Consider the following 72,089-nt stretch of genomic DNA (forward strand, 5'->3'; position numbering starts at 1 on the left):
ATGCCGCAAGACCTGCAGCCCTGCAAGCCTCTTTGTTCTGCAGGGTCTCCTAGGACTTTCCCCTGAGTTGATTGGTTCATCTCACTTCTGGAACCTCTCCCGGCTCTGCACTGGAATTCCTGGTCCATTTCTCCCCCACTGGAGTCATGGGTGCCTTGGTGGGCAAGGGACCCCATCTGCCTGTCTGATTTGTAGCCCTGGGACCTAACAGAATTAGTTACAGAAGTCTGAGTACAATTTGCCATCTACTGAATCTGGGAAGGATGCCTCACCTCTAAAGCACCTCTTGGATTTGACCTGGTGCTTTCTTGGATGCTCTGCTATGCCTGTAAGGGACAGAGAAACAAGATGTTGCAGCAGAGGCTCAGGAAGGGTTAAATCCCTAAGGGGTTAACCAACTCAAGGAGGAGGAAGAATGGCGAGGAAGTAGAATACTGCTTCGCAAAGCCCCAAAACTAGGCAGAAAAATTAAAATAGGAATGAGGGTGACTGCAAAAGAAACCACCATTACCTGCTACTGCAGAGGCAGAGAATCTGGCAGTAAGCAGGAGCAGAGGGGACATGGCTGGACTGTGGAATGCCAAAACACATCTGTGATCCACCTCTGTGACCTGTAAAGGAAAGCAACCCAGAGATTCAAATTGTGGGAAGACACTGGGTTGCAGAATAGTCATTGTTGAGCCTCAAGAGCTGAAGAGAAGTGACTAGTCCTTGTGGAGATGTCTCTGGAGTCTTGAGTCAGAGGGGTATAGAGGACTAATAAAGCTGTCTCTTCCTCTAGGGGTCTGGGGTCAAATTAATGTGATGTCCTCACTTGGTGCTATGTTCAGTTCTGAACAATCTCTCAAAAGAAGATTGTTCACACAGGAAATAAAAATTATTAAACATGAAGAGATTTTGTATAACGACTGAAAAAAGATTGATTGTTTAGAGAGAGAACATAAGTATGGGAAATAAAAATATAAGGCAGGCAGTTCGAGCACTCCTACTTACCATGGGACAGTCAAAAGACAGCATATTTTTTTTTAAATTATCTGATTAACTAAGTATCAGAGGCCAAGTATTAGCACGATTCAAAAAAAGGAGGTGGACATCTGTGTCAAGAACATAAATACACACTTTGAATTTTTGTTGATAATATAAATACTTATGCTATGGGAGATAAACAGGTCTTATATTTTGTTAATTTCATTTTGGGATGTTTCATTTTAGCAATGTTTTAGTTTGATGTAGATGTCCAAAACATTGGGGATTTTCAGGGCTTCCTCTGTATGTACTGTAATGAGCAATCTTTGTAATATTCCCAAGTGTGCTTTAACATAGTCATTTCAAATAGCACTGTTAAAATGTACTAGGAACATTTATTGCACCCCAGCAGGGTAAATATTGACCAATTAATGCATGTTAATGTGTTTTAGAAATCTCCCCCCTCCCCCCCGTCCACATTACTGCTCTGTGTACACCAGTGCTTAGATACAAGTAATCATGTGTTTTTTCCCAGTGTTTACTGAATATATAAAATAAAGAAATTTAGTGTATTTTAATTTAATTTTGTATCCGTGTATAAGCCAACCACTAAGTGGGACAAGAAACTTCCCCATGGACACATTATTTCATAATTGTTGATAGGGGGTTTCTTTTTCAAACTTCCTCTGACGGCATCTAATACTGGACCAATGTCAACCTAAACAGGGCTCTAACTTTGAACAGGTATAGTAATTTCTATTTAAAAACAACTTTGCTTTCATTCATCTGGATTGGACCAATATCCATGAAATATGATTTCTGACCAGGACAGAAAGAATTGTAAGAAAATGGAACAGGAGTACTTGTGGCACCTTAGAGACTAACAAATTTATTAGAGCATAAGCTTTTGTGGGTTACAGCCCACTTCTAAATGCTTTCTAAAACAGACATTTGAAATTTACCCTAAGATAAGCTATTCAGGGCTAGAGCATGTCAAATCTACACAGGGTTTCACAAATCTTTAAAGATACCTTGACTTTTGCTTTAAACTTGAATTAAGTGTAGCTTGTAAGGGGAATGTGAGGCACTGTATCTGTGAATGTCTGCTTGAAAAAAGTATAGTTAGCAGGATAAGGCAAACTTTAATAAGGAGTGATGTAACTAGAACAAGAGTCCAAGATGTTCTAAAGCTACAGCTATGCGTTTGGAATTACGCAGTGAGATAAGTGGTGAAGATGTAGTTTAGATATATTAATCCAAATGGAAAGTTTCAACATTAGAAAAACCACTCCGGTTTTAAGTTCCCCAACACGCTTAAAAAAATCTAACAGAATGAGTGAACGTTCCCACAAGAAAAGGGGTCAGTTCTGAATTGTACAATGAGAATATCACTAAAAGTAAAAGACGAACATAAATTGTTAGGTAATCTAGCACATCACTTTGCCAATGCAAAATTGTTCCTTTGGACTCTATACTAATGTACCTGTTGGAGAAGAGAAAAAGCAAATCCTAGTTCCACCCTGAAAAGTGATGTCCTTCCTACCAGTTTTGAGATACATATGAAATCATCTGAAATAAGACTGCATTATTTCACAAATACATTTCTCGAGTCAATGGAAAATTTCTGTAAATATTCAAGCTCTAAACAACCATGAAAACTAGCTTCTCATTGGCTTTCCCTCAATTCCACCCCCCCCCCACACACACATAAAATTTCCCTTCCCGCAACCCAAATTCTGTCATGCTCACCTTCCCAAAAACTAAGTTTTTTTTAAATACTTGGGAAGCATAAGTAGATAAATTATTGCCCCACAAGTGGAAGTTTAGAAATACAGTACTTTATTTTTTTTTTTTTTAACATGTTAAATTAGGGACTCTTTCAAAGTTCAGGAATGGACAGGAAAGTAAATGCTGTAATAATGTCTTGCATCTCCTTGCCACAAAAGCAAAATCAAGTTTCGAGATTCCCACCTCAACAGTAGAACACATTTTGAGGCCTGCAATGAATACACATTTTCAGAAGTTTTATTTTAATTATGTCCTTTGCCAGTCAACTTTTTAGGAATCAGCAAGTGATAAAAGGGGCTATCATACCACATCTCTATATAGGATATCCAGGCTCAAGACTAACCATAGGCTCTTCTACACCAGATGCAATATCCATTCTTTCCTACTCCTTCATTCCACAAACTTCTTACACATATCCCCTTAAAGTGTTCAGATAGGGAAACATTCCATCACAGCCTTGGACTAGTCTTTCACATTAGAACTGGTTTTTGTGCACATGGAAAGAATTTGTGTGAGAAAGGCAATCCAAAACGAAGGCATAAGTGAAACGTCCATTATCCCTTCTCAGAACAGTTCTAGTAGTTGTGTGATAAGCCAAAAAGTAGTAACTATTACTGATCAAGCTCAAGGAAAACCCAACTTCTGGATACCTGTTACTCTGTTGACTCAAAAAATAAAACACACCACACAAGCCATTTTCTGAAGACTGCATTTTGAATATCATAATATATATATATATATATATGTGCATTTCAGTTTCATTTTTTACAGATATAAACTCAGTTCATTTTAACCTGCATTTAAGTTTTGGAGGCTTACATTTAAATTAAGGTAGCTTGTTTAATATCAGTTGTAACAGCAGGTGAGATAAAAAAACAGCCAAAAGAAAGAATGTTAATTTAGATTTTCAGAGAAGAAAAAGGGGGCAATAAACCAGCCCATTCACAGCATCTTACTGCTGGCTTCTAGATAGAGTGGTTTTGACAGTGGTCCCAGAGGGAACTTTATTTTGCCTTTCTAGCTAAAATACGAGGTACTATAACAGCTGGAGGTGCTGGAGATGAAGGGGGAAATTATGGCTTCAAAAGTGAAAGCTTGGTGAAACCTCAAACATCCCATCTGGATCAGGCAAACAAGAGCATATATTAATGCTGGGAGTGCAAAAACAGGGAAGGAAATGTAGTGGTTAAAGCCACTACCAGTTGCTGGAAAAAAACAGGATGAATTATTTTGCAAAATTAGGAATAAACTGCAATCATAGATCAAGCCCAAGTTAGCCGAATTAATTTTTTAATAGATTGCATATATAGATGTTTCATCCACATACTTCAATAAACTCTTTAAGAGCAGAATTTCATGTCCAATTTACATGCTTCAGAGAAGATAATGTTTCTCAGTGCTTACATTAAGATTTTGTCTCCAAATTTCCACTTGTACATTGAGAGCTTTAAGAAAAACAAAGGACACAGAGGGTGTTGCCTTTTTTTTTTTTTTTTTTTTTTTTTTTTAGCAGCAATGAAATATCACTAACCCCTTTTTACATAACCGAATTCAAGTCACAACCAGAGGTGACTGCACCACAAAGTCACCAGGTACAAAACTGCTAGTTAATTTTAAATTAAAACTTGAAATTATTTTCCCCATTACATCCTTTTTTTTTTTTTATAAACAGCAAACATTTTGCTATTTTTGTACATAGGCTAGCAGGCTTGTTTCAATATGAAAGTGCTAATTCATTTACAGATTTACCAGTTATGTAGTGCTACAATAAGTGTCCAATATTCTACATATGAACAATCTTGATAAATGGAAATGATGAAGATTAAGTAAGGCTATCCGATTACCTTATCTTATTTACATTAAAAGAATAAACACCCAATAGAGAGGAGGGACAGGGAAGGAAATTGGGCAAATACTCATACTGCCACAAGTGTAAAAATTAAATCAGCCTTCTAGCTTGTACTGTAAATGAGACATTTTAAATAGTCCTGCAGCCCATGCCTATTTTTTCCTCAGAAAAAGAAAAGCTGCCTTCATGACATCCCCTCTTGATTTCAGATTTCCACAGTTGTGTCATTTGAAGCTTTAAAGTCAGGTTCTTCCTATCTTCAAAAAACCTCTGGTTTGCTTTCCAGTATTAGGTTGCATGATCAGGTCCCACTTCCTGGGTTTTTTTTGTCCAATCTATATATCAATTCGTTTAGAGTGAGTTGTAGATAACATGAACCAGTTCTGGAACCACTATTGGGAGGAACACAAGCTCTTCACTACAATCACACAGTAGCAGGAAAAATGATAATTCAATTCATTCCTGAGGCTGGGCCTCCAAAATTGAACGAACTTGGCACAACTGGAGCATTGAATTTGTATCCTCCATGCTTTTCAATCATTTTGGACTCTGAAAGACAAAAATATTTTAGTAAAATGTAAGATATCAAAAAAATGTAAGTATCACAATCTGTCTGAGTGGGTAGCGTTTGTGAGTGCCTCAAACTTTGGGGGCTTGAGACACCCAAAAATTTACCTGCTGAGCAACCCTCTTTAAAAATCAGATTCCTTTAAGGTGTCTACATTGGGCACCCAAAAATTGCTTCTCACTTTTGAAAATCTTGACAATAGATTTCACTATGATTTAAAAAAAATATACTGAAAAATTAATACTAAAAATTCAAAAATTACATTTTATAAATGAAGAGCTTCCTGTGTGAGGTGTTCTTTAAATAGGAGTCAAACACAGCTGAAAGTCTGGCCACTGGACTGCTACTGAACTTCCAGTGCTTTCTGTTTAACAAGAGATACTCTAGTCACTCAGTCAAGTCACGAAAGAAAAAAAAAATAAAAAGCACTTGTACTAAATAAGCACCATTTGAACGTCAATGAAAAATTAAATGTTCCTGCCAAAATTCAACAGTAGGAGGAGAAATATAAACGGAACAACGAGGAGGGGAAACGTGCACATGTGCACACAAAATAAACTGTCTCCTTCCAGTTAAGGCTGCTACACTGCATAGGTTGGTGCAAAATAAAATTAAAAAAAAAAAAAAAAGCACTTAAATTATTCAACATCCCCTCTACATTCCACTTATCCAGTTCTAATTCTCAGTCTCAGCTACTTTTCTTCCTATCACACAGAGTCCATGTCTCTATCCTCATCTTGAAGGGACCAATGTTGCATCTGAACTCTGACCACGTTGACTGGTCATATAGTTTCCATGTGTTTTTAAAAAGTTATATAGGTTTGGTGTGTCTTTTCACAAGTTACAATGCACATAAAAATCAAGGCCTGGTATAGATCAAAGGCACAACAGAGTAGTTGTCTGATTATTTCCTCTCTGAGACACTCTCTCCCAATCAGAGACATTTGAATGGTGCCTCTATTCCTGCAAATATCAAGGGCAGTTCAGACTTGTTTGTGCTGCTTCTGCACTCAGACCAGACAAATGCTTCTTCCAGAGCAGCAAGGAAACACTGAGAACCAGAACTTTGCACATGCCATGAGCCTTGGGCACTGCTCCAGTGCTGCAAAGGGGCTGAAAAGCTGTTCAGTTAGAGAAATTCCTGCATGGCGTAGAGTCAGCAACAGTGGACTACATTCTAACCGTCTCCAACGTAGGGCATGTCAGAAGTCTGCTCAGTGGCAGAGGGCCCAGCTGGAGGATCTTGTGCTATGGGCAATCCCTGGCTAACATAAGCATGTAAACACATTACCAGCTGATGTAAATTACATGAGCCTCAAAGTTGCTTTAATTTGCGCTAAGAATCAACAGCTGAAAATTTAAAACTGATGCTTTTCATAACATGCATAGTTAGCATGTGGAGCCCATTCCCCCAAGGTATCATTAAGGCCAAGAGTTTAGCAGGAATCAAAGCAGGTCTGGACATTTATATGGTCAGACATCCAGAGTTCCAATAGTAGATATTTAAAAACCCAAGTGTTTGAAAACGTGTTTCAGAGCATAAACTAACTTCTGATAATAATTAGGAAGAAACTTTCCCTATGGGTAGTTATTCTATAGCTGCTTATTGTATTCTTGCACCTTTCCGCTCAAGCAACTGGTACTGGCTGCCGACAGGTAGGATTCTGGACTAGCCATACCACTGATCTTATTCAGTATGTTACTATTCAACCCTATTTAATTATATACATGGATTCAGAAGGTATATCTGAAGAACTTCTGAAGGCAAGGCAGAATGGAGGAGGACAGTCCAAGAAAAGAACCGATTTTCCAATCTGGATCTTGACCTATCCCCAAACAGACATACTAGAGAGGAAATAGTAAGAAACAGAAGGAAAATATTCTCCCTTTTCTAATCTTAAAACCTTTAATCTATTGTTATGCTTGTGTTGAAGAATGATGGTTAATACTGTAGTATTTTATAAACCTGTTTGTGAATGATCACGTGGCCGCTTTAGAGATATCATCTGGTAGCTGATGCCCTTTCTGCCCAGGCTGCCACGTGCTGGAGTCCATTGAGTATGGTCCTTGATCCACCTAGCTATAGATGGTCTCGATTCTTTCAGGCCCAGGCATTTAGGAAGAAAGAGCTTTCCAGACTGTCAGCTCTACTAAGTTATTTGCACCACTGCTCACATTTACAATTTGCCAGACTGTTTATGTCATGTGTTGAGATTTGTATTAGCTAAAGGAAGACTGCTTGCCTGTGAGGCACTAGAAATGCGGGGAGCAGAGTGGAAAAAGGTAAACCTTGGTTACAAGACGGTGGAGTACAAAATAGAGTCCTCATGGATGATACAGTAAGTTGCATGTTCTTCAAGAGCAGAGATTTTGGAGATTCTTCTTCCCAACACGATTGCAGCTAGGAAATATGTCAAGGACAGTCAGGAGGATGCTAGATTTCTTGCCAAGTGACTTGATTATCCACTTTGGAATGAATCTGCAATGGGACATCCTTTCCCATAAGTGGACTGGAGGCTTGGCGTTTTGGACTTCCCCTAAAGAGTCCTTGATCATGGAGCTGAAATTCCACTTCGCTGAGTCCTAAGAGATGAAGAGGACTGACCCATACTTGCAGAGGTGACTCTAAAAGAGTCTCTGCTTTATGGGGGAGGAGTAGCATCCACAGATGCAAACAAGCCATACAGACCAAGGCCTGTCACCCAGCAGAGTGAGATTTCACTAGCAGAGAGCAACTGTGGCAGAGCTTTGCTCCTCCAGCTCCTGAGAGGTCTCCTTGTATTTTGAGTACCCCGTGGTCTTCAGCTTGTCCTGTCTGTCCGCCTGCTCCATTGTGATGGGGGAGGAGACAACAAACAAAACAAAAAGGAGCAAAGCCATGGAAGTTCTGCTTATTGCTGCCTACTCTCCCAATCAGCTTTAGAAATAAGACTACAATGGTGGGAACAGAGACATTGCTCTATTTGCATCACTGGAGGCACAGAAACAAGCAGAAGTACAGAAGGGTCAAGAGCCTTGTGGGCAAGTCTGAACCACCTCCAATATATGTTTTGAGAGAGATCACTATTCAGTAAATAATTTTAAGCAGAAATATTGACAGTGTTACATTAGCAAAAGCTAAAACATTAAGCTGTAAGTTAATGCTGAATTATTCAAAACACACTTAATTATCCTCTCCCCTTTGGGCTTCCCAGTGCAACCCACACACTCCGTTTATGTCTTGTTAACATGTAAGCTTTTTTAGGTAGGGTCTGTCTGTATTGCATGTCTTGTGAAGCGCTGAGCATATCAATATTTAAATAGTAAAAAATAATAAATGCTATAAAGTATGAATGGGAAGGTACCGTGGGCTGCCCGCCTTTGATCTGCTAGAGTTGCTATGTCCTGTAACTGTTTTCTTTGTTCTTCATTAAGACCATGTGTCAAAGCTTGGTACCAAACGGGGTTACGATTCTGAATTGCTACAAAGAAAAAAGGACAATTCATCTTATTAGAATATTCCATCATCCAAAACTTGTTCTCACTGCCACCTTAAATCAGAAAGCAGCCTGTATTTTGACTTGGCATCCCCCTAAGAAGAGACAATACTAAGAATACAAAAAATCTTAAAATTGGTATTTCGGAAACAGATACAAGTGTTCTAAAAAGGAATGCAAATGGTTCAAAAAATGCTAATCTCTTTAAATACTTTCAACCTTCCCTTCTCCCACCCCAGAAGCCACACTGACTTTTCTCTCTATGGAGGGAACTAAATTAATAATTTATCACCAAATGACAATCCATTATGTACTTAATTTTCCAAAAACAAATTAAAATTGAATTAAAATATGTAATTGTCAGCTAGCAGAAGAAATACAGTTCTTACTCTGAAAAATTGCTTTAAATATCTGATATTCATCAACAGGGTTGTCTTCATCATCAATAATTGTTGAATAGCCCTCCAGAGCAGTCTCTTCAGCATCATCTTCTTCCCAGTCCTCATCGTCTCCATCTTCTCCTGCCTGTTTTGCCAGAATCTCTAGGTATTCTTGTCCATCTTCATCAATATCATCTTCATCACTCCCCAATTCCTCTGTAAGGCGAATGTCACAGAAGAGGACTCTTTTACATATAAAGCAATGAGATTTTTAATCTTCAGAATCAAACTGTTATCTTCAGGTAGGATTTTGGTTATACTGATCAGTGATGGAATCAATAAAAATGTGGTTTCACACAAAAGGGCCCACTCCTCTCCACCTCTACCAGTGTCTCACTTTCCTTCGTGGTCCCTTTCCTTATCTTCTGAGCGGTAGAAAAGGAACATGTTGCTGCCACAAGAAACTAGCTATTAATAAAAACACTTGTGGCAAATTTTGCATTGGACTTCAGAAATTTAAGCAAGACATGGTCCCTAACCCCAAGGAATTTAGCATCTAAAAAGTTCAGGCAGGAGCATGGGGAGAGGTGGGAAGAGGTGGAGATTATAGCTGTGGACACAGGCAAAAGTTGTGCAGAAGTCTGAACTTCATGCAGAAAGAAAGGAGAGATCTGAAGAGGAGGAAGCCTGATCAGAGAGATTGGAAAGGACGATTATTGTTGGATAGACTGGAGACAGCTGATGAGGTGGAGGCTATATTATGCTAGAACAGGCAGGAAGAAGGTGCTGTTTCAGATACAGATTCAAAGCACCAGAACACGGGGCACTTTGTAGCACAGCTGGAGTGTGGAGAAACAAGAGGTCCACCTGCAGCTCTCTTTCTGTGCCCTTCACTCGTGGTTCAAATAGATGCAAGGGGGAAAGGTCTGTCCCAGCAATAACCCCCTGGGAAGCAGGGGGTGTCTATAAAAAGAGCTGGCCCAAGACAACCCTGGAGAGAAGCAGCCCAGGAATCTCAGCCGTAAAGAAAAGTTTACTTCTGCTCCAGTCAGGAAAATTGCCAAACGGATCCGTAAAAGGGTTACAAAGAGGCTCCAAAGCCCCAGCACTAGCTTTATCTCTGGAGGTAGAGGACTCTGGAGAATTACAGGTAGGGGCTGGCTGTCTCCATGTGCTAGAGTCTGTCGGACATGGAGGGGACATGAGACATTGAAATTTAACAGTACTGTTTCAGTTTCCTTACCAGTTTCCTCATCTTCTTCAGCGTCATCATCATCATCACTGTCATTTTCATGCTCTGCATGGCAAGCGTATGCTCTTTTCAATCCATTAAATAAAAGGATAAAAGCTGGCAGGATCTGTCCTGAAACTTGATTTAAAACCTGTGGTATTTGCTCCAGATCAATAAGAGCACACAAGCCCAGCACACACATCTTTCTATCATGAAGTCTAAAATACAAAACAACAACATTTTATATCTACTTACTTCCAATTTCTAAAAATAGAAAATAGGTGGTAGACTACACATGGCAGTCTTCAAACTGAGAGCAGCTTACCCCAAGAAACAGTCTACATCATTAAGCCACTGTGTAATGAAGTGATTAGTGACGGGCTCCACGTTATTGGGGAAACGAAGGTTTTCCAAAGTATTTAATAACAGATGAGGGTTGTAATACAAAGCAGCTATGGCAACCTGGAGGCACATCGTTCGCAGTTCACTTGTTTTCACCTCTCTGGTCAATCTCTCTAATGCAGCTTCCACAAATAAAGGTATGCACTGGAAGAAATAGAACCGTTATAAAAACTCAGTATTTTAATGGATCAAAAACCCTCTTTCCCCCGGAAGCAAGAGTTAATTATATACACATCTAATTATTCCATGTTATATCATTTTAACAACTGTATTTCATAGGTACGGTTGCAGAATGACATAACACTGAATAAACAGTCTGGTGCACAAAATATACCTGAGGTTATACACACAGATGGAATTAAAAAAAAAGTAATGCAAGGATATCAACACTTCAGTGTTAAATTGGTGGTAGAAGTCAAGCCAACATAAATGCAATACAGCATTAGCCGTGAGTAAACCTATATGTAGTATTTTGGTTTATAATATTACCCATGATAGCCATACTAAATATATTTAAGTGTATGTTTAATTCCCCAATAATTCTGTAATCTTGTTTTTTAAAAAACTAGCTGGTGTAAATAGAATATGAACATCAGTAACTCCAGGAAACAGATTTAGTCACTTTCCATGTTAAAAACAACACACCTTTGACTTTTTACTGTAGTAATGTCAGTTATTAATACTGGAGAACAGTGTTACAGGATGTAACTCAAGATATCTAGCAAAAGGGGGAGAATAGTTTCCCTGCTTACCTAAGCAGAGGGTTAGCAGTATTATTTCAACACAGATTAAGTTTACCTTTAGACAAATTAAGAACAGAATCTTCAGGAAAAAACTCTCTACAAATATTACATTGGTCTTGTACCTTTACTTCCTAGCACCTATATGTTTGTCAAGTATATATAAGGGAGGAATGATTTCTCTCACTGATTCCAGTAAGAAACAATCTCAAGAAATTCTTGCCTCCCTACAGATGGCGCTTTTTTGCCAGTACAAGTGGGGATGCTATGGGCATCACCCACTTTCTTCATTCTGGGCTGCCATGTGGCCCACCATTAAATCTTTCCCTCGTGTATGCACTATAGTGTATTACAGAATTTAATCCAACAGCTAAAAGAGGTAGTCTGCTCTTAAACTGTACTCCCTTGTGCAAGGAAGTGTTTTAGATTGTCAGATGCACTCTATCTCTGGAGGCAAAGTATGAAATATGCATTTCTTTAGCTCTACCAGTGCTGTCTAATAATACTCCCAGCACTGCAGTATGATAGCTCAGCAGATACTGTTAGTTTCACTAAAACATGATGGATTTTGTAACATGAGTTTAAGATAGCAAGCAGATGTTACTAACCTGATCAATGCCACGCCCTTTGCACTGTAAAATGATAACTTCCAATAGCTTTGCTGCATGACATTCTGCATCTTCTCCTGCAACTCCGGTAAGGACCTGAAAAACAGTCGACTACTGTTGGTTTTCTGCTTATGGATAAAAGATGTTTTTGATATTCTGTTTTTCTCTGAGAAGTTAATCTACAACTAAGATCTCTATTAAAATACTAGTGTCATAAAAACTAGAGTGCCATTTCCAGCATTCATCATGAAGAAGAGAAATAAAAGGGAATAAACTACAACAAAGGTTCAGGATCATAACTGGAGATATGTATGTCGAGCAAAAAAATAGTTGCAGCTAACAACTATCTACTTGTTCCGCAAAAATGTTGAACAAGTTTATAGGAGTACTTGTATAAGAAGGGCTCATAGCCATTTTGAAAACATTTATTTGCACAAAAGATTCACTGAATAGTTATCTGAACAATTCACAAACAATTTTATAAAGTTTGTTTATAGCATTTTTATTGTCCAACAAGGGACCAGAAAATACTATACAAATCTAGAACTAACCACATGGCACTAATAGAAAACAACAAGTAGTAAAAACTGACAATGACCAGGTCACAAATAATTAAAATGAAGTTTGTTTGCAAAAACTACTCAATTACAAAATAAACAGATGAAAAATCAACTTGTCTGCAGCTAATTCACAAACACAGAAAGGGCTCTAACTCTTCACATAAGTTATCTGCAACAAAATTCAAACACTTCCAGTCATAGAATCAACCAAAGGAAATAAAGTGAACACTTCAATCTAAAGAGCAAGCTTGGTGCAGAGTACAGACAACAAAACGTACATATACAAGACACCAGTTTGGAAAAGAAAATTAACTGCATTTGAGAAGGTTTTCATTCCCCTAGGCTAACTACAGCTAAGGTTCCAAAGAACGCTCTATACCCCTACATACTGATAGGATTAAAATGCCAACCAGCCGGCATCTAGCTATATTGACAAAACTGAAGTGAGAATGCAAAGGATGGAAAATGTTGAGAGGCAGTGTAGTCCAGTGGAAAAGATGGTGAACCAGGAGTCAGAGAACTGGGTTCTATCCCCAGCTCTACCACAAATCTGCCGTGTGGCCCAGGGCAAGTACTTTCATCTCTCTGTGCCTGTTTCCCTTCCCACGTTATTTATCCTGTCTATTTAGATTTAATGTTTGGGGCACTATCTCCTACTACAATGTTTGCATATTAAAGCTCCAATTTCAGATGTGACTCTAGGCACTGCTGTAATACAAATAATACAATAAAAAGAAGCTTGACTCCAGCCACTGCCTGTGCATATTTCTAATATTCTTATGTCATGCACAACTTATTTTTTGGGGGGGAAGGAGAGGGAGGTCTTACTTTAACTAAACTCCTCATAGTGACTTGGTAATTCCCTTTTTTCAGCTGCTGTTCCTTGCAGAGTCACGGAAAATACCAAACATCATATATCAGAAGGGTACAATTTAAAAGTCTCCAGTTTGAAAGTCTATTGTTGTAAAAAAAAGTACATTTGTACAAAATATTTTTTTTCTATTTTGTACACAGGCCAGTAAGTTTTAGACAGAAGGCGTCTACCTACCTTTTTGCACATACTGTAGATCATTTCAAGATATTTTGTGTCAGACAGAAGTGTGTCTGTATCGACAGTTACATAATTATGCAAGAGAGGCATCATATCTATTAAACAAGAATAATCAATTAGTCGTTCTGTTATTTTTTACAACACTAGCTGCTAATATATAGCTTTCAGGCTTATTGTAAGATAGTTAAACATGGTGTTGGCTACTGTAGTAGGAGGTCACTTGACAAACCTTACGCAAAACTATTTTGGTCAAAATAACGTATAGCAAATATAACTCTGTTCTGAACATTGGTTAAATTGCAATCAAGATTGCATTTATGCCCCACAACAAATACATCAAACCCACTAATCTTAGGACATATTTTTTATTAGGATTTCTTACCTGTAAAGTAATCAAAGCCATCCTGCTGAAAAACTTCAAAAACAAGAGGCAAAAGCTGCCACATCTGTGCAGAGACTTGCTGACATGTCAGACTGTGAGCCAAGGAAAAGATCTCTTCATAGAATTCTAAAATGGAAGTAGCACTTTATTAAATTTAATGCTAATGACAGACAAATAATTAACACAAACAAGGAGACACATACCTAAAACATGCTGCTGTAAAACTGTTCCAATAACTTGCAAACAGATCCCTTCCAACTGTTGGGTAATCTGAAATAGAAAGTTTAAATGAGTTTCAAGCACATGTAAAAACTGGTTTTAAATAAGTTTTAAAAAAAATTCTGTGAAGTACCTTTACTAGAGTTTCACCTTCTAACAAACAATACAAAATTACATCTCTCTTGAATACGACATGTATTATAACTGCACCGTTATAGCTAACGATCTGTTAGGCTCTCTTTAACGCAATCTTTTTCTTGGAACACCATTCTTCTTTGAATCTTGGAGGAATCTCATTTAGGGATGTCTTTGCTTATACCTACTGTTACTCTTATTTTAATTTAGTTTTTGAGTAACATTTTTAGTCCCCATGAAAACATAATAAATTAAATACATATAGCACAACAGTAAACTAGTTAAGAAACCAGAACATCCCTTGGTTTGTTATATGGCAGCATCATGTTATGAGCTTTGAATCCTAAGCCTTCTGTGTCATCTACACTGCAATTAGACACCTATGGCTGACCTATGGCAGCTGACTTAGCTCAGGCTAAGGGGCTTTTTAATTGCAGTGTAGACGTTCAGGTTCAGGCTGCAGCCTGAGTTCTGGGACCCTCCCACGATCCAGACTCCAGTCCAAGCATGAACATCTACAGCACCATTAAACAGCCTCTTACCCTGAACCCAAGTCAGCTGGCATGGGCCAGCTGTGGGTTTTTTAATTGCAGTATAAGTATACCTTTAGTATATTTTCTTAACTAAGACCTCTGGAACTTTAAGAACACATTTATTACCAAGCCATTTAGGCACCATGGAACTAAAACATTTATCAGAAATCAGTAGCTGTAGTAGCATAACACTCGGTAATGTAAAATACTCCAGCAAAGATTGATGAAGCTACAACACAGACTAAGGCTGTCTACACTACAGAGTCTATGCTGGCATAGCCCCCGAGTGTAGCTGCAGGGTAAGTCTATGCTAGAAACACCAGGGTGGAACAGATGCAGTTGCACTGCTGTTGTACTTCAGGGTATGCCTACACTTAAAATAGTACAGCGGTATAGCAGCACAACTGTAGCGCTTCAGTGCACACTACTGATGCAGACAGGAGGGCTTCTCCCCTTGGTGTAGGTAATCCACCTCCTCAAGAGGCAGTATAACTAGGTCAGCCCTGTCTATAATGGGGATTAGGTCGGCAGAGCCGTGTCTTTCAGGGGTGAGCATTTTTCATACCCGACGGACAGATATGCCGGTATAAGTTTTAAGTGCCAACCATGCCAAAGTCAATAAAGAAAAACCCCTACACTGAGTTTGGCCTTATGCAGATTTCCCAATACTTTGCTGTATGGCAGACCGCAAACTGATACAATATTGAGTCCATTCGCTGCTGGTGTAAGTTTATTACTGATGCATCTATTTTCCTCCAAGGGTAGACTCATCAAACAATTTTCAGTACAGCTGACAAGACTGTTATATTTGCTACAGACAAACTGAGCAAATGACATCACTCAATTTTAGTGGTTACTGCCTCCATCTGCTGGTACACAAGAATTATGTCCAAGTATCTGGACTGCTACAGAAATCTGTAAGATGTCCAAGATCTTAAATGTTTATGCTCCTAGGTTTTACATGCAACAGTTACGATTTTATATCTGTGTGTGCAGGTGTAAATATGCTTAACAAGTTTTTAACTAAAAGGATTTTAAAACATTGGCAGAAAGCATATTATTGGATTTTTATTCAGTGCACAATAACTATTTTCCAGCATCTTAAAGGCATTTAATTGCTTTGAAAGAGTTTTTCCTTACCTCTTTGTGATCTTCAACTACACTGAGGAGTGTATCAATGGTATTCAAAATTCCCATTGCTGTCACTGCCTTGTCATCACTGCCTTCTTCATCTGGTCCAGTTTGAATGACCTGGTTAAATGTCATTGCCTGCACAGTAACAGTAAAATCCCAGATAAGTGTGTCACTCAGATAGTTAATTAAAGAGGTATGTTTGGGGATAGACTATTGTACAAGTTTGAGACTCTGTACACTGAACTTTTGAGATACTGTGTGTTAAAAAAAAATCAGTATAGGTGAATGCCAATTATTTGAAATATCCCTGAAGCTCAGAATTTTGTTTTTCCAAACTTCCCATTTTCCAAAATCTCAAATTTCTTAATTCTGAAATTGTCTAAAGTCATTTGAATAATCAGGGTTTATCTGAATATGAATGAAGTAGATTTGCAATTATATATAAAGGAGTATCATTTACAATGCAGACCTCAGGGATTAACTCAACAGTTTACAAAAACAGAAACTGACTGATTCTAAAACAATAGAATTAGTAGTTTTGTACCATAAAGTGGATTGTTGTACATGTATTACTAATTTAGAGGAAACAGAAAAGTGAAGATTATTATAAACCATTAAACCTAAACACTAAGGGCCTGATTTTGAGATCAGCACCAACCTGGCTTCTGTACTTATGAAACTGCAGGTACAACTTGTGCTATGTGGATGTCCCAAGAACACAACAGGTATTTTCAGATGCAACTAATTTAGCCTAAAACATCTAACTATTGGCACCCACAATCTGCTACCAAGAAACTACTTCTAAATTTTTGTTTTAATAACTTTAGTAATGAGGTCAGTAAGACTTTTTACTCTAATCTGATTCTGAAGTGTGCTGTGAAGGGTTATCATGGCTAAAATCAGGATTACTATTTCTCTATTGAAGACATTTGCTTATTGTGCTAAGAACACAGCAGCTTCTGAACACAAGGCATACAAAACATCTGCATTAATGTGTTTAAATGGCCTGGTCTAAAATCAGCTGGCAAATGACAAACCATCTTGAATATAAGGAACAAAATCCCTCATGTTTAACAAACTTCCCAAGTGCAAAGTGACCAAACAGGCTTACCAAATGTTGGGTCATTTCTACTGCAATGGGAGTAACCTCTTCACTATATTCACAGATCATTTTCTGAATCACATTGGTAAGATCATCATTTTCAGTCTCTCTTATAATATGAAGCAGAGCTTGCATTACAGGTCTAATGAATGGTGTAATATATTCCTTAGCTGCAAAGAAAGTGGAAATAAAACACCAGTTATGTTGATTCTTATGTTCTTGTTATAAAAATTATTGTATCAGTCTAAGAAAACCAGAAATTCACACTTTGATACTACTGAAATATTTGACACGTAATAGCCTAAATATATTTTTCACACAAAGCCAACAGAGAGACAAAGTGTATTAACAAAGAACTATGATAACACGAAACTTCATATTAAATTAAATGTATACAGCAAAAAACTGTTAACAGCACATAACTATTACAAGACTTCGAACAGTAACTGGGAATTCAGCAATAGAGCAATTATATATTACAGGTTATGTTTCTTTCTAAGCTTGCTGAGCCACAACAGAAGTTTCTTTGTCCAAAAATTACTTATGTCAAGCACTCCACTTGTTTTAACCACAGCTGGCAAATTAGCATCAATGGACAATAAAACAAATCTCCCAGAAGGTAATTCCGATACTAGTACATTAGTGCTTAGCCATGAAAATAGTGCATTCTATCTTTTCTGCTTAAATTATGTCGTCTTTAGAAATGTTAGAGATATTTTCTCCAACTTTAACAAAAAAGAGTGTACCTTTCTCTTGATTACTGATCAAAACCTGAAGTGCTATGGCAGCTTCCACTTTCACAGGCATTTCCCTATCATCAATCAGACATCGTCTTGTGAGTTCTAGGGCTGTCTGGAGGTTCTGGTCACTCTTAAATTTAACTTCACAGAAATAATGAAGGACCCAGCAAGCCTGCGAAAAAATGCATCTAACAACTTCAGAAAGTGGTCATTTTAACGACACTTGTGGATTGTCAGTTCTCCAAGAAAACAACAAATAATTAATTAATACTACAGATGTTGTTTATTAACTAAAATACTAAGAACTTTTAAAAATAAAGATGTTTGAGAGTTTGGAGGCTGGCCAGTGGTAGGTCTGTCTTTTGGACATCACTAGACCAGTACTATGATCTCAAGTTCATCTTTGGCCACAGGTTTTGTGTGAGCAGTATGGTCTAAATGCAAAACACAAATGGACCATACCACCAGACACAGAGGAAAAACTATGCACACAGTACTGCTGCCATTTTAAAATAGTATGTTGCTACATCTTAAGAAACTAATACTTTTATGATTAAAACTTAAATGTACTTTATTATAGAAGGGATGCAAATAGTTTGTCAATTTAGAGCATGATACAAATCAGTAAAAAAGCTATTCAATTGTAGATCAACAAGTGAACAAAGTAAACCTTATACATCCTTACCCGTGCTCTCATATAGCCCAGCTCACTGCTGAAGAGAGGGAACACGTGGTTCTGCAACATGTACTCCATCTGATCTTTGTAGATCTTCTTCTGCGAGAATATTAAGGCAATTACATCAATTGGTATTTTTAAATAAAAGCCAGAAGTGGGAGAAAAAAATTGAGTTATTGTTAATCTTATTTTATACATATAAATGTAAATAAAGTAAGAGACAGTGTGATGTCTTAACATACCACAAAAGAAAACGAAGACTTTTTACCCTTCTTAGTAAACCATGTCACAAAGTGACAGATAGCCTATCTATTCACTATCACAACCAACAAACTAGGAGGATCCTATATGTTCAAGGCCGATTAAGACCAATGATTCATGGTGCAAATTTTTTTTTAATTATCTCTTATCTTTGGATAACTAAGGCTTCTTTATTATTTTGTAGTTTCTATCTCTATTTTAGACCAAACTACTTATGCCAAGGAAGAAAGGGCAACCACCTCAAAATGTGGTTGTAACTGATCCATCTTAAGAGAAATCAGCTTCTTCCAAGTCATCCTCTGCTAGCAAAAGCAACCAAGGTTGCTAAGCCTGCTACACAACTAGTTTTCTACAAGAAAATGAAATACCTAAATCAGCAGGCTCTCTCTGATCAAACAAATTTTCTGATACGAACAACCAGGAATTTGATTATCAAGTGGAACTGAAGAACCTATGTAGCAATTCACTGTTTATCAGAAGGCAGCATAGCAGTTCCAAGAAACTAAAATAAGTCATATGAAATAATTTATAATGAACGTTGTCAGAAAGTCAACATTCAGTTATCCACATTCCTTTTTGTCAACACACCAGAACTGTATGTGCATGTTTCTGAAGTCTAGCTTCTTGCAAGAGATGGAAGAGCAAGATTTGTATAATGAAGTCTGCAACTGTTCAAGAGCCAAATAATTAAGCTCCACCATAGAAGAGTTGTACCATGATATCTAAACCAAAACTTTCAAATTCAGGGAGCTAATCTCGGTTATTCTAAATACTGGGTTGGGTATGGAGGGGATGGGTAGAAAAGGAGAACGAAACAGAACCAGAAGACCCACCAGAAATCAGTACACTTACTTTTAGGAGAATTTCAGCCAAAGAACCAATCATATGTAGAGCACCATCTTTCTTACGAGGATCAGCATTTGGCTCTGTGAGAATCTGATAACAAAAGCCCATGGTCTTTTGCAGGACCTAGTTTGATAAGGGCTTTGTGTTAGTAAAAATACTTCAGCCAGTACCATCTTCTAAAGTACCATTGTCAGTTCTCTAAAATGCTCACATTGTTAAAATATATTTCATTTTTTCTTCAAAAGACTGGGTTTAGGCAGTGCTTCATGCCATCGCTAAAACACCATGCTGATTTATAACTCCTGGTGCATTAGCAAATATGGCTATCCAGCCTCAAGGAGTAAACTCATACCAGCAGATGAGTACCAAGAAAAAAAAAAAAAAAAAAACACACACGACACACTTCTAGAAAACAATGGAATTATTGTGAACATTATGGTTCCTATGTATTAAGCAGGAAGATTTACAACCACCTTAATAATAGATTCTTATCTTTTGTTTCAAATATCTCAGCAAGTTGCACAGAAAATATCAAATAAGACTATTTGGTTTGTTTAATCCAAAGCTAATCCTTAAATAGCTTACCTCTTTTCTTTTACTGCATGCTGTAAACAACAATGTCTGAGCAGCAGTTGTAGGAGAAATGAAGTCTTCAAACACATCTATTAAATAAATTTAATAGGCTATAAATTTTTGTCCTTTAATACAGTTTACAATGTTAAAATAAATTGGATCTAATGTAAAATAAGAGCAACAGTATTCAGACATATGTCACCCAGCTGTGCCTCGATATTACAAGCATTTCAAGGCAGCTCTCATATAAGAAAATTAAACTATGAAATGACAAGACGAGACATGTCTTGAGTTTTCTGGCACAGAAACATTCCACCCATAAATTTGTTAGTCTCTAAGGTGCCACAAGTACTCCTGTTCTTCTTTTTGCCCATTCCACCCTTTGTCAGCATTATGTCAAATTTCTGTGATTATAAGATCCCGGGGGCCAAGACCTTCTTTTATATCTGCACAAGGTCTATCACACTAATTAAACTGGGAGAGTTGAAAACAAACTACATCTTTAATTCTCTTCTTGTTCAACCTTCTTCAGAGGCTTTTAGAACCCGTGTCAATAGTCATATGGTTTGCATTTTGGGGGTTTAGCCCCTTCAAGCAAAGAATATCCCATCGGGATCCTAAGCAGCCTAAAGTCCTAAGTGTACCAAAAAGCCTTCAGGAAGGTGCAATTCCTTCACTTTCATACCCCGCTTCAACAGGCTACAAAGATTTTTAGAACACTTCAAAAGACACAATGAAGAGCCAGTGGAAATGAACATAAAAATGAACAGAACACCCAAAACTTCCATGGCTATTTTAGTCTCTATATGGATAGATCTATTTTGAATTTATGCCTTGTGTTGAATTACTTGACCTTGTAATAAGAAATTTTGGCACACAGTAAAGATCAGCATCTGAAAAGTAGCTACTGTACGTAAGCCATACCTGATTTAACGATTAAATTTAACTGCATTTTTAAACAAAAAACAACAATTTTAAAACTTAGCTCTTTTACAGCTATGAAAAAGTTATTGCACTGCCATATAAACATCTTGTGTTCACACACACACACACACACACACACACACACACACACACACACACACACACACACCCCTTGTTCACCTACACTGAGAACCAAGATAGCTGAATTTAAGGTATCTGTAGCCATGTTGACAAGCACTGATCTATTACCTCACTTAAGAAAAATGCACTGCACTTAAAATAATAAATCTAGTTATCTCTATTTTCACAATCTTTTAAAAATACTGGCTTCGTCTGGTATTAAATTTTTTTAATGTGTATGTAAATATTAAAATTCTCACCAAATTTCATACGTATGTATTCATATGGGTCTTCTTGCCACAACTCCTCATCAGCATCTGTATAGCACATCAATGGAAATATAACATCTTGGATAATTCCCTGCAATGAAAGAGTTACAAAAAAGGGATTTAACCTATTAAATCAATCATCGTTTGCTTCCTTCTATTTAAAAGGATTTACATTTTTCTCTTACATCAATTTTAGATATCGGATGGAAACCTTTTAAAATTACACTGTCATAATAAAGAAAAGCCAACTGCTTCAAATTAAAGGACAGCCTGCACTGCAATGCAAGCCATTGTGTTTGCTTTGGGCAATGGAGTATTGAGCTAGGAAAGGTGGCATAAATTTTGTTGCTGACATTAACTCTGAATTTGTACAGTGTTACATTATATGTACAATTCTTGATCCATTAAGAAATACAATAGTTTAAACGAGGCTCACTGTGCTAAAGGGCTGATGATGAAACCGCATGATTGTTTTGGGATCCTATTTATACTGTAAGGGCTTATTTAGTTTCCATTTGGATATCTCAGTTCACACCATTGTATTAAGTCATTATGATACTAATAAAAATGCATTCTATGTTTTACATTTTAAAAGAGTGTCCAAATCCACGATAAGGAGCATCAACCAATCTGGGTTTTAGCCTTTAGTGGGGCTGCAATCCTGCAAAGAGACATGCTTGAAATCAATGGGACTACTCACAAGCCTCAAGTAGAAGTCTTTGCAGGACTGGGACCTAAATATTGCTAATGTTTTTGTTTCATTCAGAGAAAATGAATATTTCAACTATGCTAATGTAACAAGATGTGCTTCCCCAGAGCAGACCTGAACTCTCAATAAACAATTTATAATACAAACTCATACATCTTAAATTCTAGTAGGGATAGAGAGTTTATAAACAAACTGACTTATACATAGTAATTTGGTCATTTAGAGACTATTCCCAGAAAATGTTTTACTTGAATATGGGGTTTCAGATTCTTCCAAGTCACAGCATGTGACACTCCTTGATTGATGTAGTTCAGTGTTTGCTGAAGAACTCTAGGAGCCATGTACTGCTTTTCCTTGTACTGATACAGCACCTTCAGCAACACCTGTGAAAAATCAAGTCTCATTAATAGCTTATAGAAATCTGAGCATCTTGCCAGCAACCAAGAAGCCATTCAATTTGCAGAACCGCCCGCACAAAGCCCCTCATAGTCTTGCAAATGTAAACAGATTTTTACTACATTAAAATGGTGTTGACTAGTCTAAGTTAACATGTGACGGGTTCCTCTGGTCTGTGCCATGTCCAATTCTCCAACACAAGTTTAGTTAATTTGCTCAGGTAATTTTTAGTGTTCATGAGAGATGGTGGACTAACAGCCCTGGAGATTGAAGTCCTCTATTTAACCAAACAGGTATGACTCATGCAGCAGTAGTGCAAGTTCTCTACACTCCACCATCAGCAAATGCCTCCTGGTAAAGGAGAGAAGATGGGCCTCAGAATTGTTTGGGTAATAGTGACTCACACTAACTCTACCTACCACCACAGCACAGGATGATGGGTCCTTTCTCCCCTCAGATAAGGAAGTTAATAAGCACCACTGACATTTCATCTTGCAATTCTTTTTGCAGACCCAGCAGCTGCACTGCTTGGCCTGCCAAACTGCTTGGCCTCCCTGGCTGGTGCCCTCCAGGTGTTTTCTGCTTTGTGTTTGAATTTAGTATGGCATTATGGAGGCGTCTAAGGCTAAGTCTATACTACCCGCCTGAATCGGCGGGCAGAAATCGACCTCTCGGGGATCGATTTATCGCGTCCCGTTGGGACGCGACAATCGATCCCCGAATCGGCGCTCTTACTCCACCAGCGGAGGTGGTAGTAAGCGCCGCCGACAGAAAGCCGCAGAAGTCGATTTTGCCGCCGTCCTCACAACGGGGTAAGTCGGCTGCGATACGTCGAATTCAGCTACGCTATTCACGTAGCTGAATTTGCGTATCTTAAATCGACTCCCCCCTGTAGTGTAGATGTACCCTCAGTCACCCCATAGACTATACAGGTATAATAAAACCCTTAATTTAAACACAACATGCAACAGAGAGGATAAAGGAGGGCTGGCTCCATTTTCCTTCTCCTGTGCCTCCTATCTCTACTCTTCTAAAGGGATGGGGCTCCTCCAGATAAGTCTAGCAATTTAAATTGTCAAGTCGGGGGCTGACTGCAAGCCAGAACTTGGATCCACTGCATTAATGATTGGTATTTAATCTCTAAGTGATTGGAAGAGTCTGGGGACCAACATCCTGCAAAATTTCCCTGCAGCTCAGCCAAGCCTGTAATACCACAATTGTTCTAAAAGAAGCAACTGGTGGGACTAAAGGGAGAGGTCAAGTTCAGTCTCTATGCTTATTTGATCTTTTGTCTCTTTGCTAAGGCTGAAAATGGTGAAAACTGATTAAAAGAAAATATCCACTGGGAAAATGTCATTCACGTCTACCAATCCTCCGAGACTTTACCAGCAGTGAAATATTGATGAAGTTGAGATCCAATTATTTTGAGAAATAATTCAGTTTTAAAAAAATCTATATATGAGATTACAAAGTTGCCTTAGACTGTCACAGGAGTGTAACTAGGGATTTAGCCACATATTCACCATGGACCTCACTGCTTTATAAATTGTTTCATGATTTTTGCCTATGTATTAGCCTTCACTGAAATTGACTGGGCTCTGATCCATTAGGGTGTTTGAAAGCCCATTCATTATCTTAGCAAACCTTGGAGATGCAGGATTTTACCCATCACACTATAGATGGCTTATATATTGCCTTAAGACAGTAGAGTGGCTTTGCACAAAGACTTTAAATGCTCTAGGTTTATAATGGCACACACAGGATGTCAGAAAAGCAATCCTTATTTGTATCAAAATTGCTCTTTACCCTTTAGTAAGCTAAATGAAGAGAAATAGGATATGAAATTGAGTCTTGAGACTCACAGAAGATGAAGTTTGTTTTATAGATGAAACTTTGGTCTGTCCACAACATCATTTTCTTGAAAGTGTTGAAATTTAATTGTTACAACTTAAGAAATGTTCGTTGAAAAAGTTATAGTCATTAAGATGATTACATTGATGGTTACAAAAATATTCCATGCAAAAAACCTAACATTTCTGCATCAAGACTGAGAAATGAAGTATTTAAGAATCAGATTCTCTAAGCTCTGTTATTAAAATATGGTCTTTCTACTAAATAATCTAATAATCTAATAATCAACTAAGACTAAACAATGTAAATAAATTGTTGAGATATAAGCCATGTCAGGAGTGCATATCCTGTAATGTTATTTCCTGCATGTAAGGTTGTATCAGAAATTCCAGTTTGTATTCCATATTGTATTGACATCTACTCATTGTCAAAGAGACCGTACTATAGAAAGCAAAGCATAAGAGACCAGTGTTAAAACTGAACTTCCAACCTTCTGCATTTCCTGACTTCAGAGAGCTTAGTGTACACAGCTTTTTCAAAAATTTAAGTTAATCAAAAAACTTATCAAGTACTAAACATATAAAGTTCCCCACTTTAAATACTTAAACTACTGAATCACAATTTCTTTGCACTAGATTTTAACTTGGTTTGTTTTGTAGATATTTAAATCTAGGGAATATAAGAAGTCAATTCAGCCATTTAAGTTATGAGTACACAGTATATGGAGAAAAGGTTTTTTAAATAAATCACATAATTCAAAACACACATGCAGAACTCAGAAGCAGCTGAATATATTTTACTCAAACTCTCCACAAAACTTCACCTTTGGTCCAAGATCAAGTGTGCACATTTTTTGTTCAAACTAAATTTAAATTACCAGCAACCGAAATAGGGGTATAAAATCAAAATTGGAATTCCATCATATTTATACTGTGTGCTATGCATGGGCACATACATGTGTAAAGAGATTTGGCTGCAGTGATTAGAAGATAAGATGATTTCTTGTTACACCAGTTTAAGTTCTGTGTTGGATAAGTGTGTCTCTGAGGATTCCTTGAAGCTGGTACATCTGGATAAGAAATCAGCTCTCCCTGGCTGCTCTTATCAAATGAGCAATAGCTAACACCTGGACTCCAAGAGTGTTTTTTTGTTTTATTTTGTTTTTTTTAAGTTGAGGGAAAGGCCAACCAGTACAATTCTTGGATATGATTTAGTTTCACATCTTTATAGTACTTCCTTTGTTATTCCCTCAATGTTTGAATTTGAACAATACAATAAACAGTGAAGGATTTTCTAGCAGCCAGAATACGGTGCGAATACTCTTGATCACTTCTTTCCTCACCCTCCTAACAGTAAGACTAGGCCTATTTTGACTCACCCCTAATTAATCAGCGGAGCAGTCTGTTTTTGTGAAGTCCAAGATTCACAGGTGTCTCAGACAGTGAAGATAATTCCAAGTAATTGATTTTGTCCCTCCAAATCTTCTACATTATTTTTGTTAGAAGTGGGAATGGGCATTATGTGTATATGTGGGTTTTTTGGCCAGGTTTAAGAAAGTTCATCCAGAGCTACTTCTGAAAAAGATTATTAGTCTTCTTTTTCTTGGATGTCAACATCTATAACCAAGTTCCTGAATTTCCTAGTTACAGGAGCTCCACTTCCCCACTCTATTTCAGCATAACATCATCAGTTGGTTCTGGTGTTCATTTGTTCTTTGATACCAAGTGATGGTGGGATAAAAGTTTTGTTCTGCTCTGCCCATTTGAATACAGACTCTTCCACCTCGACAGCTCAAATGACACCTATGCCACTATTAAAAACCTGTTTGCTTTTGACATTACATATCATACTTTCCAAAGCTAAATTGGTCTCAGCATCAGCCAGCTGATAAAACTCATTAGACCACTTGTCCTGTGCTATCTGGGTTCTGGAGTGTACTCTAAAGTGATCTGTTTCAATTCTTCTCAGTTCAGCATTTTCTGAAAGAAGCTAAATTTTGTTGCTCACCATCCTAGTGGTACAATGACCTCTTACCACTTGCTGTACCTTCACTGTGTTGTTTAAGCTGTTTAGAAGAAGAAAGAGTGCAGAAACTTCATTTCCGTATGAAACTAGTACAACCAACAGCTTTACCAAGCAATCAAAGTGACATGAGGTGTCCAAAAATTCAGTGGTTGATAACCTTCAGATTACTATTCAAATAAAATCCTGGGTCTATGATCACATCCAGATAATGGATCCTTGGTGCTGGAACTATACAATTCTTCCCATTTATCATTTGTTTTGGGAGATGCCTTCTTTCTTCTGGAAAACCCATCAGGAGATAGTGAAGGGAGGAGCAGACATGTACTTCACTCCTTTCAAGCAGTAATTAGGACCCTTCTGAAAACTCATGGAGATGTGACCAAGGGAGCCTCATATTGGCAATCAGTGATGTTTTGTAACCCAAACAGAAATATAGGAGACAGCTCTGGAGGGAAGGAGGAGGAACAGGCCTACAGTCACCAAGAACACCTTCAGTGAGTTTGTGCCAAATCTGCACTTGAACAATTTGTAAACCCACGGTGTAATCCCAATTTGTAATCCCATCGTACTTCCCATTTCTCTTTGATAAAATCAGAGAGTGCACGACAGAGTGTCAGTGAACTCTTGAGCCTGTCCTCAAGCATCAGAAACTGCTTTTTATTTTCTTGTGTTTCAGAGGGTCTCTTGATTTTGCAATTAAATAAATGTCTTAAGAATTTTTTCCAACGTGTAGTTGAAGGATCAATTCCCTTGCGCACATGCCTTAGGCTGATCTTCACTGCTGTGCAAAAAGTCAGAGTTTTGAATAACGTGGGCTCCGTGCCACGTATTGGGTTTGATGTCTGCAAACGATCTGTTGGAATAGTATATTCTCGATTTTCCTATTTTTATGTATATATACGCACACACATGCACCATCTTCCAAAATTTGTGTCCTTCCTGAGAATCTGATCAAAATAACTCCCTGTTTCTATGTAACTTCATGTTGTTGAGAGAGAAGTTTCTATGGGTTCAAAAATCCTGCCCCTCAAGAATTTTCCTTTAAAGACCTGAACCACAGCTGTCTCCTGGATAACACAACAACAGACAGAGAACAAAACTGTCTAAGAGGCAAGTCTAAGAAGTATACCTAAAAAATCTTCTCTATCAAGCAGTATCAATTTGTAACTTTTGAAGATATTTTTCCATGCAATCATTTGCCCAGACTAAAATTATTGGGGGGGAAGAGGGGGGAACCATCCAGGCTTCATAACTCCTCTTTAGGGTGGACAATCTTGGTACTTGGCTCCTTAGGTCCTATTCACCTTCAGATAGCACATTAGCACCTCTACAAGGAGTTACTGCCAAATCCACTTCAGGGAGAGAATTAAAGCTTGCCTTTCTAAACTGCACTGAATATTGAGAGACAAGGTGGGTGAGGTAATATCTTTTATAGGACCAACCTTTGTTGATGTGGGACACATTTTGAGCCATGCAGAGCTCTTTTTCAGTTCTGAGAAAGGTACTTGCTGCATCACAGCAAAATGCAAGGTGCCACAGCCTGTTTAGCATAAATAGTTAACACATACGGTATGGGACCATTGAAGGTGTGAACTGTTAACATCTCTGCAGAGGGTGTTAATGGGTTACAGATGGTTGTAATAAGCCATAAATCCAGTGCCCCTGCTCAGTCCTGGGAGCCCAGGCTCTAGGACCCTGTCAATTGGGAGGGTCCCAGAGCCTGGGCTGCAGCCTGAGCCTGAATATCTTCACTGCAATTAAACATCCCTTTAACCTAAGCCCAAGTCACTGTCACAGGCCTAACTGCGGTATAGACATACCCATAGTGTACTTCAACAGATTACATAAGCAACAAGCAATATTTCTTAAGAAGTGAACACTTGATTGTTTCAGTTGATAACTAAGTGTAAGTATTTCCTGCATACTCCCTGATAGCATCAGGTTAATGCAAAATATTTCGAAAGGAGCCATATCCTTCAAAAAAGATGAGAGAAGGAAGAAATTATTGTTAAATGTCACATTTACTCTAATACCCCAGGTTCAAGCATTTCTTACCTGTTGGACACCAACAGCAAATGCCTTTAGGAACACTTCAGCAAATTCATTGTACTCCTTGGAAACATTACCAGGGCTTCCATACCTAGAATTAAAAGTGAAAAATTCAAGTGTGCAAAAATATTTTGCTGAATTTCATATTAGAAGTTAGGTTTTTTCAATTTGACGGCATGGGAAGAATAGCTACCTCTCAAAAAGTCTAGCCAAGATGTGCAAAGCCCATTTCTTGGATTTCCACCAAGGCAATTCTGGTCTATCATCTTCATCAACTTGAAGAGTTTCCTTTAGGAAGAAAGATTAAATTTGTTGAATATTGCTGAAATGTCAAATTAAAAAAAAAAATTGCTTTTCTTTTTGCACTATTAGCTGTGTAAGCACTCTTCCAGATCTACAGAAATATCAGATATAAAAATATGAGAGTTAAAAAAAGAAAGCGCACAATAAAAAGGTAAAGTATAAATGTTCAAATACAACTTTCCTTTGTAAAAAGCCAACATGAGTTACAATACAATTTGCAAGTTGCTGTTTTGTCTAAAAAAGAACAGATAATATTTTAAACTTTCTCCATTTAGTCTCTGTTTAAACCACCATATTAACCTTACAAAATCTTATTTGTCCTGCCACACATTTAGAAGACGTCTTGCAGAAAGAATAAAGAAAACAATACTGTTAACATTTTTAACCAACTTTTAAATACAGGCAATTGAATTCAGAAGCCAATTTCCAAGCCCAAAGAGAAATACACACATAAAAAGTACTTACAGCAGGTACATCTCTGTCCACAACCGTTTTTAGAATTTCTATCCATTCTGTCAGGTTTTGCTGATTTATCAGCTCCAGAGGTAACGTATACTATTTAAAAAGCATAAAATAGGTTCAGTATAAAGTCATTTAAAACAACCTGATCAATTGCTTGAATTATATATGTTTGAATGCTCATCTATCACAATCTTACTGAACATCTGCTATACACTTGGATATTATGAGCGGTGAGCAAAGAAGTAAGGGTGATATTGGATGGTGTTAGACAGCGATCTTTTGTAGCCTATTCTACATCCTCAAAAACATTCTGCTTCCTTTCAATTCTGCCTTACTTAGAATTTTGCTAAAAGATGATTTCACAATATCTAAGTTATTATATCTTTCTGAATCGGAGACAATTCTTTTCTTCTCTTAAAAGTATGATAGAGGGATTGGTAAATCTGGTTTTAAATTTCATTGCAAGACCACCCAACCTCTCTAATATTAGAATATATGTTCTGAACAGCATGTTAGTCCAGTTTCCTTCTTGTTAAATAAGCTCAGTATAGTAACAGTCTACAAAAGTATGATAAATGGTTGTTTCTAGTGTTAGAAAAGGCTCTCGTTCTCTCATAACCACTCTGGCTTACTCAGGGGTAGCACTGGCAGGTTCCAGAGAGTTCAAAGATAGTAGACTCAAATTTTTAACCCACTTTTAAACTAAAACAAATCTGTATTATTAGGGTTATGGTACACAGAATCATACCAAAAGCTCGTTACTCACACCATAGTTGAGCATTGGTGAAAAAGGACTCAAATGAAATCCAACTGGCAATGTTGTTTCAAGTACATTAGTACCTAGAGTGTAATACATTGGGGGGAGGGGGTGTTAAAAAAAACAACAAAAAACTGTCAGGGACAGTACTTGGTCCTGCTAGTGAAGGCATGGGACTGGATTCGATGACCCTTCCAGTTCTAGGAGGCAGATATATCTCCATATATATTTTTTTTATTTTAAACCTTCGTATTAAACCTTTGCTCAAGAATACAGAAAAATTTGCTTCCACCTGAACAAGAGCATAGAAGATTTTGAAGATCTGTTTCTGGATGAGGACAGACTGATCAGATGGATCAGACAGAAGCTGAATGAAACGATCTTTCAGAACAGGAAGGAAGTGCTGCATTGCTGCTATCAAGGGACTCCGCTCCTCTGGTTTCTTGTACCTTTAGGCAAGAATAAAATGCTTTACAAAGATTTTACAGCTAACTTTATTGATCTGAAAAGTTGTGCATGCAGAGAAGAGAGGCACATACGCCACTGTGGCGTCTAAGGATAGATTATTTTAAAAACGGAGTTATATCTTACTATGGCACTCATGGGGTCATATAGAAAGTGCTATACCAGCACAGAGCCAAACCTGAATGAAGTTAGAAAACAACTTAGCTTCCATTACTTTACTATCGTTAAACATTACCGTAATGTTCTCCTGCTGATGCACTCACTTTGAATGCCACATCACAAATATGCCACACAATTTTCTACGGTAAATCAAGGTCACAGTAGCAAGAAAACAGTGAGCAAAACCCATAATTTTATAGCCAAGAAAGTTACAAGTAGAGCTGGTCAGAAAATATCCAACAAGACACTTTTTCATTGGAATTTGCCAAAATTGAAACATTCCGTGGACGCTGTCTTGGTTCTATCAGAATCAAACAATGGAGGAAGTCATTTCCTATCATCTTGCCTACTCAACTCCACTGGGTTGTTGGAGAGCCTGGGCTTCCAGGTTTGAAGCTCCTTGATAGCCTGGTGCTTCCACGGTCTATGGATCTAGAGCAGCCTGCCAGGAAGACTTACCTGGAACCAGGGCTCTATTCCCTTTCATGGAGAATTTCAAATATTTTATTTTTTGTTCCGAATTGGAACAAAACCAAAAATCAAAATATCAAAATTCTCCACTGTGATGGGATGTACAAACACGACATTGGAGAGCAAGGGGTTAAGGAGCAGTTCTGGGTCCAGGCAGCTTCACCCAACCACACCTGTGACACCAGAACAAGTTGCTGTCAGGGCAGCAGAGCAGCTCAGAGGGAGGCAGTCAAAAGGGAGCAGACTGGTGGCTCTGAACTCTGGGGGCAGTGCTGCCCAGGAGCTCATTGCCTAAGCACACATACAAAGGAAAGGCAAGTGACTGACCGTGTAGATCAGTGATTTTATTTGAAATTCTTTGATTTACTCTGTGGGGAAAAGGAGGCCTGGTAGGAAGTGGTCCAGGGGGCAGCTACTTAGCACCCCATGGTGCAAAGCATCACTGCCACTATTGGGCCCTAGACCAGAGCCTGCTCGAGAGGGTGGGCCTGAGCTCCCCAACCCACTCCAAGACAACAACAGGAGCCTTCATCTCAGAAGAAGACCCTGACCCCAAAGTCCCCCATGCAAAAGGGAAGGGCCAGAAACCAGGCCGGGGGCGGGGGAGGGGGAGGAGATAGAAGCTGCTGAAAGACAGGACCGAATTTGCAATGGGGAGATGACCTGCCATATCGCCACCTCACCATTAGACAGCACTGTTGGAGTTTGTTCACGTTCTATATCCACAAAATGATATTACCATTTTTCACCCAGTTCTAGTTATAATAAAGAAAAGATCCTATTAACTGAACAATTGTCAGATTAGAATATTATCTTATACTGCTGGTGATGTTCTAAACTAAGGATTTAAGAATAAAGTTTTACACTACAGTACTTCAGAATTCATAGCTTTACTTAAACAATTAACACTGAAGTATCCTCATTCTTATGCCACCACATTTTTGGACTTTATACAGTTCAACTTAAATACACAAATTAACCTTCTAATAGTGCCAGTTCACAAAAACAAACAATGAAAACCTACATAATCTGATATTAAATGCATGTCTGATAAAAATTGTATAACAATTTAAACAGCAAGAGTCCAACCCAAAAATCATAAATATGGTTCCTACAGATTAACTTAATCAGAAACAAAGCTTAAGAAAAAATGGAGAACGTAAAAACGTTCCTCAAGGAAAGTCCACTACCAACTTGCTTGAAGACACAATGATAAAGAACATGGTAACAACAGAACAGGAAAGATGAGAGAAAACAATCTGACCTATGTAAAGGCCGGCCAGTTGAAATACTGGCTGGCTTTGAAGCAACAATGCTGAAGGGCCCAAGTGATTTACTTTCCATCTGAAAAGTCAATTCAGCTCTTAAACAGGTCTAAAGTTTGTTAATATTTTTAGATTAAGTTAAAGCTGATCGACCCACAGGCTGCAACAACGTGGCTTAAGCCATAACACTACACAGTGAGGGACAGATTTTCAAAGTTAACACATGTAATTGCATGGACTGAATTTACGCTTAGATGTATGTTTGTTTATAGACAAACATCAGATGTTCACAAACAAATTAAGCATTTAAGGCACTAGATTGGGAGCTAGAGAAGAGGATTTTATCTGTGGCTCTGCTACAGCTACAGACTTCCTACGAGAGAATGGACAATGCATATGCAAAAGGGGCCCAAACTAAGATTGCACAGACAACCTTAATTCTGGCATTTCATAACTTTTGAATTTTTGGACTTTGCAACCTTTATGTATTTTTTACATGCAACACAATATCTAGATTACAAATTGTCTAGATGTCTAATAAACGTTATTTCTCACCCTGTTTTTGACAAAGCCATGCTTTTGTCCCCTGGACACACTTTACCCTATCACTAAGAGACTTGTACTACCATGCCCATTTTCAACTCTCAGAAAGCTTTAAAGAAACCCTAGTATTCTGATCTCAAATCTCAAAGTTTTAACGTGAAGAAAGATTGTTATGTAGTGTATTTTATGGAACTAGTTAGGAAAGACAACATGAACTACTTTCTCCAGATGGTGAAATATTATCAAGACTTGTTATTGAATTCAGAGGTTTATATTAATTACCTCCAATATCAGTGTTCAGTGCAACATGCAATTCAATATTTTATACATTAACCTCCAGCTCATATTCAGCAGTAATATATTGCTACAAATGGATAGACTTTCTATGTTTTTTGTTTGGGGAAAACTCACTCATAGTTTTTCACAAGTTGATAAAGACAAAGGAGAATTCCAAGCCAGCAAGCACTGTTATCAGACTGAAGATAAAAACCAATTTTCTCCACAACTGCAGTCCAGCGGTTGGGGTAATCATGCTTGATAATATGGTGAATGCAAGTAGTAAGCTGTACTCTGGAAGTCAAACACACACATGGTTAAACAAATAACTACCTTCATTATTTTAAGAGGGTTTTTTTGTGATGATGAAATAGCTCATTTTTGGCTGAACACACAAAACTCAACATGCTTTCAGAACTCTTGTTTACAGATAGAGGAGTCTAATCTGATCTTCTACTTTCCTTCTGCTTGGCATTTACTATCTTCTGAAATTTTGTAAAAGGGTTAGAATAATTTAGGAATCCATTCTTCTCCAAGAACAAAAGATGTTATGCCAATAAATCGCTTACATGTTGTACAATGTACAAATGAAGAATGAAAAGCCATGTTCTCTCACTGCATTAATTCTATGCTCTCCAGTACATAAGAACATCAGAATGGCCCTACGGGGTCAAACCAAAGGTTCATCTAGCCAGGGGTTCTCAGACTTTTGTACTGGTGACCCCTTTCACACAGCAAGCCTCTGAGTGCGACCCCCCTTATACATTAAAAACACTATTTTATATATTTAACACCATTATAAATGGGGTGGAGGCTGACAGCTTGTGACCCCCCATGTAATAACCTCACGACCCCCTGAGGGGTCCCGACCCACAGTTTGAGAACCCTTGATCTAGCCCAGTATCCTGTCTTCCGACAGTGGCCAGTGCCAGGTGCCCCAGAGGGAATGAACAGAACAGGTAATCATCAAGTGATCCATCCCCGTCGCTCTTTCCCAGCTTCTGGCAAACAGAGGCTACGGACACCATTCCTGCCCATCCTGGCTAATAGCCATTGATGGACCTATCCTTCATGAATGTATCTAGTTCTTTTTTGAACCCTGATATGGTCTTAGCCTTCACACCATCCTCTGGCAAGGCGTTCCACAGGTTGACTGTGCGTTGTGTGGTGAAATACTTCCTTTTATTTGTTTTAAACCTGCTGCCTATTAATTTTATTTGGTAACCTCTAGTTCCTGTGTTATGAGAAGCAGTAAACAACCCCTCCTTATCTACTTTCTCTACACGAGTCATGATTTTATAGACCTCAATTATATTTCCCCTTAGCCATCTCTTTTCCAAGCTGAAAAGGCGCAGTCTTCTTAATCTCTCCTCATATGGAAGCCGTTCCATACCACTCATCATTTTTGTTGCCCTTTTCTGAAATCTGTGTGTTATAATCTGTGTGTTACAATCCAAGACACAATGAAATGTAGTATGCAAGTGGTATTGATTTTAAAAGAACAGTATCAAAACTATGACTACATTATAAGCAAATTAAAACTGTATACCTAATTAGTTCAGGAGAATGAATAATGGCTTCTACAATATTTTCACGAATACAATGTCTATCTTCTTCTGGGATGGAATAAGGTGGGATATCCCCTGGTGTAGTTTCACGATCAGGCCAATACTGAGTTATCATATTCTTCAAGTAGATAACACCTGTCAGATAACAGCAAGACATCACTTGGTATCAATACAAAAGTCAGTCATTATGCGGATATGCGTATTTTTACTTTTAGAAAATGCACTCCATAAATGAACTCTGACTGAATGGACAACATTTAACATATCAGAGAGCAAACATACCCGCACTCAAAAGCCACTAATCTCCCAATTTTCTACATGGAACAAAAATCTCCCCTTCTTCAGTTATCAAGTATGGCATCTGTCATATTTCTTAAGTCCACTATTACCAACACTTTATCATCTTTTTAGACAATGTTTTTGAAAATAAGAGTCTTGAAAGATATTTCCACTTGTTGTTATGAAGAAGAGTTGTGATAACTTTTTATTAAAACACATCTCTGAAGAAGCTTCCTTTGTAATTATTCTGAGATTTTTTTTGGTATTTAAAAACAAGGCTAGTCAGCATTAAATACAAGCAATATTTGACTCTATAGTCAAATATTGCTTGTATTTTAAAAGTCTGATTTTGTTCTATAACGTGACTATGTTTGGGCTACATGGTCTGCTTTACATTCAAGTGAATCTTGAAAGCAAATTGAGTATCTCTACACAAAGATTATAGGTTATCTGCTATAAAGAGTCATATTATGTTGCTGACATAGACGCATGTTTCCGCTAATTGACAAAAATTCAAACTATGCTTTATTAATCTCTTTTCTTTACAAGTGCAAAAGAAAGCCCAGATTTACAAACAGTTACAGCAAAATTAATATTAACTGAATTCTGACTACACCTGTATAATGTACAATAGGTTTTCTGCTGGTTTTCAATTAAATGTTTATATGGTGTCTAGCACAAGTATTAGAAAGGATTCAGAGAGCATGCCTTGTAAACCTGTTATTTTGAATCTGATAATGATGTAGTTCCTGATCTTGCCAGCTCATCTGTATGGGCACAAGAATCTGCCAGTATAAGTTAACTAAGAAAATCAGGGTTTTAATTCAGATTATTTCTGCTGTCCTTTTCCTTATTTTCTGTAATCAGAAGTTATCCTACTTACTGCAAAAAGGATATGAGCCATTTCCAAAGAAACAAACGGATGGTGGGATAATTATTTCCAACACAATCAGATATGATATAATGTAAAAATAAGTTCAAAAGACCCAAGAACCTTGACAGATTGCTTAGTTTTTCCTTGGTTTATTATGAGATTGTATTGGCTCTGGGCGCTGATCCCCGATCCTGGCTGTGTGGCAGCAGGCGCCAATCCCCGGCCCTGGGCATGCACCGATCCCCAGGCGCACAGTAGCGGGTGCTGGCTTCGGCCTTGTGGCGGCAAGCACTGACCCCCGCATTTGGTGATGCAGCTCTGGGCTCTGGCCGCGTTGCGGCCCGGGGCTCCAACTCCCTGCCCTGGCTATGCAGCTCCTGCCCCCAGCTCTGTGCTCTAGCCGCAGGCACTGACCCCATTGCCACACAGCAGTAGGCGCCAATCCCCAGCTACAGCTGCGGGGCTCACCACCCACCCTCCTCTCTCTTGGCCCTACATTCATGCCCCCCTCCCCATCCACCCCAGGCCCCCGCTGCCTCCCCAGGCCCACATCTATCCCACCACAGCTCCCACTGCCTCCGCCTCCAACCCCTCCCCTCACCCCCAATCCAGGGCTTAATTTGTCCTGGGACTTGCTGAGAAAAGTGATATTAACAAACATGCAAGTATCACTTCTCACAGCCTTCCAGATAGTGTCCTGTGAAAAGTGATTGATATTAACCAACATTCAATAATAAAAATATTACTGTGAAGTGATATTTGTATCTGCAATAAATAAATTATAATGATGTGGATGTGTATATGTGCTGTTTTTTTTTTTCCCCCTAAACTTAATCAAATATTTTAGGGAAAAAAGTGTCAGTTCAGCCACCAGCAAGAGAGGCCACAAAAAAATCTGTTATGAGAACTCCTGGTTTAGAGTACTCGCCCCTACAGAATCTGGAATTCAGATCAAGATTAGAGAGTCTCAATCTTCCCTTGCTATCTAGCAGAAATCCATTGGCAAAGTGTGTCTGTCTCACCCACCCCTAGTGGCTGGTCCACATACTGCTACCAATTACTTCATTAGCTCATGTGATAGAGGTCTGGTGCAAGGATATAAGATTATTCTTTGGGAAATTCTGCACAGAATTTCATTTTTTCCCTGCAAAAATGGTGCTGCAGAGCTGCTGGCCATTGCTAAGGGCTGCTGGACCCGGCAGAGCCCGGCTCCCCAGCTCGCAGTGCACCTGTGCTGGAGGGCTTTGGTTCCCAGGTTTGCTGGCCCTGCTTAGTCACATGGTACAGCTGGGCTCCCTCTCTGTACAGCAGCTGTGCACTGCGAGGAGAGACTAGAGCAATACCAGGGGTCTGCAGGGAGGGGGCGCTGCTTTCTGTGAGGAGAGACTGAGGGTAAGCAGGAGTAGGGACCTGCCCGGGGGATGGGGGTGTAACTCAAGCTGTTCCAGGCCACTGAATCTTTAAATTGTGTCCCCCATACCCAATATCAGCAGGTACAGATCATCACTACCCAGTGGGACAGTAACCAAGCTGAGCAGAGCCTGCAGCTGGGCTCTGGCGGTGAAGGGGGTGTGGGTGTCTGGGCCAGGGGCACCACGCAGCCCCTGCAGCACCCTCAAATACCCCCATCCCAGTACACAGTCCCCCTCCTCCCTGAGCCTGGCATTTGGGAACTTGAAATATGGTAACCCTATGGGACCAGGGCAAAAGACAAAAAATTACTAAAAGACTGGAGAGGCAGAGTTTTCCCCGCCAGATGTGCCCAAATGGCACATGTGACACATCCAGACTGAGGTGCCCGACAAAAGCATAACAGAGAAACAGGAACTGGGTTGTCGTAGGGGTTACTTTAACTCTCTACTCCTGGGGGAATCTTTTTTGTTGTCTTTATTGCTACAGACATACGTGCTGATAGGTATTTTGAAAGAAATTACCAAAATAATTGAAACTGGTGTGATTATATTGCATTATTTTGACAAATAAAATATGCAGAATTTTAAAATATTGTGTGTAGAATTTTTTATTTTTTGATACAAAATTCCCCCAAGAGAAAAAGTTCCAGCCCTGCTGAGGACCCATGTGGAGATCAATATAGTTCCATATGATGGAATTTCTGTGCATTTTTTTTTATTTTAGTGTGCTAAAAACCAAAATAAACTTAAATTACTTCCAAACACTGCATTAAAAGAACGTTACTGTTACAAAGGCAAGCATTCAAAAATTCAGAAAAACAAAGAAGTTATGGTTACCCTTGCCATCTTAATTTGGCCTCTATGTGTGCATATGCATGACAGTACACAATTATACTGAATTGCATAATAAGATTATTTTTTCCACAGGACACTCATTCACTGCACAGAATGGATTGTGCTCACTAAACTAGTAGCTTATTTAATATTTCTTTTTTTATCCTCATCATTCAACATATGATTACAAGTCTCATTTACTACACAGGCAACCTTAATTCTGGCTCTTTCTAGCTTTTGAACACTTGACTTTGCAATCTTAATGTCATTTTCATTTTTTTGTATGCAATGTGTATACAGTATGTAAACATTCTGAGTATAAAGAAAAAGAAAACTTGCCTGCCTGTCTCACTGGTAAATCCAGTTGCTCTGACATAGTGATCTGAAGCAGAGTTGAAACAAAGTTCACTGACTTATGAGCCTGCAAAGCAGAAGACAAAACCAAGTAAGTCGGATGTCAAAAAATAATATTGGAAACCAATCATGTCTTGCAAATAAAACGTTGAAGCTTCCGGATACTCCAAGTAAATACATTTTCAAAAATGTCTGAGTACCATGTGATGCAATCATTATATCATCAGCAATTCAAACTACGTTGTAATATCAAGTGACAAATGAAAGCTTTCAAACCCCTTGAGTTTGATGTATTCAGAAGATCACATAGTGGGGGGATATTCTTATTGTTTACTGAAGAGTACATTTTCCCCCTTCCCCCACAGTGTCTGAAACAGATTTCTGTAATCAGATTTCTTTACCACAGAATAAATTATCCCGTTTAGGACAAATATATTACAGCATGACAACACAGCTACAACTACACTGTGTAATTAAATAACAACTTGGCATTCTGAATTAAGACAGCATGGAATGGTGGTGCTAAGTCATTATTTTATCTCTTTAGCATTTGGAGATGCCAGGCTGTACATATTTTCTAACATCATAGTATTCTCTGATTTTGTCCAACATTCGTCATTCAATGATCTGCTACTGTGACCTGAGGCTATGAGTGTACACAAATTTGAACCAGACTAAAAACATATTTTTAAAGATGTGTTTAGACAGAGCCTTTGCTTATAGACCTATATTTAACCTAATTTTCTGCCATGTTTAAAGAAAGATTTGAATATCTAACATTATATAAAATCACCCTCCGTTAAAAATGTTTTTAAAAAATGATATCCTAAATGTTTAGATAAAGTGTGTGAACCTCTACAGCGCAAATAGAGAACCATAAGACTTTAGTCTATTAATATCAGACTACATGAGCTATAATTGCTCTCAGAAAAAGGAAACTGATAAGTTAGCTCTTTCCTAAGTAAAGGAGATGATTAATGTAATTTAAGATACACACAAGGAGAAATAAAGGCAATTTTCTTGTCTTATTGCATGTACGTGCAGTTGGGCAAAGTCCACTTTGCTGTTAAAATTCATGGAACCATTTTTCCAATAAGTCCAAAGTTTTATCTTCTTAAGCAATGCTGACAGGGGGCACTGGATGTCAAATGACTTCCCTTTACATTGAGACATGGATGATTCATCAAGGCATGAATTCATGATAGACTAATCTGAGCAGTTTGCAACTCTATTATTAAACTAAGCACTACATTCTTTTACCACAACTGACTGGTGATTCCCTATTACCTCACTACCAATAAATGTGGCCTTCTGTAACATAAAAGAAATTGTATTCTCAACATCAGAGTACATTGCACAATGGCAAACTTACAGAACCTTGGCTTCTGCATGGAAGTCTAAACAGAGTAACATCAGCAATGTAAAAAAATTTGCAGGATATGCACAATAAGTCTCCTCAAAGGAATATAGTTTTCTTCACTACACTGATTTCTTGTAGGTAAAGTTAAATGTTGGATGCATTCTCAATATTATTAGCCAAGTTAAAAAATATGATAGCGACCTATATGCCCCTAACCCCAGCATGAAAAACTGGAAAAGACTAAAAGAAGAAAATTCCCTGAGAGGACGTGACCTTGACTTAAACCTACACAATATATAAGGCTTTGTTTATAATACCCTGTTACAACTTGAAAACATTTCTTCCTTGATTTTGTCCTTTATCCACTTGTGAAATGTTGCTTTCTTGCTTGTCTTTGCATAACATAAGTCAATATAGTGGCTTTACCTGCTTTTCAGTACACAGGTATCAATGATGTGCACCTGGGATCAAGCAACATAACACCTACATTTTATAGGAAAATGTTTGTTACCTCCACATTATGCACTTTGCTACGTCCTATATGAAGCAAAGAAAATATGAACATCTTCAAGATCATTAAAAGGGCATTACCTAGGATATTACAAAATGAAATAATGCCTCATTACAATACAGTATAAAATTATGATAAACCAATATTTTCAAGCTCTTCCACAAGATAAAAAAGCCATCAAGAAAAACGCATTTTTATCAGGACCAAGTGTTCTTTGTATACGATCAAATAATCAGTAACAGCATGAATATGTCTTATAAGCATTTACAACATCAACAGATTAGTTTATCCAGTTATGGCATTCTCTCTAGACAAGTTTCATAAAGAAACATCTCCTAAATGTTCTAGATACAAATTCATTTACACTTATTCATATATTTGAATATTCATGCAACTTGCCTTTCCTAGTCAATTCCATACTTTAATATTTGAGTTCTGATTTTTTTTTAAACTTTAAACACCTTCATTTTAAACAATATTAAGAAGCAAATTTAACCATAAGTTAATAAGTTTTTTTGGGGGGGGGAGATTTAAAAAAAATATAATTTATGCATGAACATTCTAAGCATTGGGACACAAAATCTACATGTGATATATATCAGACTGTGGAAGTCCACAGAAACAGTGCCTCCACTACGTACAGCTCAAGTGTCCTTTTTTTCTTTTTAAACAAAGTGTGCACTGGAATCATTATTCCTACAAATTCCAGGGGCTCAAGATACAGGAACAGAGGAAAGAAAAGATAGGAAGTAATTGGGAATGACAGACACTGCAGAGTTTAAGGGTCTATGGCCCCCTATCTCTCCACAGCTCCATGTCCTAAAGATGTGGAGCTTGTCATCAAATGAAGCATATTAGTTTATATTCAAAAAAGGTTGTGTTTTTGTTTAATCATCTGATTACATGAATTTCTGCACCTGTTTAAGATTTCTCTAGTCACTGCACTTGTGGAAATGGATGGAATTGAAGTACTTTTCTTGTAGTACGTTTCAATTGCAGTGACTCATGCAATAGGCACTAATTCAGCAAGGTAATGCAGCACATGACTAATTTTAAAGTCAATGGACTACTCGCATGCTTAAAGTTGGGCATATGATTAAGTATTTTGCTAACAGGGAGTTCAGTGAGAATTTTTTTTTTTTATTTAAAAGCTAGCCTATGCACAAGGTGATGCCATCTATGTAAAAGGTGATTTGGGTTACTCAAGTTGCTTGCTATGGACACACACAAAACACTACACAGAAATCTGAAATCATTTTTAATGTTTTTCAGAATTAGCCTGGAGGCAGAGGGTAACAAGGTGGCTCAAAGTCCTGGGTACCCTGAGAATCATCACAGCCACCTTATCATTTTTAGAGACTATCAGGGGATGGGGACAACATTCCAAAAATTAATCTGAACTAACTAAAGGCATGAATTTAATTCAGTTAAACTAAATTAAACCCATGCGGATACTCTTATTCATAACTAAAGTGGCCTTAATTTTAATTTAATGGATTCCCTTTAGCAGAGTAGAGGCTCATTCTTGAAGTAGCTGCACTAGTAGCACAGTAGTGAGATAGGCTCTGCATGAAAGATGCAAGTTGTTCTCCTAATCTAAGCAATTAACGAGCACTAAATTCACACATAGATACACATCAATATTTACATTTTATATCAAATTTGGGTTCTCAAGATGTGTTTCACAACAACCCAATATTTCCCATACTACTAAATTGAAGGTAGGTTCCAGGGTGAAAAATGTTGAGAATCATTGCCTAATTATTATCAATACACATGCAGCTAAGTCTTAACAGGACTCATTTTGGTAGGTCCAATGAAAATTTAGCCTCAGAGAAGTCAAGTAAGTTTCCCCCTTGCTTTCCATTACTTTATTAAAGAAACAGCCTTCAAACAAGTACATTCAAACATTTAAGATGCTGATTGAGCACCCACTGAAGTCTTTCCATTGGCTTCAACAAGAGCGGAGCCTGATGAAATTGACTACAAAGGGCATATCTACACTGGAAACTTAAAAACACTGTCACAGAAATGCTCCCACAGTAGCACTTTGAACTGTGAGTGTGGTCATGCAGAGCTCTCCCAGCGCTCCTGGTAATCCACCTCCACGAGGGGATTGGCTCCCAGAGCTCGGAGCCTGTTTACCCTAGCGCTTTAAAGCGCTTAGACTTGCTGCGCTCAGGGGGGTGATTTTTTTCACCCCCGAGCTAGCAAGTTAGAGTGCTATAAAATCCAAGCGTAGACAAGCCCAAAGTCAATGAGAATTTTGCGATGTCAACAGGGACTGGATTTCACCCTCAGGGTATGACTACATTGGGGTGAGATTCCCAGCTCAAGGAGACATACTCAGGCAGGCTCTCAACGAGCGAATGCATGAAAAATAGAATGTAGCCATGGCAGCACAAGGGGCTAGCTACCCCAAGTACGTGCCTAGCTAAGACTCTAGGTAGGTACTTGGGGATAGCTAGCCCATCCCACTGCTCAGGCTACATTCTGTTTTTTAGCATGTGAACTGAATAACAGCTAGCATGAGCATGTCTCCAACTTGAACTGCAGACATAGCCTAACTGTCTGAGGCAAACCAACAAAACCAAACAAACTCATAATTCTAATGGATCATTCTGTTGCACCTGAATACTTCATAAAATTTCATACAATAAGTGGCCTTACATACTATAACTAAGATTAGAACCATATACTGGAGGTAGTCATTGTGATCACAGCATAAGAGTTTTTGGACAGACTTGCCTGTTGCAGCCATCTCTAAGCTCCTACCGTATTTTTATTCTCTAACAAATGGCTGTGTCCCAGCATTCTGGGTCCCTGTTCACTGACACAAGAGCTAAAAAAAAAAAAAAGCGCTCTGTATTTTAAGCACTTGTTCTATACAGCCATTGACTTCTCTTGTTCTGAATGCCCAGGATGAGCTGGAATATCTGAGAACATAAGAGGTAAGTTGGGAATGAGAAATTAAAATAATGAGAGGAAATTCAGGCATAAATTAAATCTGACTTTCAGAATATTTCACATTCGAACAGTAATAGCCTGAATGCATGAAAATTTATTTATTCCCCCTTATGGCAATTGTTTGAATTTAGAATATTTTGTTTCTATAGATTTCCACTTACCACAGCCTTCAGAAATGCCAGATATGGGTATAAAATATCCCACAAGTAGTTAACATCACCCAAGACAGGAATGAAAAACAACAGATTGCAGGCTTCCAAAAGTGTTTCTACTTAATGCTCAAATTTTAGAGAGAACAGGAGAAATTCTTAAGTCTAAGTCATTGGCATCAGCAAAATGTAGACAAATTAGTATTATCATGCTCTAATCTTCCTTGTTTACATACATTTTAATATGTACAAAAATTAATGAAGTTAGAATTACAATTATGTTTAATTGCAGCAGAATTTCTGGTAATAAAAGCCTGTCCTTTTCTACCAAGTAATACAGCACTTAATAGTCAGGCTGACCTACTGCTCTTTCCCCACTCCAACATGCTGTGTCACTGGTATGACTGTTGTCTAAGAGCCAAAGAATTCAGGGACCTTTCCCCTGAGCAATCTTTGCCATTCAGCCTTTCTAGCTGAGGAATGTTTTCGATCAGACCACAAATACTACCCCACTGTTTGTTAGCATCAGTTTTCCAGAGGCTACACATCTTCATGCACATTTCAGAAAGTTGATTCACTAGATATGTGCCTGCCTACCTGACAATCATACATGTTCAATTATATTACAAACAGAAAACTGTAACGTGTGCTACATAATCTCACCTATAAAATTCAATCTGAAATTAACATGATAGAAAGCAAATCACTTCAGAGAGGTAAGTAGTACAGAGAAAAGGCATTACTTTCCCACAAGATAAATGTAACTTTAATGGATATAGTTCATACCAAAATATATTTTATGAATATTAAATGATAACCCCCAACAACTTCATCTCACTTTTGCTAGACAGGTAACAAACTTTCTTGTTCTCCCTTGGAGCATGAAAATTTTAGGCTATTATAAAAGCCATACTGCATACGGTATTTTTCCAAAATTGTTACAGTCAAAGCAGCAAATCAAAGGACTGTTTTTAAAAATAAAATATGTATCATACTTTGCTAGACTGGAACCACAAGTTATGTAAACAAAAAACAAATATTCTTCCACATTTTAATAAAGATCTGATGAATAATTTGCATAATAGGTCAAAATTAAGTAAATATAAACTGCTAAAAATGTTTATTTCATATCTATATGGTCTCTGCCACTAGTTGAGCAAGTAAACTATTTTACAATGAGATGCAACAGTGTTTTTTTTTTTAAAGTTCAGCACAGCTTTACAAAGTATTCTAACACTGAATTCTTTATTTACCTTTTCCAAGCAAGATAAACACATCACTGAACACTGGTGTTTTTAACAAATTAAAAAAACAAAACAAAAAACAACAACACTTATCTTCACCAATCCGGAAATGGTAGCCTTAAACAGCAAGACATTATTACATTACGGTGAAGAATTCAGTTGGCCATTAAAAAGATGCTGAAGCCATTCTGATTTCATCTTTTCACAAGTTGGTTGTATCCATCTAGTCTCTCTTGTGAAGTTACTGTTTGCTGCATACAAAAAGTGTAAGATATGCAACATTACTAAGCAGCAGTGTCGGGACACCTATTCAAGCATGAGATAGGTGAGGTAATATCTTTTACTGGACCAACTTCTGTTGGTGAGAGAAGATGGTCCAATAAAAGATATTACCTCACCCACCTTGTTTCTCTAATATCCTAGGACCGACACAGCTACAACACCACTGCATATTGTAAAGAGACCATACATTCACATCAGATCTTGCCAAGCAAGCCATTGCAGCCTTAACTCATCAGAATAGTCTGCAGGTACAGAAGCCTGTTTTGTGAGGAAAAAAAAGTGCAGTCCAAGGCTACGTCTACACCGCAAACTGTACAGCAGCACAGCTGTAGTGGTACAGCTGTGCTGCTGTAAGTTCTCCCATGTAGCTGCTCTCCTGCTGGGATAATTAAACCACTCCCAATGACCAGCGTTAGCTATGTCAGCAGGGGAGGCTCTGTCCACACCAGCACTTTTGCGAGTGAAACTTATGTCAGTCGGAGGGGGTATTGTTTACCACACCCCTTACAAAAGTGCTAGTGTAGACAAAGCCTTAACTAGAGTTAGCCAACTCCATTGTCTTTTACTCCACCTGATAACTCACATGGAAACTACAAGATGCGTTGTCTTCACAAGGATTTTACCTACTATTAGTTAACTTGAGATAGCAAACTCAGGTTAAGACCACAAGTATGCCCCAACCCCAACCCCGAGGGAAGACAGACTTCTGGCCCCCTCCTGTCCATAAGGGGATTTCAGGTGTTGACCCGGCCTGCAACAGTATTTTCAAACTTTCTTTTTCACAAGCTAATCTAAGCTAAATCCACACTACTAAGCCAATACTAGCACAGCCCCCCCAGTGCAGATGTAGCATACATGTTTTCTCAGTCGGTGTAGGAACACCACATCTATGAAGCACTCTTCTATCAGCATAGCTTCGTCTACACTGGAAGTTTTGTCAGCATAGTTATGATGATCAGGGAAGTTTTTTTTTCACACCCCTGACTGACACAGCTGTGTCAATAAAAGTTTTAAGTACAGAAAACATCTTAGACAAGAGTATAAATATTAGGATTTTTCCTCTTAAAAATTGTACACCGAAACGTATACCAGGGAAGGAAGGTAAATATGATAAAGTCCTTTTGGCACGATGTCATGTACTGACACCTTTGGTTTTTGAGTAGTGGGGAAATGCGATGGTTACTAAGAAGCAAGTGCACCTTATAACAGTAAGCCACTTGAGAAAGCATGATTTAGTGGTTTGAAAATTACACGTATCCAGGACTCCTTTTTGCTCTATTCTTGGCTTTATCACGGATTAGCTGCATGACAATAGTGGACAAATCACTTAAGACCATCTGAGTTTACCCATCTGAAAAATGGGACTACTACTATACTTACCCTACTTTAGAATGCCAAAAAGCTTAATTAACGTTTGGGTTCAGCATTTGGAGATCTTTGGATCAAAGGCAGGATTGTATGTGCAAATTATGCATTTTACTCCAAAGCTTTCACTAGTCAGTCTAGGCTCAAGAATTTTATTTAAACAATTATTTCAGCATCAAGGCATTTACGTGTGTGTAAAACAGGAGATTAATGCTACTCACCTGACTTACACTGGTTTATTTTGTCAGGCTGAGGGTATGGCTTTGGTGACCAGTCTTCAATATTGTATGGTACTCTATATAGTATATTTCAGACCAAGGAGACGTCAGATTATGCCTGACTTTTGAAAGGAGTGGCTTAACTAGAGCACCACAAAGATTAAGAACTTTCCCCAACAAACTTAGATTTTTATTTTTTTATTTTATTAAGGAAAGCAAAAGGTTACTGGGGTTAAGAAATGCTATGTAGCATTGCAATCAGTAATTTTTTGAAAGTTCTCATACAAAAAAGTTGTATGACTATTATTTGGACGGGTCATCTTAATGATAACACCTGCATTTGAGTTATTCTTGTATTTTAACATTACAAGCTAATCTTGTTAGGTATGTCTGACAGAGTCAAGTAGCAAACCATCACCATTCTCCGGAATCACAATGAAGAACATGCCAGAGAACACCAGCTACCAAAATAGTGACTGTTCTGAGTTTAGAAGTAGGGGCATACAACCGACTGTCTTTCCATAGTTGCTTTCTTACAACACCTTATTTTCATATGCATTTCTGAGGTACTGATCACTGTAGTATCTGAGCTCTTTTTATATACCATTTTCAATGTACAAAATTGCCCTAGTTGGGAATATAGCACATCCTCCTCCTTTCTGATATGCTTACTTGAAGGGTCAAGTTCCAAGTAGAACCTAAGTGTCCCTGTAGAATGAAGCTACTTTGTTTCTTGGCTGGATGGGAGGTTGCTAAGATAAGTTTATTGGGACCCACCCAGGTTACACACCATCTTGATAACTTGGGACAGATGCCCTCTAATGATGGAAGTGATAAAAGATTCTACCAGTTCTTCTAAGCATTTCCCCTCTCCTCTATCAACAAGCACTACCTCTGTTTTGCCCATACTGAACCTCAGACAGCTGGTTATGATCTAGGTTTCTATTTTGCTAAGATACTGAGATAAGAGTTAACACTCAATGAGATGAAGAGCTGGCCGGGGAGGACAGGGGAACGGGTTATTGGTGGCATCATAGTCAATAGTTTATCTCCCCTAGTAGAGTCACAAATATTGACTAAAAGAGAAACAGATTAGAACCCTCAGAGATCTCTGCATTTACAGAACATCTTTCAAACTCTGTAAAGTGCTTTGAGATCTGCAATCAGTCAATCCCTGACTCAAAAAAAAAAATAAAAATAAAAATCAATGAAGTCAGTCATATTAAAATCAAGAAGAGATTAAATTACTTGTCCAAGGTCAAACATTCAGTAGCAAAGCGTGGAAGAATCCAGAAATCTGCCTCTCAGTCCCCTACTCTGATGACATTCCCTCCTTCAGAAAGAAGTCTCATAAAATGTTTGTTACATCATATTCAAATAATGTATTTGCTGGTTATGCAATTATGTACATATACCTTCTTCTTATATATTGCATATCAAGAATAGGATGAGCACTGGTAAAAATATTTGGCTCTCACAGTAATTATGACTGTTAATTCATTCTTTATTCTCTTGCTGAAAACTGCTTCCCCTTGTCAGAAGGTAAAATCAGAAGTAGTCTCTTAAAGGAAAGAGGAAGAGCAATTCTCAAGTCTTGTATAGAAAGAAAGTCTCATATCAGTCCATCAAAACCATTTTGGCCAAATCAGATAGAGAAATACGACAGCCAGGAGGAATTATTAAACTAAAAAGTATGTGAGCTGCTGGCCACTTGCATTGTATCATTCAAGTGCTAGAAGCAGTTTAATCTTTACAGCAGAAAGGGAGGCTCATTATAGAGCAGAAAACATCAACTTGAGTAAAGGTTACAAATTAAGGCCCTAATCCTACAAACAGATGCATAATTGACTATTCAGATAAGAGACCATTCATATAAGTAAACTTACACACATGCATAAGTGCTTGTAGGATCAGGACTTAACATAATGACATTTAACCAGGAAAGTTCTCTCAGTTATCAGTGAGCCTGTATTTAAAAAGAATTCACCATTTTATTATATGTTGGTGCAGTAATGACCGAGGATTTCAAAGTAACTGGGATATTTGGATTTTACAGAGACGCTTGTATACGGTTTGGTAGGCCGTCGTGCTTCAAAGTGAACAAAGTAAGTCAGTTGATGGTCAGCATGATTTCTCAATCAACAATATTAGTCTGTTACCCGGAGTCCCCCACTACCAGAGGATCTAAAAGTTTCCTGAATGCTCAACAATTTGGACCCTGCAGCAAATACCAGTACAAGTAGATCTGAACTGAATTACCATATATATTGATGTACTTGTGTATAATATTATATTATATTCATTTTAGCCAACTTGTGTGGTCTTCTGTATTACTTTTACTCAAAAATAAATTAAAAAAGTAAATTTGAACTGAGGATTAATACACATCAAATACATTGTCAACAAGTGTATAGAACAGACAGGCAGCCCAGTCCCTCAACAAGTCTACCCTGTGACACCACCTTCTTCACATTAACCCTTAAAATGCAACTCTTCCAAAAGGTCTACAAGTCCTAGTCTCCATCCCTCTGGCACGGAAGTGTGTTAGCAAGTTACGTGGACTGAAACAAGTCACCCAAACTTTTTTAAAAATCAACCAAGCCATGGAAATAATGCATGCTATTTCCATTGCATCCCATCCTCCATCAGACATAAACATGTAGAGAGTGCAAGCGTCTGGAGCAGGAACCTTATCTTCAGAAATTTATTGAGCACATAAATTTACACTGTTGGCACTTATGTAAATAAGTTATATATATATTCCAACTGCATGCAAAACAAAGCTGCATATATTGAATTATGAGGGTCAAAAACAACTGATTAAATATTATTAAAAAGTTTCAAGATACTAGAATTGTATCTAAAACTTTTTTTTTTTTAATAAATGCTAGCTGTGGCATTTAAATCACAAAGCAATGGAGTTCCACCTTTTAATTTTCCTTACTAGTTCTCAAATTTAGAGGGAGATGTCTTTAAACGTTCATACAGATGGCCACAAACCAGGTCCCAAATGCAGACCCTCGGAGCCATAAAGATCACCAGCCTATACTGTCAAACAAATTGTTTACTGGTGTTCAGAAAAGGTAATGGAGAGAATTTACTGCTGATACTAGAGAAACTGTGCATTTCTTGGCCTGCAGAATAGGGTGCTTTCTGCCACCAGCTGAAAAAAACATTTTGTGGCAGTTTGTTACATCCCTTCCTCCCCATCTCCCAAAACTTCAACTCAACATTATGGCCCTATGTGGATTAACTACACCCGAGTGATATTAAAGACTAATTTAATTAGGAAATAATTCAGCTTGGTTTCCTTTCCCCAGACTCACGACCAACACTTTACAGAAGCTCATGGAAACCGGACTTGTCCGAGTCATGGCTCCTAATGGGACAAGCAGCGGGTTGACCCAGGCACTCAGCCCAAGCGGCTGCAGAGACCCACGTCCGGGGCTGGCAGGTAGCTGAGGACAATGCTGACGGAGCAGGAAGGCAGCCCGACATCAAGCGAGGCACTGCACTGCCGGGGCCTTTCCCCGGCCCCTCCAGTAGACAGACCTCTCCATGCCGCCGCCTCCCCCTCCGCATGGCTTCCCCAGCGGGCCCCGCACGGCGCCGCTTCCCCCGGGCTACTCCCCTCCTGCTCCGGCTGACGGCCGGAGACTCCCCAGCCCCGGCCTCCCCTTCCCCAACTTTGGCCGGAATCTTCCCCAGCCCCGAGGATCCCGCCAGCGCTCCCCGGCCGAGTCCTGCCCCGCTGCCCCCGCCGGCGGCCCCTCAGGCCTCCCCGCTGCGGCCCCGGGAGCTGAGCTCCTCCTCCTCCTCCGGGCCAGGCCCCGCGCCTGTCCTGCCGGCGGCCGGGCTCCTGCTCCAGCCCAGGCCCCGCTGCGCCCTCACCTCATTGAGCTGCCTCTCGGCGGCTTCCCGCAGGGCCGGGTCCATGGTGCCCCGCAGGGCCTCGATGATGGTGTTGGGGTCCATGGCCTGGCCGGGGCGGGCGGCGCGCGGGGAGGCGGAGGGCAGGGCAGCGCCGCTCGATGCGCACATGGACCCGCCGCTCCACAGCGGCAGCCGGCGCGAAAGGAAGAGAAGCGCCAAGGCCCCGGATAGAGCAACTACCCCCGCGCCGCGGCCAGCGGGACCCTTCCGCTCCGCCGCGGGGCACCACGGGAGCTGTAGTCCGGGGCAGCGGCCTCCTCCCCACAAGGCCGGGCAAACCGAGCACCCCCACACATGGGGAGTGCCCCCCAACCCCGCCCTCGTGGGGGGAACCTTCCTCACCCAGAGCTCCCCCCACCCCCCGCAACCCTGTCCAATTGACCTTAGGTTATTTAACCTCCCTGTATCTTAGTTCCTCCGCTGTAAAACGTGGAGAATATTTTATTCTCTTTCACAGACTGTTGAGAGGATAAATTAATATTTTGAGGGGTTACTATATTATAGAAATGGGGGGCATGTAACTATCTGGACCCACATAAAGTCCTTCAGTCAGAACTGCTGTCTCCAAATATCCTAAGTCTTTATTTGGAGAGTAGAGAAAGACTTTCCTTATATCTCAAAGCCTCACAGTTGCTTAAGGGGAGGAATGTTTCTTCAGGTATATTTCTTTCTGTTTTTGATCATACCGATAGAATAATGCTGTACAGCCCCAGGGGTAGTGCGTGAGCCCCCCTTTGGCCTCAGCGCTGGGTCACCCCCAGCTCAGGTGAAGCTGAGCGCCCTCCAGTTTGAGCACCTGCAGGAGGGAGAGGGCAGAGCATGGGCGGGGCCAGGGTTTGGCTCCCTGCACTCATATCATATGAGAACAATAATATTTTCACCCCTCAGCTCATAGAGAGCTGAGAAGCGAGACCATTAGTAACTTAGGAGGATGTTAGACCACATCTACGAGGGATAAATATTCTCTAATCAGCAGGCCCGGATAACTTGCACCAAGAGATCTAAAAACTGGCTGAGCAGATTGCTGGCCCACCTATGTTAATTTTTAATAAGGGGAATTCCACAAGATTGGAAAAGTGTTAATACTGTGCCAATATTCAAGAAAGGTGAACAAGATGACCCAGATGACTAGCCTGACAACCCCACACAAACTGAGGCAAAAGCTGATACAGGATTAATTTGATAAAGAATTGGAGGATAGCAATACAATTAATGCCAGTCAGTGTCATCATTATTTTATTAAAACTAGGGCTTGTCAAACAATTGTGATTTCATTCTTTAATTTGATTATAAATTTAGTTGATAAAGGTAATTGTGTAGATGTAATAGACTTTTGACTTAGTACTGCACAACATTCTCATTAAAAAAGAGCACTATACGCTATCAAACATGTTAAATAGATTCAGAACTGTCTGACCTCAAGATCTCAAACAGTAGTTATCAGTGGGAAATTATCATCAAAGGGGGTGTTTCTAGTGAGGTTCCACAAGGATCCTTACTAGGCCTGACGCTATTCAACATTTTCATCAATGATCTGAAAGTAAATATAAATAGAACTTGTGGATGACCCGCAGAGTAGTAAATAATGATGAGGACAAGGCAGCTGTACAGAGCCATCTGGATCACTGAATAACCTGGGGGTACTCAAACAAAATGTGTTAATAAAGCCCAGTGCAAAGTTATACATCTAGGAACAAGAAATACAAAACATATGTACAGAATGGGGCACTGTATCCTGGAAAGAAATTACCGGTACTCTGAAAATTATTTGGGGGTCATAGTGGACAAGCAACTGAACCTGAGTGTGATACTGTGCAAGAAGGGCTAATGGGATCCTTGGTTGTATAAATGGGAGTGGTGAGTAGGAGTAAGGTGGTGATGTGTACATCATTGATGAGTCTGCTACTGGAATATTGCATACAGTTCTGTGGTTCACATTTTTAAAAGGATGTTGAAACATTGGAGAGGTGGGTGTAGAAAAGGGCTGCAGAAATCATTCCAGGGCTGGAGAAAATGCTTTGCAGTGAGACAATTAGAGCACTTAGTCTGTTTAGCTTATCGGAAAGAAGATAGAGGACTTGATTACAGTGTGTAAGTACCTTCACAGGGAGAAAATATTGGTACTAAAGGGCTCTTTAATCTAGTGGAGAAAGGTACAACAAGAATCTACCATTGGAAGCTGAAGCCAGACAAATTCGAATTAGAAGTTAGGAACAAATTTTTAACACAGAGTGTGATTAACCACTGAAACAAACTGCCAAAGAAAGTAGTGGATTCTCCATCTCTTGATGTCTTCAAATCAAAACCAGAAACTGTGGTGTACAGACAGCAGACTAGATGAACTAATGGGTCCCTTCTGGTTTTAAACTCTATCAAATCATGATTTTTTTCCACTATGTTCTACAAGTGGTTGACTCCACCTTGGATTGCATGGTACTGTCCAGACAACGCAGTTCAGAGCCTATGTCCCCAATTTGTGCCAGGGACTGAGGGGGGATTGAAGGTGGTTTTAGCAATTTATCTCCCTCAGTTGCTGGCCGTCCTTCCTGCAGCCCCCATTGGCCTGGAGCAGCGAACTGCGGCCAGTGGGAGCCGCGATTGGCTGAACCTGCGGACGCAGCTGGTAAACAAATCGGCCCGGCCCACCAGGGGTTTTCCCTGAACAAGTGACAGCCTAGTTTGAGAACCACTGCTCTAGAGCACAGTATTGCAGCAAAGATGTAAGTTCTGTGGCCTCAGAACAATGAAATACCTCCAAATATGTTTCAGTTGTGTCCATTAGGAGCATGATTCCATTTTCATTTTGCCAAAAAATAAAAAATAACAAAAAATCACACAATGACGTCAAAGTCAGTGGGAGCCTTGTATTGTATTTTGTTTTGTTTTTACCTCAATATGGAGTATTGAAGTGGTGAGTTGGAGCCGGTTCCCACCGGTTCGCAGGAACCGGTTGTTAAATTTAGAAGCCCTTTTAGAACTGGTTGTCCCGGTTCTAAAGGGGCTTTTAAATTTAACAAAAGCTCCAGCAGCTCCGTGCCCTGCCCCCGGCCCCAGCTCACCTGGCTCCAGCTCCGCCTCTGCCTCCTCCCCTGAAGGCTCCCCCTCCCGGCTTCCCGCTGTTGGCGCAGGAAGCCTGGGAGGGCTGAGAAGGAAGCAGCAGCTTCCTGCAGGTGAGCTGGGGTGGGGGGGCGCAAGGAGGGCACCAGGCGCTGCGCAACTCCAGGCAGCCCTGACTCTGACTTCAGGCGGCGTGGCTCCGGGCCAACCCCCGACTCCGGCCTGGCCCCAACTTTGGGCCGGCCAGCAGCTCTGGGCTGGCCCCAGGCTCCAGCCCCTGCCCCCGATTCTGGGCTGGCCCCCGACTTCAGGGTGTCCAGCAGCTCTGGCCCGGGCCCCGACTCCAAGACGGCCCGCGGCTCTGGGCCGGCCCCAGGCTCCAGCCCGCGGCCCCGATTTCAGGCTGGCCAGCGGCTCCAGCTCCAGCCCCGACTTCGGGAGAGCCCGCGGCTCTGGCCCCGATTCCGGGACGGCCCGCGGCTCTGGGCCGGCCCCAGGCTCCAGCCCCTGGCCCCAATTTCAGGCCGGCCAGCGGCTCCAACACCAGCCCCGACTTCAGGACAGCCTGCGGCTCCGGCCCCAACGTCAGGCCGGCCACCGGCTCTGGCCCGGGGCCCGACTCTGGGACGGCCCGCGGCTCTGGGACGGCCCCAGGCTCTGGCCCCCGGCCCCGATTTTTCAGGCCGGCCAGCGGCTCCAGCTCCAGCCCCGACTTCGGGATGGCCGGCGGCTCTGGCCCGGCCCCCGACTCTGGCCTGGCGCCCGCAGTTCCCGAACTCGACTCTGGGCGGCGCAGCCCCCATCTCCGGGTAGTGCGGTAAAGGGGGCAGGGAGCAGGGAGGGGGTGTTGGATAGAGGGCGGGGGGTGGATTAGGGTCGGGACTCGGGGCGGTCAGAGGGCAGGAAATGGGAATTGAATGGGGGCAAGGGTCCTGGGGGGGGCAGTCAGGAAGGAGCAGGGGTGTTGGATGGGGTGGTGGGGGGCAGTCAGGGGCAGGGGTTCCAGGGGCAGTTGGGACAGAGAGAAAGGGTGGTTGGATGGGGCAGGGGTCCCGGGGGGCCATCAGGAATGAGAGGAGGGGTTGGATGGGGCAGCAGGGGGCAGATAGGGGACAGGGAAGGGGGGTGGATGGGGCAGGAGTCCCAGGGGGTGGGGCACGACCCCCTCATGGGGTGAGGAGGAGGGAACCGGTTGTTAATATTTTGGTAGCTCATCACTGGACCCAATGTTTTATTGGTAGGACAAATTTGACCCAGAATTTAAATTCTGTAAAAACAAGCTTTTACAAAACTAGTAACAACTGAAGTGTTTCTGTGATTTATTAAAGTTGTGATGGAAACTTTTTTTAAAAAATAAACATTTACCAAAGTTTTTGCAACCAAGACATAACAATATTATTCTAGTGCAGGGGTCAGCAACCTTTCAGAAGTGGTGTGCCGTGTCTTCATTTATTCACTCTGATTTAAGGTTTTGCATGCCAGTAATACATTTTAACATTTTTAGAAGGTCTCTTTCTATAAGTGTATAATATATAACTAAACTATTGTTGTATGAAAAGTAAATAAGGTTTTTAAAATGTTTAAGATGCTTCATTTAAAATTCAATTAAAATGCAGAGCCCCCCGGACCGGTGGCCAGGACCCGGGCAATGTGAGTGCCACTGAAAATCAGCTCGTGTGCCACCTTTGGCACGTGTGCCATAGGTTGCCTACCCCGGTTCTAGTGCATTAGAACATGAAAGTGAAAAAAATAAACTTAGCCAAAATTTTTAAAACTTCATAGGATTTTAGTCTTTAATATGTAATAGTTTAAGATGCTAGTAATATGATAAAAATAATTAAATATATAATTTTAACCTGACATTTTACCTTTAATTCTAATAATTTAATATGATATTAATCAGTTAGAGAGGACAGTTTTTTTCAGTTTAGAATAATTAAAGTCTTTAGATCCTTATCCTGCACGTACTGAAATCAATGTATTTAATGAATCAAGACTGGGCTTTTGTTTTATAAAAAAATATTAATAAGTATATAGCATTTATTAGATGTTTTTCATCTGCAAAGAGTCCTCAACATTAATTTATAAATAAAATAATTTAGTAACCAAGTTTAGTCTATTAAACCATTCTGGCCTTTGAATTTCCAAACACTGAATGCCTAATTCATGCAGAAAGCAACAGAGGGTCCTGTGGCACCTTTAAGACTAACAGAAGTATTGGGAGCATAAGCTTTCGTGGGTAAGAACCTCACTTCTTCAGACAAGAAGTGAGGTTCTTACCCACGAAAGCTTATGCTCCCAATACTTCTGTTAGTCTTAAAGGTGCCACAGGACCCTCTGTTGCTTTTTACAGATTCAGACTAACACGGCTACCCCTCTGATACTTAATTCATGCAGAAACGCTGATAGATTCTAGCTTCTCAGAAGAAGATGTCATTGTTCAGTGAATGTTCCTTCCAATGGTACAGTGGAACACCAAGAATGTGGTAAAATAGATTCTTAAGTTGCTGCATAACTTTCCACATTCTCACTCATCAATTAAAAGTATACGAACACTGCTGTCAGTACGATGCTCTTCCACAACATTAATTCTGTCCTTAAAACTTTGCCTCCTCCCATCACGGAAGTCATCAGTCAGATGTCTGGAGTAGGCAGGGCTTTTGCAAGTGGTGATGATGCGTCAGCACTGAAGTGCTGAATTGCAATGCAAATATGGAGGAAGGAAGGAATGTAAGGAAAGAGAAAGAAAGACAATCAAAGGTGGAGGGGCAGGAAATAGCATAACAAGAAAAGGAAAAAGGTAGAAAGTAGAAGTAAAGGAATGAGATTAATTAAAAGAAAGGGAAAATGCATCTATTACAGTTAAAAGATTTTAATTACATTGAATGGATGTGGTGACATCACAGGTCATGCAATCAAAGCTTACATAGTTAGTTAATGTGACTGAAATTTAAAGACGATTTATAGTTTTGTATTCCCAGTTTAGGTGTCTCTATATATAATTTTTAAAAAAGAACAATTTCTTGCTTTTATTGCCATATTTTATCCTACCCTCTTTCTCCTTCCCAATCCACCTTTCTTTCTGTTGTAACATTTAGGAGACAAACGTGTACACACTATAGTTACACACTTTTAACTGGCATTTCCATTTAAAAAGCCTAAATCAAGAGTTCAAAACATTATGGATTTTAACTTTATTAGACAACAACTTCAAGCCGGAAGCTGCCTAGTCCTCAAATATGTATGTTTATTTTAAAAATCACTGCATGATGAACTTTCTGATTTAACTCTTTAGTGTGGGCTGAGAGTCATGTTCTTTTTTCCCAGTTCAAGATTTTTATATATGTTTTACAAGGCTAATAGGGAAGAGAGTAGAGGATTCTACAACCAGAAATATAATGTTATGCTGGGGGATTGGGTGAAATCTCATGGAAGCCGGCAGACATAACTGTTGTCTTCTATTCAGAGGAAGGTAAAAAAGAGCAATTAAGCTCCTTTATGGAATAAATAGCTGAAATAATAGGAACCATCACCCAAAACACAGATCATATGCCAGGATGGTTAGTAATTTGAGCTATGTGGATGGAAGGGTTTAAATGGGGCTGAACACAAATGCAGGGGGATAGGTAGTGTTTGAGGGTACGTCTTCACTACCCGCCGGATTGGTGGGTAGTAATGGATCTATCAGGGATCGATTTATCGCATCTTGTCTAGATGCAATAAATCGATCCCCGAACGCGCTCCCTGTCGACTCCGGAACTCCACCAGAGCGAGAGGCGGTAGCAGAGTCGATGGGGGAGCTGCGGCCGTCGATCCCGCGCCGTGAGGACCCAAGGTAAATCAGTCTCAGATACTTCGACTTCAGCTACGCTATTCACGTAGCTGAAGTTGCGTATCTTAGATCGATCCCCCCCCCAATGTAGACCAGTCTTGAGTGTGAGAGAAGCAGCAGAAGCAAACGGAGAAGGCAGCAAGGAAGCCCCAGAGACATCCAAAGAAGCACTTGTAGCATTATCCTGAGAAAAATTAAGAGAAAGAGCTCTTGGGTAGAGTTCTGACTGGAACTATGCATGGAACTGTGACCAAAGAAACTGTCTTCTGTTTTATTCCTAGTGAATTCAAGGAAACATGACTTTGTGTACATTCTTTGTGAATAAATAAGATTGCATAAAATAAATACCTATCAATTCATCTTCCTAATGGAAACACCTCACAAGATCTCAAATATTGGCTGTTTGGGTTAAGAGGGGTAATAAAATATAATATAGTATATCTACCATATATAAATACACACACACTATATAAGTACAACAAAAGGAAGTCTCAAAACATTGGTATGCCAAAAAAAAATTAAATCACTTCTTCCATTAAATATTTATATACTTCCAAAGACAAGAACAAATGTCTTCTGTTCTTCCCCACAGAAATATCTAAATTGGTGCCACTGTTGTCCAGTTTGTATTTTTACTGTGAATGCCTTACACATGTGAGCAGACAGACATCTTCCTTGACATTTATTCCTGCTAAGAGCAAAATTAATTCATATGGGATAATAGGCAAATGTATAATTCCCATTGCCACAACAATGAGATGAGGGCTACATGCACAAACATGAGGACCGCCCCACTGATATCTCTGTATCCTCAATTGCAGAAGGCCTTTGTAGTGGTTTCTCCATGTGTTTTGTGAAGGAGTCAAAGTTAAGGTGAAAAAAAACATCTATCCTTCATTCCCCTGTCATACCTATGCACACATGGTACGTATGTAGTCATAGTACAAGATTTCCTGACATGCAGAGGTACACATGGTAGCAAGAATTTTTTCACAGCATAGGTTGCACGTTAGCTTCTTCTTGCAGCTCTGCTAATGCACCTTTGTTCTGTCCTGCAATGCTCCTGGTATTCCATTTTTGGGTCTTTTTTGAGCAGGGGATTCCTTACATGATAATGAAATATATTGTGTTGCATGCCCGTGTTACATGACAAAATAATAACTACTGAGGTTGAACCAAGCTGAAAAAAGAACAGGAGTACTTGTGGCACCTTAGAGACTAACAAATTTATTTGAGCATAAGCTTTCGTGGGCTACATCCCACTTCTTCGGATGCATAGAATGGAACATATATTGAGAAGATATATATACACACACAAACAGAGAGCATGAACAGGTGGGTGTTGTCTTACCAACTCTGAGAGGCCAATTAAGTAAGAGAAAAAAAACTTTTGAAGTGATAATCAAGATAGCCCAGTACAGACAGGTTGATAAGAAGTGTGAGAGCACTTACATGGGGAGCTAGATTCAATGTTTGTAATGGCTCAGCCATTCCCAGTCTTTATTCAAACCTAAATTGATTGTGTCTAATTTGCATATTAATTCGAGTTCAGCAGTTACTCCTTGGAGTCTGTTTTTGAAGCTTTTCTGTTGTAAAATAGCCACCCGCAGGTCTGTCATTGAATGACTAGACAGGTTAAAGTGTTCTCCCAGAGACTGTCCGGTTTGGCCAATGTACATGGCAGAGGGGCATTGCTGGCACATGATGGCATATATCACATTTGTAGATGTGCAGGTGAACGAGCCCCTGATTGTATGGCTGATGTGATTAGGTCCTATGATGATGTCACTTGAATAGATATGTGGACAGAGTTGGCATCGGGCTTTGTTGCAAGGACAGGTTCCTGGGTCAGTGTTTTTGTTCAGTGATGTGTGGTTGCTGGTATTTGCTTCAGGTTGGGATGTTGTCTGTAAGCGAGGACAGGTCTGTCTCCCAAGATCTATGAGAGTGAGGGATCATCTTTCAGGATAGGTTGTAGATCTTTGATGATGTGCTGGAGAGATTTTAGTTGGGGGCTGAAGGTGACAGCTAGTGGTGTTCTGTTATTTTCTTAAATAGTTATAAAGTTTTTAAATGAAAATTATAGTGTCAGTAGAGCAAGCATTTCCATACAAATAAAGTATTGCTAATTCAGTTACAATAATGATTTCTATAGAATAGTGCATATTGCATTTTTTCATACATTTTTAATAGTTTTCTACCTTTTTTTATCCTAGCCTAATCATAAATTATTCTAAATGACAAATTATTATTAAATCTTTCACAAGACTATTTTTAGCCATTTCTTTTCTGAAATCAATAGTTTTAGTCTATATAATTGTGGGAATTATACTAAGGAGCCATTCCTGCAATCTTTACGTAGGCAAAAGGATGGAGTCCTAAGTATTGTGTTCAGCCGAAATATAGGTGTATTTCTACACCACAGATATTTGTGGATCTGCCTTCCACACCCAGCTAAGCTATTCAATAAGAAACTTGTCTGGGCCATGGAACCAGGATGTTCAAGATCAGTAATCAGCTCTAGTACAGAGAGCTGCTTAAGCTGTAAACAGTGTAGTTCTTATCTCATTTCTTCCATTCAGCCCTCCCCCATGGAAAACACTAATCCTGATTATCAGCTGACTCCATGATGCCCATGTATTATGACACTAAATGCTATAAGTTAAATTAAAGTTTCTTCAATTAGCCTAATAATTTTCCATAAGGATTCAAGTATAGTCATTTATTATCACTTTATTTTTGTATGAAACAGTTTTTCTAAAATAGTTCCAATAAATATATTGTTGGTCCCTTTGATATTGCCCTGATATTTTACTTATTTTATATTGTAGAAAACTTAATTTAATGGTGGCCTGAATCTATTTTAAAAAATTGTGGGGTTATATGATGAATCTTCCAAATACCAAGGGAAAATTTATCATTTTCAGTACTTGGGTCTCTTCTCTGAAGAATTTACAGCTTAAGGGTCCGATCATAGGAGGTGCTGAGCACTCAAGTTGCAGATGCTCAATACCTCACAGAATTGATCAATAATTAAATAAATAAATCAGAAAATAAATGTAAAACTTTCTGTCCCTTTTGGTTGCAAAACTGGAGAAATACTTCACTATGTATTAGTGCACTGTTGCCTTCTCCACCCACAATGTGAATTAATGCACATTGCCTCCAGTCTTGTGATTGCAACAATAAAGGTATCCTTCCCACCCTACCTTAAAGTCAACTTGAAGTGACATTAACATGAAAGTCTGGTTGGACAAAGTGTACTCAAATTGTTTCATAGTGCGAACCACATCACAGTAGAAAGATAACACTGGTCTACAATTTTTGAGAAGTCGTCTGCTTCAGAGATAAAATGTGCTATTTATTATGTATTTTGATGTGCTGAATTCAAATAGGACAATTAAAACAACGGATTGGCTACTGTTTCTAAGATATTTAAGTTTTTACATTTTATGTCTATGTATATTGTGTAGATAGTAGAGTTTTAATCATAAATTGTAAACCTAGGTCTTTTCATGTGTTTATGGTTGCTTTACATGATAATATTTCACCTGTCCTGTTTATATAACACTTTAAAAATCAGCAAAAGGGTTATATAAATAAAATTTATTATGAAACAAAAGGCAAAAAACTATTATGTACAGAGTTTAATCCTATTCAGTGTCTACTCGGCGCTTCTTGGCTTGTCTCTTGTATTCATTAAATGGAGCATCTCTTGTCACTGTCCAGCAATAGTCTGCAAGCATTGATGGGCTCCATTTGCCCTGATAGCATTTCTCCATTGTTGCAATGTCCTGGTGAAATCGCTCGCCGTGCTCGTCGCTCACTGCTCTGCAGTTCGGTGGAAAAAAATCTAGATGAGAGTGCAAAAAATGTATCTTTAGTGACATATTGCAACCAAGGCTTTTGTATACCTTGAGGAGGTTTTCCACCAACAACCTGTAGTTGTCTGCCTTGTTGTTTCCGAGAAAATTTATTGCCACTAACTGGAAGGCTTTCAATGCCGTCTTTTCCTTGCCACGCAGTGCATGGTCAAATGCATCATCTCGAAGAAGTTCACGAATCTGAGGACCAGCAAAGACACCTTCCTTTATCTTAGCTTCACTTAACCTTGGAAATTTTCCACGGAGGTACTTGAAAGCTGCTTGTGTTTTGTCAATGGCCTTGACAAAGTTCTTCATCAGACCCAGCTTGATGTGTAAGGGTGGTAACAAAATCTTCCTTGATTCAACAAGTGGTGGATGCTGAACACTTTTCCTCCCAGGCTCCAATGACTGTCGGAGTGGCCAATCTTTCTTGATGTAGTGGGAATCTCTTGCACGACTATCCCATTCGCAGAGAAAACAGCAGTACTTTATGTATCCAGTCTGCAGACCAAGCAAGAGAGCAACAGCTATTATGCAGTAAAACAGCTTTAAGACTTGTCTTCGATGAATCAATGAACAGTCTCCACTCATCTGGATTGTGAACGATGCTGAGGGCTGCCATCACACCATCGATGTTGTTGCAAGCTACAAGATCATCTTCCATGAAGAAGAATGGGACAAGATCCTTTTGACGGTCACGGAACATGGAAACCCTAACATCACCTGCCAGGAGATTCCACTGCTGTAGTCTGGAGCCAACAGCTCTGCCTTACTCTTGGGTAGTTCCAAATCCCTGGCAAGGTCATTCAGTTCACCTTGTGTTATGAGGTGTGGTTCAGAGGAGGAGGATGGGAGAAAATGTGGGTCCTGTGACATTGATGGTTCAGGACCAGAAGTTTCATCCTCTTCCTCTTCCTCGTCTGACTCAAGTGAGAATGATTCTGGTGCATCAGGAACCGGCAGTCCTTCTCCGTGGGGTACTGGGCGTATAGCTGATGGAATGTTTGGATAATGCACAGTCCATTTTTTCTTCTTTGACACACCTTTCCCAACTGGAGGCACCATGCAGAGGTAACAATTGCTGGTATGATCTGTTGGCTCTCTCCAAATCATTGGCACTGCAAAAGGCATAGATTTCCTTTTCCTGTTCAACCACTGGCGAAGATTTGTTGCACAAGTGTTGGAGCATATGCGTGGGGCCCACCTCTTGTCCTGATCTCCAGTTTTGCAGCCAAAATAAAGGTGAGAGGCTTTCTTAACCATAGTGGTTATACTGCGCTTTTGTGATGCAAAAGTCACTTCACCACAAACATAGCAGAAGTTATCTGCACTCTTCACACAAGTACGTGGCATCTCTGCTCACTTTGGCTAAACAGAAATGTTTGCAAAATCAAACACTGACTAATAAGAGAGCACGACACTGTATGATTTCTAGAGCTGATATAGGGCAATTTGTTCAGCAGAGTGATGTAGCTTCGTTATGATTGCATCATCCATGACTTCTAGGAATAACATGATGCAATTCATATCATGTATGATGCAATACCAGCTTCAGATTGCATCATTCATTGCTTTGCCTAAAAAGCAAGTACTGTCCAAACCCAGTCATAGATTTATTCATAGATCCAGTCAAAGATGTATTTTAGTCATTTCTGGTTTACATTGAGATCCCTTCCCTTTATAACTCACTTATCCTCCGCCATTCCCAAGTCAAGGGTCGTATATACTGACCCAATAGCATATCTTGAAAACTAGAGCCAATCAACAATTTTAAGCATCATTTTCGTTCTCAGTGACCCAGAATTAGTAAAGTTTGACTACATTTATTTCAGAAGCATTTTGGCTGTAGAGCAGTGTAATCTTATGAACCCCCTCCTCTCCCAGTCTCATATGCAATCATGCAACATATTTGGCAACTGCAGCAAATGTTTTATATGGAGATGTCATATTAGGAAAGTATTTAAGTGTTGTTTTTTTTTTTTACCTTCTTTGATTGTGATAAATGTTTTGCCCTTTTGGGGGGAAAAAAACTGTTTCTTCTTGTTCTTTGTTTTATCTCTTCTCTCATCTATTCTGTTTCTCTCTTCTGTTCATCTGCATGTGCTTCTCTGTTTCTTGGTCTTTGGCTTCCTCTGCATGTATTTTTGCCCCTTCTCTTCTGCATATATTTGCCGGGGACTTGGTTTCCTTCTCCCCCAACACACTGCCTAAATGCCTAATCCTCTTTCTCTTGCATGTGCTGTCTAGCTCCGTTTTGCTGTACCTTCCCACTCTTCGTAGGTCACCACTTCTGATAGTGGCTCCTGTTCCTAATTTTTCTTCTCTTTCTCCTCTTATGTAGAAACAGCTTCTGGTGGAGCTAGAGATGCTGTCTTCTCTTCCAGTTCCATTCCAGCTCTGGAAGCCTCTGGATGCCTGCAGAACCAGTTGGAAACAAGGGGAGGAACCAGAAATACATGACCTGCTCACTGCAGGCCACTGGCCACAGGCTGGCTGCAAGCGCTTCATTGACCACAGTTGGGTAACTGCTGGTTTAGACTATATAAATGCTAAAAATTATTACTCACAACAAGAAAGGAACATCTAATTGTAGAAAACCCACTTTAAAAAGCTACACTTGGGCAGGTTATCACTGTAGGTTGGGAAAATCTACACAGAAAATCCATCAGCTCTCTACCCTGACCAATGGTTGACTTGCTTCGGGATAATCTCAGCCAGTGATTGGGTCAGTGGGCCAACAAGTGAACAATTGATTGCTCTGGGAAAGAGCTATGCAAAGTTTAAACGCAGTCTACTGATTTTGCCTGCCTCTATGACCACATAAACTATATCCTGGGATGTGGCACTCCCGCTAATTTTTGTACTTCTTTTGCTATCACAGCTCCATGTGGGCTAAAATAGCATAAGTAGATGGGCTCCTGTTACAAGGAGGGGAAGTTTGGTTCAGAGGTTGCTATGGATGTACCATGTGCCCCCTTCCCACCACGCCCCAGGCTTGGTGCTTCACAGGACCTAGGTGAAAGCTTATGATCCTCTCCAGCATGCAGTACAGCTCTCCCTGTGCACGACAGCCCTGTCACCCAACATGCACCAGATCTTAGCAGGGAGGGGTTGTGGGAGAATTGGTTTAGTGTAAATTTTAAAAGGGTTGGTGCACAGAGCACTGTTCAGCCAAAAACATGGGAGATAGGGCAATGCATTCCCCAGTAATGGAATGTCCTAGGATATTGCATTGTATTAGGACATTATGGGCCTGACTTTCAATTCAAGTTGTGGTTGCTCAACACTTCTGAAAATCTGTCCCTTTGTTCTTAGAATTTTTCCAGTATTGGTAGTGCTTATTGCCATCGGGGTCACATCTCTTAAGAGAAAGGAAGTACAACTCTAGTGAGTCTGTGCTCCAGATAGTTAGCGAGTAGACATACTAGGGTTGCCAACCCTCCAGGATTGTCCTGGAGTCTCCAGAATTAAAGATTAATCTTTAATTAAAGATTATGTCATCTGATGAAACCTCCAGGAATATGTCCAACCAAGGTTGGTAACCCTAAGACATACATATTGTCTTGGTAGCAAATGTTAGTTGATTCTTTGTTTTATGTGAACTGCTATAAGAATTAAAAAGCATGTATGTGTGTGCTAATTGTACTGCTGATTCCCTCTCCCTCTTCAGAATGAATGGTTTCACTAATTAGCACCAGAGAATCATTTGAGTTAGACTTTTATTCAGGTTAAAAAGTGAAAGATGGCAATGCTAGTGTGTATTTAATCAACTGTCTTTGTAATAACTTTAGTTAACTGCAGCTCCTGCTGTTGACATATCCTGTCCATTAATACCAAGGCAGTTCCAGTACTGTGGTTTATTTTCTGTAAAGACTACATTACAAAGCTATTGTTGAGTAAATGAGGAAACTAAATTGGTTTCTGTTTAGGTCTCATAACCAACAGACTCATTTTTTGTGCGTCTTTTATTACACTTCCTCTCTCTTCAGTACTTAGACTAGAACTGTGCAAGTCATTTTTGGTAAATAGATTTATCTCTCCAACTTCTTTCTTTATTTCTTTGGGACACTGCCAGGAACCCATCTTAAAGGTTAATTAAAATAATATGAAGCTGCTTGTGTGGAAATGTTGAGGAGAACATAGCCTGTTTTAGCCTAGTCAACTGGAGAGAAGAAGAATGCAGAGGGTAAATGCTTGTAGAAAATGAGAGAGCTCCCTGATTGGTTTGTTATAGCTTGGAATCCTTGCAGTCTGTAAACCAGATCCTTCCTCAGCCCTGCTCAGTACAGCTGACAGGACAGGGGTAAAAGTGACTTCAAACCACTTGCTTGCATTCTCAATGGCGGATTTAGAGTTAGTGGGGCTCTGTGCTCAGCTTCTATTTTGCTCCCGCCCCCCTCCAGGACCCAGCCAAGAAAAAGAACATTCTCTCTTATCTCCCCCATCCCTGTTTTTCATTCTTTTTTTCTTCATCCTCCTCCTATATTATAAGTAATAGCAAGTAAATGAAAATGAAGTGAGGTACCTTGATTGTTTTTGTAGTCTAACTTTTTTTTCACAGACCACTTGAAAATTGCTAAGGGTCTCAGTGGACCACTTAATGATCTTTCCAAATATTGTTTGTACCATTAGCTAACTATTGTAAAGTGCTTTGATATGAATGCTTTATAAAAAAAAACATAAAAAAACATGGGTGTGTGGGGTCTAGCCAGGAGTTAAGATGTGAGAGAGGGCTCAGGGTTGGGGTCTGGGGTCTGGGAGAGAGTTGGGTGGAGGAGCAGGCTCGGGGTTGGGGTGCAGGGTCTGACCAGGAGTTAGCATGTGGAAGGGGGCTCAGGGCTGGGGCAGAAGATTGGGGTGTGGAACGCTTACCTGGGGCAGCTTCTATTTGGTGCAAGGGGTGCAGGTGGGGATGGGGGAGTGCAGGAGCTCCCGTTTGGTGCTCAGGGCGGGGGTGGGGATGTGGGGTGTAGGAGTCAGGGTAGGGGGTGTGGGTGGGGCTGGTGTGGGGGTGTGCAGGACTGAGGGTAGGGGGCTGGAGGGTGTGGGGACCACCCCAGTCCCCTGCCCTGAGCGGCTCAGGGCAGGGGGCTGGGGTGTGTGTGTAGGGGGCAGTGCGCAGGGACGGGGGCTCGGGGCTGGGGCAGTCCCAGTTGTGGCCGCTGAGTTACCTTACCTGGCTGGCTGGTGGATGCATCCCTGCCCCGCCGCTGCTTCTGTTCGCTGCCAAAGGGAGCTGTGGCAGCAGCAGCACATGAGAGCTGAGACCCCTCTGGCCTGCTGCTCCCTTCCCCTGGCTTTTTTCCAGGGTCTGCCAGCAGCAGTGCATGCCAGCGACTGCACCTGCACTGCCTGGCGTCCAGAGGAGCAGGGCAGCAGGACAGATGCGGGCGGACGCCACACCAGGGGAGCGCACCCTCCTCCCCTACAGCGCACCCCCAGCCAGCCCCTCACCTTCCTGCCTCACCTGGCTGCCAGCGCCAGCCAGCAGCAGGAGCCCTGGGAGGCAACGGGAGCCCGGCTCACCGGCTCTTAAACAGCTCCCTCCCTGCTCTCCTACACAGCTTCTGCTGGACAGTGCTGGGCTGCCTGGCCCTGGGACCCCCTGTGGTTGGGGGTCCCCGTGCCAGGGCACTGTGCATTTCACTGTAAATCCACCTCGGTGCATTCTGATGCTTTAAGTTCTGCCAGCTACCACAGCCCATAAGGGTCTTCTCAGAGGAACACCCCTGACACTCTCCATACAGTAGGGGCTGCAGAGTGTGGGGTACTAACCCAGCTCTATGCCACTTGGGATTTCTCCATTCTGGAGGAATCCACAACTTTCTAGACACGGCAGCCTTACAAACCCTTTATGCTACCAGAGTGATGCAAAGGGACTATACTGGGACCAAGGACGGGGCCATGTATCTTCTGGAAAAAGTGAGATTTTAGATGATAGGTGTATTTGTTTCAATCAGGGTAGCTCAGCTGAATTAGTTTAACTTGACTGAAAATACCTTTGCAGACCCTGTATAGGCAGAGGTTGCTCAAACAATCTGAAAGATATTAAACTGCATCCATAGGGAAGTTAAAGGGATGAGTCTTCAATCCAAGTAAGCTAACTTCAATGAGATAACTCAGTTAAAAAACACACCTTTTTGCCTGTGAAGACAGACTTTAGAGACCTCACTGATGTGGGTGGGAAGAAACACCTGAAGAATGGGAAGGGAGATCACATAATTCCTCCAAAGAGAGGATATGACTAAATTTGAATTTTTTAGGTATGTTACTTTAAATAATTATCAATTTAGCTATACACCAGATACAAACTTTGTGTGTATGTATGCTAGTCATGTTTAAAGGCAAATGTTTGTGTCCTGGAACAAATCTTTATGTAGTGTTTACCCTGGAATTTACAATCATGATAGTTAATGTGAAGATTACTAAAATCTCAAGTATAGACAAGTCCCAGATGGGTGGAAACTCACAACAGTGATTGGTTTCAAATAAAGCAAGGACTTATCCTCTTGTGCCACTGCCTTGCATTTGTTCTATGAGGTGTGATTTGGCTTCTGTTTGGGCCTCATCCAAGTTTTATAAAGGGAAATTTCAGTTGTGGGGTGCCCTGGGGGACTTTGGCTTTGGGGTGGATAGTACCAGGTTAATGTCAGCAGATAAGAATGAGGTGACAAAAGGACTTTACTGCATTTGGAAGATTTGTACTTTCATCTAATCAATGGCTACAGAATGGTTGGATAATTTAAACCTAGATAGTCTAGAATTCCTCCATTGTCTTTGGATCTGCTAAAAGATTTTCTTCCTGCATTCATTCCCAGAATTTAGGTATTTGAGTCTGAATGGTGAGCTATGATGAGGTTATTTGCCCTTTGGCAGGGTGAGGTGGGTGGTTGCCTGGTGTTCCTTTAATTATCGGTAATTTCTGATTTGTGTCCAGAGACCATTTGATGTTTCCTGGCCTGCAGTGGGAAATCTCCTCCTCTCCTGATGTTTTAAAGGAGAGAGTTGTATTTTAGGGGAAATAATTTTCTCTTTTGGTAAAGTTTTTTGTGTCTGTAGTAAGGCATAGGGGGTGGGGGAAGCGGTTTGCACTGCTAGTAAAGTATAAGAGTGGGGGCTTCAAAGAGGTTTGGATAGAAAGGTAGAGGTTCGTTACTGGACACTTGTATCTTTTTCTGCTTGGCAACAGGACATAATGGCCCTAATCCTTCTTGCATTAAAACATAAGAAAGGGGAAGTCTAAGTAGAAAAGCTCCATGGCCAGTAGTAGCCTATACACCACCACCAGGGGTTTCCCCTCATGCAGATGGAAATTCTTAGCTGGCCAGTTAAGCAGCCTTTATGGCCCCTTTTGCACCAGAGTGCTAAAAAAGGGCTGTTTTATAGCTGAGAATCTGGCCCCATATGTTTAGACATACTGTATTGTATGGTGCAGCGGAGCTACTATACATTATCAGTTTGTACTCTGCTTCTGTTTGATTAAACAGTAATGAAAAGAAAGTTAAATAATGGTATGGGTGCCAAGAAAGAAACTGCCTGACCTAATTTGTTATAATGTATATAGTGAGAAGAAAATATATTCCATAAACAAACTGCAAAGGGAAGAAATTCTGAGTGTCTGATTTTTGTAGTTCAGACTCAGCTGAATTTGATATGTGAAATCCTTAACCTCAGTTGCTGTTTGATCCCCATTTCTCCATTTTCTCCTTGAGCACTGACTCGCTTGAATAAAAGCTCTTTTTTATCTTTGGATATGACTCCAGGACATTTTTAATCCTTTGTTCACTGCAAGCAGAGCTTTCCAACCACTAGAGAGGTGTTTATTGTGTTTATCTCGTTGATGGCACTTTTCTATTCATTTTTATCAGTGAATTCCACCCTGATTTCTCTTTTGTGTGGCTGCTGACTCACTAGTCTATATCCTGAAACTCTTTACCATGATCTAATGTAAATAGAAGGGATGAGCTCATCAAAACACACAAATCCCATTCCTTGCAAATGCAAGTAGGCGATATCTCTCATACAGTTTATTTGGGGTATTTTATTATTTGAATAAATTCAGTCATAAAAATGCCAGAGGTTTAATTTCTAGCAGACATTTCTTATTATTTACACAGTATTCTACATGTTTTAATTGCATTACAAACAAATGGGCAATTTAAGACACATGAGGATATGTGAGCCTCCTTAAAGAGTATTTTGCTGGACTAAAGCTCTAGCTACTGCCTCTCGGAGAGACGGATTAACTACGTCCATGGTAAAACCTCTTCCACTGATGTAGGAAGTGTCTCTATGTTATGGCACTGTGCCAGCTCTGCTGCTGTTGTAGCTGTAGTGTAGACATGCCTAGAATGTTGACCTGGGTTACTGGCATAACAGTAGTGGTTTAAATTTACTCTTTGGGTTATACTGAAAAACCTTTATGTATAGAAAAGGCCTTAAATTACATCAAAGCAGGACACTCTCAATCTGAAATAAGTGTGTCAATGTAAGAAGGTTTCCACCAATTTAACTAAATCAATTCTAAAGCAATTTATTTAAATCTGTTCTCAAACAATCTGTGTATAGATCAGCCCTTAGGGAATTTACCCTCTAAAGCAGGGGTCAGCAACGTTCGGCACGCGGCTCGCCAGGGTAAGCACCCTAGCGGGCCGGGCCAGTTTATTTACCTGCTGACATGGCAGGTTTGGCCGATCGCGGCCCCCATTGGCCGCGGTTCGCCGTCCCGGGCCAATGGGGGCGGCGGGAAGTGCCACAGGCGAGGGATGTGCTGGCCGCGGCTTCCTGCCGCCCCTATTGGCCCGGGACGGCGAACCGCGGCCAGTGGGGGCCGCGATCGGCCGAACCTGCCATGTCAGCAGATAAACCGGCCCGGCCCGCTAGGGTGCTTACCCTGGCGAGCCGCGTGCCGAACGTTGCCGACCCCTGCTCTAAAGAAATATGCTGTTATCAGAAGACTTCCCTATAGAAAAGCTGAATAGATGAATAAAGGTGATCTGAAAAGGAGTTTTTGTCCTTTTATGCTAATTTATTATGTACAAAAAAGGCCTGCCTATTTTTTACCTTAGAAATATCAGGAATATCAAAGCTGGTCTTCACTGTTTTTCCTAGAAGTGGTCTCAGATATTTATTGTGAGTTTTCACACTTTAATTGAAGGGATGAAATGTGTCCACTGAAACATTAACGGAAACATCCTTTCAACCAAGATCTTGTCTGGATGAGGGCTATGTCTTGGCTGCAAAAAAGGTGCATTTTCACATTGCGATAACTATCTTGATATAAAATCCTAATGGAGATAGGGTGCAGGTAGTTTTTACCTCAGTGTAGCTAGTCAAGATCAACCCTATACACCCATCTGGTAATTTACCGTCTAGGCTTTAACTCAAACAGTTTAGCATGTGGTAAAGGCTGTGGGGCAGATCGTCACCTGGTGTAGATTATCATAGATCCATTGAAGTCAAATTTTTGTGCTGACAATTTACACCAGGTGAGGAACTGCCCAGCATACCTTGTCTAGACTAGACCTTTCATGTTCATTAGTACCTCTTAGCTAAAACATGCTAATATCACACCTTTAAATCCTACTCTAGAGAAGGCCCAAGCATTCATTATTAAGGCTAAGATTTTGTCACAGTTATTTTTAGCAAAAGTCATGAACAGACCATGGGCAATAAACAAAAATTAATGGAAGCCCATGACCTGCCCCTGACTTTTACTAAAAACAAGTGACAAAATGGGTCCCCCTTCCCTCCATGGCGGCTGGGAGCTCCAGCCCTACTGCCCCCGAGGCTGAAGCAGAAAATATCAGGAGGTCTCTGGAAGTCATGGATTCCATGACTTCTGTGAATTCCTTGACATAATCTTAGCCTTATTCATTATGCATTGGAGTTAAATAGATGTTAACAAAAGTGAACAAAAATCACAGAGTTTTAAGCTGTCTGACTAAAAATCCCCTCAGCTCTCCAGTGTTTCACTTTCAGCCTTTTGTGGTATAAACATTTCACTAAATTCTTCAGTCACCAAAGAGTGATCCTTGTTAGACAAGACCTGAGGCCGGGCCTACACTAGATAACTAGGTCAATTTAACTACATCTGTCAGTGGTCAGAAAAATCCACACGGTGGCATAATTAAATTGACCTAAGTCCCTGTGTAGACAGTGCTAGGTTGACAGAAGAATTTTTCTGTTCTGGACCTAGCTATCACCTCTTGAGGTGGTTGATTATCTACACAGACAGGAATCCCTCCTGTTAGCATAGTAATGTCTACACCGGGGTAGGCAACCTAGGCGGCGCGCAAGCTGATTTTCAGTGGCACTCACACTGCCCAGGACCTGGCCACCAGTCTGGAGGGCTCTGCATTTTAATTTAATTTTAAATGAAGCTTCTTAAACATTTAAAAAACCTTATTTACTTTACATACAACAATAGTTTAGTTATATATTATAGACTTTTAGAAAGAGACCTTCTAAAAACGTTAAAATGTATTACCGGCACGCGAAACCTTAAATTAGAGTGAATAAATGAAGACTCAGCATACCACTTCTGAAAGGTTGCCGACCCCTGGTCTACACTGAAGTGCTACAGTGGCGCAGCTTTAATAATAATAATATAGTCAAACCCTGCAATAAGACGCCCTGCCATAACGCGATCACAATTTGGCCCCCCTTTAATGTACTGTACCAGTGGTCCCCAACGCCATGATGGCTGCCGGGACATTGA

The 72,089-nt window shown here is 40.0% G+C and overlaps 1 protein-coding gene and 1 non-coding gene across 4 annotated transcripts; both read right to left on the reverse strand.

Annotated features, from left to right (window-relative positions):
- Window positions 1-4,234: 4,234 nt before the first annotated feature.
- On the reverse strand, window positions 4,235-50,767 carry IPO7 (importin 7). Of its 3 annotated transcripts, none has more exons than XM_034770044.1 (25): window positions 50,573-50,766; window positions 38,571-38,652; window positions 34,814-34,967; window positions 33,400-33,558; window positions 30,378-30,534; window positions 29,332-29,421; window positions 28,757-28,851; window positions 28,570-28,654; window positions 22,491-22,625; window positions 21,525-21,624; window positions 20,233-20,309; window positions 19,654-19,770; window positions 18,550-18,639; window positions 17,871-18,036; window positions 17,134-17,294; window positions 16,029-16,157; window positions 14,205-14,271; window positions 14,002-14,127; window positions 13,617-13,714; window positions 12,009-12,104; window positions 10,584-10,804; window positions 10,271-10,476; window positions 9,037-9,243; window positions 8,516-8,632; window positions 4,235-5,152 (listed from the first exon to the last, which is right to left on the reverse strand). In XM_034770044.1, the coding sequence occupies exons 1-25, from the start codon at window positions 50,720-50,722 to the stop codon at window positions 5,055-5,057; spliced, it is 3,183 nt and encodes a 1,060-aa protein (XP_034625935.1). In that variant the 5' UTR covers window positions 50,723-50,766; the 3' UTR covers window positions 4,235-5,054. The 3 variants fall into 3 exon arrangements, with proteins under 3 accessions (XP_034625935.1, XP_034625936.1, XP_034625937.1); XM_034770045.1 differs by lacking the exon at window positions 50,573-50,766 and adding an exon at window positions 44,910-45,038; XM_034770046.1 differs by lacking the exons at window positions 4,235-5,152; window positions 8,516-8,632 and having other exon boundaries at window positions 9,054-9,272; window positions 50,573-50,767.
- LOC117877506 lies at window positions 18,183-18,364 on the reverse strand. The gene has a single exon (XR_004645731.1). It is a non-coding gene; the product is annotated as a small nucleolar RNA SNORA23 (small nucleolar RNA).
- Window positions 50,768-72,089: the final 21,322 nt, after the last annotated feature.

The sequence above is a fragment of the Trachemys scripta genome, chromosome 4 (assembly GCF_013100865.1).
Source record: "Trachemys scripta elegans isolate TJP31775 chromosome 4, CAS_Tse_1.0, whole genome shotgun sequence".
Taxonomy (NCBI): Eukaryota; Metazoa; Chordata; order Testudines; family Emydidae; genus Trachemys; species Trachemys scripta.

Coding starts and splice junctions, on each gene's coding strand:
- IPO7 (XM_034770044.1), bottom strand. CDS start 50,722: ATGTGCGCATCGAGCGGCGCTGCCCTGCCCTCCGCCTCCCCGCGCGCC. Junction 29,422..30,377: donor TCTTCTATGCTCTTGTTCAG/GTGGAAGCAAAT, acceptor CTTTTTAAATAG/TATACGTTACCTCTGGAGCT. Junction 13,715..14,001: donor TGGCTTTGATTACTTTACAG/GTAAGAAATCCT, acceptor CTTGTTTAATAG/ATATGATGCCTCTCTTGCAT.